Source organism: Pollicipes pollicipes, unplaced genomic scaffold (genome assembly GCF_011947565.3).
Source record: "Pollicipes pollicipes isolate AB1234 unplaced genomic scaffold, Ppol_2.1 Scaffold_4740;HRSCAF=5597_pilon_pilon_pilon, whole genome shotgun sequence".
NCBI lineage: Eukaryota > Metazoa > Arthropoda > Thecostraca > Pollicipedomorpha > Pollicipedidae > Pollicipes > Pollicipes pollicipes.
This window is the reverse complement of record NW_023596545.1, coordinates 19,060,444-19,112,535: the sequence shown is the minus strand read 5'-3', so window position 1 is coordinate 19,112,535 and position 52,092 is coordinate 19,060,444. Positions and strand designations below refer to the sequence as shown.

The 52,092-nt window shown below is 48.0% G+C and overlaps 1 protein-coding gene across 1 annotated transcript; it reads right to left on the bottom strand.

Moving 5' to 3' along the window:
- Positions 1–8,560: 8,560 nt before the first annotated feature.
- On the bottom strand, positions 8,561–50,041 carry LOC119099224 (lens fiber major intrinsic protein). The gene is made up of 5 exons (XM_037222340.1): positions 49,964–50,041; positions 37,566–38,033; positions 34,245–34,415; positions 27,932–28,012; positions 8,561–9,888 (listed from the first exon to the last, which is right to left on the bottom strand). Exons 2-5 carry the CDS (start codon positions 38,031–38,033, stop codon positions 9,637–9,639), a joined length of 972 nt encoding a protein of 323 aa, XP_037078235.1. The 5' UTR covers positions 49,964–50,041; the 3' UTR covers positions 8,561–9,636.
- Between the last annotated feature and the right edge of the window lie 2,051 nt (positions 50,042–52,092).

The window sequence follows — 52,092 nt, the reverse complement described above, 5'->3', positions numbered from 1 at the left end:
TCGGTGATCTATTTGTTAAGAGAAACCTTGCGAGAAGAATGCTGTAAGAACGGAACGATACCGGAACACCTGAAGCGGGAACATGGGGTGAGGCGAGACCTTATCTGCGGCCCAAATTTGTCTCCGCTTTCTGTACAAGGTAGATGTGATCGTCCATTATGTTCTCCTTCAACAGAGCCGGGCTCAGTGAGAGATTTACTAGCGGACACCGAAATAGCCCTGCGTGAGGAACGGCGAGCTCGAGAAGAGGCCGAGCAGAAGCTGGCCGACGAAATATCGCGAAAGCAGCGAATTGTGGAAGCAGCTAAAAAGTGGCGGGACCAGCTGTCGTGTTCGGGGGAAACAGTCCGTGCAAAAGAATCCAAATGTACTGAAACAGACTTGAAGATTACAGCTGCTTGCATTAGTGAAAGCGATTCCTCCAACATGAAAAGCTACCAAAGCTTGCATGCCCCAAGCACTGACAGCGTTTCGGCTGCTGATGCACTTCTCAATTCGAAGTCCAACGAGTCCGTAGTAAACACGCAGAAGTTTCATATGGAGTCAGTATCGGGTTCAGAGTATTTTGGCACCTCTAATTCTCACAAGAGAGATCGCTCTTGCCAATGTGATATGGTGATCGAATCAGCTGACTGGCAGCAGAAATATGAAGAAGAAAGGCAAAGGTACGATGCATGTGCGAGCAAGCTGAGCGCGATTTCTCTTGATCGAACAGATCTGAAAAGTCAGTTAGAAATAGTTAATGGAAAGCTAAAAGAGACAACTCAAAAAAGGAGCCTTCTTGAGCAGGAGTTGAAAGGTCTTATAGACAAAATTCACGAAATGCAACGAGATGTTCAGCTATACCAGCGCCAGTCAGCAGAGCAACTTACAATGTTAACGCACGGAGAGCATGATCACATTGAAACTATCGAAATAGAAAAGATCAAGCTAAAAGAGTATTACCAACAACAAGTTGAGACGATCGTGCAGGAAAAGGTCACGGAGTTTCAATGTAAAGTAACCCAATTGGAAAAAATTGTACGTGATCAAATAAATACATACACCAAATCCATGCAGAAAAAATTTAGAGAAAAGCTAGCGACAGCTTCTTTGCAACAAAAGGAAATCGTGTCACGACTCCAAGTGGAACACTCAAAAGAACTGGAACGCCTGACGGAACAGTACCCGCAGGAAATTGATAGACTTCAACAGTGTCTTGCCGACTGCCAGGAAGAAATTGTTGACAAAAAATGTCGGTTGGAGCAGCGAGAGACCCAAGTTGGAACTATTTTACGGGTTGTCAAGCTGCTAATTCGGGAGGGTAGGGCAATGAGAGGCGACCAACCGGAGGCAGAAGAACAGAATACTGTAGAAATAGCCCGAAAAATCCTGAAGTGCATGGACTTAGACCTGGACGACATTGTCTCACCGAGACCATGTCAGAAAGACGGCACAGATGCATTAAAGGACAGAGAGAGCTTTACGAAAGATGGATCATGCGTCACCTTTCGTAGCATTCCCGATTCACCACGGCCATTAGCAGCACATCGCACTTCACTGGTAAACAACGCACCACCTGTCCCTCCGAGGCGAAAGACAGTCCCGCACATCAATACAGGGCATGTTACATTGACTCAAAAGAAAAGTGACCACTCGACCACATCCCAAGCATTTGATCTGTGTGCATCCACTGGTAACACCTTAGAACGCACTGAGGACGGCAGCGCTAACAAAATGCAACGCAAGATCTCCTACACGCGCTTCGGGGACGAGGTTTTGCGGGCTAAATCAGAGGAATGTCTACAGAAGCCTCCAAGCACCCCTGCAAGACATTTTCCGACACTGTCGGACCTAACCCTGGGGGGTGAGAGTGGGTCTTGGAACCTGGATGGTGCGCCGCCTACCGCTCCTCCGCCCACACCTCCATCTGTCACCACCAGCACCGGCACAAACACCGACGAAGGGGAACTGCCTGCAAAAGAATCTGGTCAGGAGCTGGCCGCATCCGTCATGATGGAGATGAATCAGCCAGCACGCGTGAAAACGTTCACTGATAAGGCGACGGGCAGTGCCAGCAGTTTGTCCGCCGACCCCGCACTGATGCTCTTGGTGAACGCCTTTTTAGCAGAAGAGGCGAATAAAGCATGCCAATGCAAACACCTGAGACGGGCCATGGAAGCCTACCGGAGGCTTGGCTCGACAGGTGGGGGCCAAAATAATTTGGTGGAAGATTCCTGTCGTCGAGCGATGACCCGCTCCTCTAGTGAAACCTCTATTCAACGGCTGGCAAGTAACTTTTTGGAGGCACGGTGTCATAAGTACAAGGTTCTGCAAGCAAAGCAGTGTGGTTTCAGAAAAGACGCGAACGTGGGGGAACAAACTTACTTTGAACAAGCAGGTGGAAATAAACAGATTGCTGTCACTGCCACGTCTCGGACTAGCAGTGAATCTAATCAACTTTTCGGTAAGGAGGTTCGCAAAACCCTAGCGGCGAAAGCCATTGAGACTGGAGGTAAGTTTGCGAACCCTTTCTCTATGAGGCCTTTGCCTGCAAATCGGGTCAGCTTAACATCTGAGAAGATCACATCCAAACCACCCATTCAGCGAGCGCAGAGTCCCTCGCCAAGCAGGTCGGCTACCGCGCAGTCGCCGTCTCCAGTTCGTCCAGGGAGAAGCAGCGAATGCAGCCATGGGCATAGGCTTATCGAGTGCTGATGTATCAAGATCACGCTCGAGACAAGACACAGGCTTTGTTGAAAGAACGATAAGCCCATCTAAAAATGTGTTAAGCAAAGACAGGAAGTTCTTACCAAACGTAAAAAGAATGCCTTCCTTTGACAAAATTGACAATAAGGAGTCGTCCGATGATTCCAAGTTTGCATTGAAGAACTGCTTGGTTTCCAAACCTCGCGATAGCCGGCTAAGTGCGCAGCGAAAGCAGATAGCAGCAGCGGCACGAAAGCCGGCATCGCGAGAGAAACACTCCTTATCGCCTCGCGAGAGAAAGCTGTTTACGCTGCGTAACCAGCAGCAGCCTGAAAAGAAGGTCACGAGGACTCAGGTGACCAAGAGGACGCTATCGCCGTCGCCTGTCTCGCCTCAGGCGGAGTTGCCTGCAGATCTCGACGCCCGCAAGTCCCGCGAGTTTGTGCCGACTTTCAAGCCCCAGCATGACAAGCGCCGGCGGAGTGCAACGTCAAGCATGGACTGGCGCAAGTATATCAAGCAGGGTCAGCCTTGGCAGGAAGTCTACTTGCGCGACTATAACGATACTGGGTACGACAGAACAATGTCCACCAGTAACGAAGTCTTCTACACACCGGAAGATCCAAACGACGAGTCGGATGGCTCACAGTGGTCCCCGAGCTACAGCTGGGCACCACCTCGGCGTAGCAGTCGGGAAAAGTACAACCGCTACCTCTCTACGGGCCATGCTGCCGACGAGTTGGCCCTGGAGCGCTTCTACGCCACCCCAGAACGTGAGAGTACGGAGGCCCGCCGCAGGATGCGTCGGTCGAAGAAGCAGGCGGAGGTGTTGGAACACATTAACCGACTGCTGAACGTGTCCAGCGCCAGTGACGTGGCGCGGGAAGAGCGGCGGAGGCCGGGCCGGATCTCGAGGCGTAGCAGGAGCTTCCAGAGGCCGACGCGGGACGTGTCGTGGGAGCAGCCTCCCAGCACGGAGCCCGTCCAGGACAACGTGCTGGATAGCCGTGAGAAGGAAGGCGTTTGGACACGCCGGGGCAATTCCTCGACATCCGATGGATCCCCTCGCAGATCTCCCCATCTACCCGCCGTCGTCGGAGCACAACTTAAAGCACCATCATCACCACCACCGCAACCGCGTATCACTGTCGCTGGACCGGGACCTGCCTATGCCGAAGCGTGACTGCAGCGTGCACAGAAAGTTGTCGGCAGATGTGAAGACCCATATGCGGCTGGCAAAGGATCACAAGAAGCACCGGAAGGCGAGCGACATTCTGTCTCGCGAGCGCTCGCCCAGCCAGCAGCGGTGGACGGGAGACGGACAGAGAAAGGGTCCGCTCGTGCTCGTGTCACGCTCGCCACGCCGCGAGTCCGGGCCGCCAGAGCACTACCGTCCCCGCAGCTGGTCCAGGTCACGCCACGGTGGCTCCGCTCACGAACCGGACATGGAGTCGTGGGCGGACGCGTGGGAGCAGAGGTGGGAGCACGAGAGGAAGCAGAAGCCGCTGACGCACTGGCCCGCTACCTGACGCTACAAGGGCTGCGGATGTGACGCGGACGAGATAGCCGCCTACCAGTATTGGGCTAGACGGTGGGTGCGACGGCATCTGTTAGGTCGCCTGACCACATTCTGGTCGGTGCTGAAAACTTCGAGCCCGGTGCTGAATACTTGGACGCCAGCGCAGAAGACATGGCGATCGGTATTGCAAGCCCTTCCACCTATGCGGAAGGCCTTGCCGCCGGTGCTGAAAACCTGGTGGTCGGTTCTGATGAACTGGGCGTCGGTTGTTAAGACTTGGTCAGAAGGCGAAATGTTTTGCTATTACGCTCATGTTCTCCTCGCGATAGGGCTTGTTTGTGCCGATCTGGCGCTGATAAGCTGGCATTCTATTGGGGCCCGCATGCTTCTCTCTGAGTGATATCTGCACTGTCGATGGTAATAAACATACTTCTCAAATACTGTCTACACATGCGTTTTGTACAGGCACCGCGCATAGGATACGCCTTGTGCATAGAATCGTGAAGTGTTAAACGTTCCTTTATCCCACCTACGTTCGCTTGCATCCATATGATCACAAGCTCCCAACAGGTGTCGCGAACTATGATGCAAACGTACGGTTACCGCTCAGGTGCAGTGCCCCAGCAGCACAACACGGCACTCGGACGCCGTGTGGGGTGTCGCACTCACTCGGCCGCCTGTCACCGGGCGTTCCACTCCACGTTCCCTGGGGAGCCAGACGTAGAGTATTGCCTTTTTTGCTGCTCTGACGCCAAGGCCGGCCGGCGCCGGTTGGCCGCGGCACGGGTCGAAGCCATTCGGTGTCGAGAGGGCCTCAGGGTGGCGGCATCTGGCCCGCCCGACGTCTATGGCCTCCCATATCGGGCACTATGGTCGCCGGCGGCTTCTGTGCCGCGAGTGGCGGACGGCTGACAGGCCGTAAGCATGCAAGAAGGATCGCAGCCGATTCCCCGACTGACGTGGCGGCGTTTGGAACAGGATAGGACGTGGCGATGCCAGCAAATGTCAGGAAAATTATGGACTTCATTTGATACAACAGGATCAGTATTTCGATAGGACCCTTGCAGCACCAAACGAAGCATTGCATAAATCAACGCCATTTCATCAATGCAGCTTTCCGTGCGTCGGGTGCAAAAAAGGCAGATAGCGCGCGAAATAAAAGGGAGTTCCACACGCTGAAACTAATAAAAAGCGATATTGTCGTCGTGGCACATCAAAGCTTTGCCTTTAGCTTAACTTTCTCAGAACATCACCCAACCAAAATGAAATGACTTACATGATCCATAAGATTTCGGTTTAACTGGAACTTGCAGTCAACGGTAGATGCATCTGCATTCTGCACGATTGTACGGTTGACCTCAGTCTCAAACTGAAATGAATGACAATGAGTCGAAAAACTCACTTGAGCTCGGCAGATTTTTTCTTCCTGAGATGAGATGGTGGTGAATGATGCTGCGCAATCTGTTGAGGCCAGTGAAGATCTGACCTTCTCTGATCCTTGTCGCTTAGAAAGTTTGTGATCCTACATAGCTCAGTTCAACCCATGGATCAATATCATAGCTTAAAGGACATAATGGATCAACGCAATCTGCGTATTACATATTGTCATCCAATCCTTGAAGACATCTTGGTCGGAGCTAGCTATGCAGAGCCACGTCTATGACGTCTCTTGCCTAGGCAGCAGGCAGAGCCCGTTGATTCAGGTTTTTCTAAAAGTTCATGTCTTCGATGGTTCAACACATCTCATGCAAATCAAGCCATGACGGGCAAATCATATTTTGAAATTTTTTTCACAAGCCGATGACACTTTGTCTTACAACCCACATAATTCATGGGATGTTTCCAGTCGCATACTTCACTTCTCGTTTCTCACGCATTTGTCGGATAGCAAACTACTGACGGCAGAGCTGCTTCTGAATGGTTTCAGGATTCCAGTGAGTTCCCAGAGGGAGCGATTCTCGGTCATGGCATCCTTTCAGCGTGTGTCAATGGCATCTCCACATCTTTCGAGCCAATTGTTCTTTTGTACGCCGTCGGCCTGAAGATCTTTCGATACATCAAGGGTTCTTGTGACGGTGCCCTTCTATGCGGCCTAAATAGACTTACTTCCATCTATGTCTCACGCGCTATGAGCCTCATGAAATGCTCCCACCTTTAAAAAATCACTTCAAAAAGTCGCCCGTTGCATTTCAGCGTTGTTGGGGCACAGCTTAGTCACAGCTTAACGTTATCGCAAATGCTGACATTTAAGCTGGGCCTTACCATTGGAAGAAAATTTAACTTTTCGCACTATACTTGCTCCACCGCGAAACGCGGTAAGCGCACTTCAGGTCTGTACATTCGAGGCCAGCTAAGTGTACCGGAAAGCTGTAGTGAAATTTCTCTCATTGAGGCTTACCGTAGTAACGTGCGCCCAGTGCTAGGATGAGCAGTGCAGTTTGGACTCGGGATACTGACACGAATTTGCAATTAACAGAAAGTAAATCTGAACAAGTGTTAGCTCTTTCAGTCGCACCGCCAGGCACCGCCTGATTGTCACTATCCGTGTACGTTAAGCAATGCCCCCAGGCGTAACAAACAACGCACGCCACCACATATTTCGTTGTTACGCTAAGTGGTGCCAGCGCGAGTGAGAATGCTCTTGTGGTGAGTTGCCTCCCGCTGTTTTCCGGCTCGCCTGACCTGGAACTTGTTGCCCATGTGTTACCGTGTAGCATTACGACCCTAATGACGACACTGCTTTCGATTACTTGGCATGTTTCTCAATTGCCTAAACTCACATAATTTCGTCCACCGTTTGCTTCCGTTCTGAGTGGTGTACCCCTTTTGTCCTGAGACACGCTAGCAATTCTTATAAGGTATATAACATGTGTATGAATGTCTCTACAACTGTGATTTGATAGCCTTTGTGGTACCACCCAGAATACAACCACATGAATCGTTAAAGCAGTTGAGAAGTCGCTGGAATGGATGGTGGTCTCCTCGATCCTACAAGCATTGATGAAGCTTGTCCTCTACCACCTGTTGCAGCTTTGTTGCCCGTCCACAGCGGTCGTTTCACTCTAAACCGTCGATGGCAAGCCTGCAGTGATGTAATGTGACCCACAGGCCTTTACCAGGCAAGTTCGATGAATAAAATTATCCAGTCCTTGTGTCGTATTACCTTAAATTCCAGTGTCGGACACATTCTGTCCGGGACTTACCAGGCTTTAAATGCCTTCGTATTTCAACCCAGCACCGTAACACTTAATACCCTCGTAGTCAAAAGCATTTCCATGTTGGCTGCCAGGGTTCGCAAGGCTACCAATTGTTATAGAATTGGAAGATTACCCGAGCACAGGGAGCTTATGAGCTTAGTCATTGGAAGGCATGGCCACCTGACAAGCCCTGGTGTTCTGTTAGAGTTGATTGCTAGCCGGTATGCCACGTTAGAAGTGATATTGAAATCTATAGAACAGCTAGACCAAATTGCGTCGCGAATATTTGAAAAGTATTAAGTGATGTGAAAAGGGATATGGTGACTTAAAAGATACGGTGCAAAGAGAAAGAGAGAGAGAGAGAGAGAGAGAGAGAGAGAGAGAGGAGAGAGAGAGAGCGAGAGAGAAGAGAGAGAGAGAGATAGAGAGAGAGAGAGAGAGAGAAGAGAGAGAGAGAGAGAGAGAGAGAGAGATAGAGAAAGAGAGAGAGAGAGAGAGAGAGAGAGAGGAGAGAGAGAGAGGAAGAGAGAGAAGAGAGAGAGAGAGAGAGAGAGAGAGAGAGAGAGAGAGAGAGAGAGAGAGAGAGAGAGAGAGAGAGAGAGAGAGAGAGAGAGAGAGATGAGGAAGGAGAGTATATAAAATAGTACAGACGGGTGTAAGCAGCCACATAAAACTGATAGCACCACTTGGAGGCCTGTACTTTGAGCAGTTCGGATACACGCAGCGTTAAGATCATGCATGAATCAATAAACCAACACCAGCCCGACCTTCACGCAACAATATGCAATCACCTATTACCCATCGGATTTGGACCATGTCGTCAGTGCTACTTCCTCGTTCCTCATCTTTTGTGAGCTGCTTCCAAAATGATACATACCTATGTAACCTAGCACGGCAGACATGAATTAGATCAGAATTAACGAAATGCAGCACGAGAAAAAGATCCGGCTAAATTTCCGAAAGTCACTGTAACTGACAAAGCGTATGGTTGTTTACCTAGGGGAATTTGGTTTGTGGGCGGATATTTGATATGCGTCAAGCTAGCAGTCTGTTGAAAGCAAACATAGTAATGCGAAAACAAGACAACAGATTGGCCTGGTTTTTGGTGTGAGCAGTAGCAGAAGTGGACACGTATATTTGCAAATATGCATCTCAGAGTCAACACAGAACTTAAAGCATGTTAAGAACGTTGCAATGCATCAAAACAACATCGCAGTAAGCACCAAGTACGTGTATGACAATGACAGTGGCTGCACCCCAAAAGGTTGTTGATTTTATTTTATTACCGCTCTAAAGTTGCACGGCTAATTGCGTTAAGCAATGCAAAGTCGCTGAACATTTCCATTAAACGCAGCACACCAATGTCAAAATGATGCATTTGTATAACTCGCGGTGTATTACACATTCCAATCGGCGGGACACGCATTCTTAACATTTCGGCGCAACAATCATGCATTCAAATGTCTGACACACTGTCCTGAATCATGCGAACCGGGGCGGTGCGCTGACTGGCTGCTGTCAGCTGTCCCCTGTCAGACATCATGATCATTATCAAATGAGCCTTATCGTCATCTCTGGACCTGTCAGCCCTCGTCTTTGGGTTTGTCAGGGCCTGGTCTCTGGATCGGTGGGTCCCGATTCATGGAGCTGTCGACCCAAGTGTCTGGATATGTCGGCCCACGTATCTGGGTATGTCTGTTCTAGTCTCTGGATCGGTGTCTCCAGATTCATGGAGTCGTCAGCCCGGGTGTCTGGATATGCCAGCCCACGTCTCTGGGTGTGTCTGTTCTAGTCTCGGGATCGGTGGGTCCCGATTCATGGAGACGTCAGCCCGGGTGTCTGGATATGCCAGCCCACGTCTCTGGGTGTGTCTGTTCTAGTCTCGGGATCGGTGGGTCCCGATTCATGGAGCCGTCAGCCGGGGTGTCTGGATATGCCAGCCACTGCCACCAGACCAGGCCGGTCTGGTCTTGACACCCGAACCTCACGGCCTGAACGTGCCAGGCTCGACGCTGGTCTAGTCCGGCCAGGTCTGAGTACCTGCTAGGCGTGGTCTCTGTATTGTCCACCTTCGTCTCTGGACCTGCTTGCCCCGATGAAAAACCTGTCAGCCCCATTCTCCGCATCAGTCAGCCACAGCCCTGGGCCGCGACGCCCGCCCCCAGGCCGCCATTCTCTGTCTCCAAACCTGTCAGCCCTGGTCTCTGAGTCTGTCAGCCCCAGCCTCATCCCCTAATGTCGACTGATGCTGGACACGTCTTCGGCGGCTGACGGCTGCAAGCAGTCGGTGGTGATGCTGCTCATGCCGCTGGCCTCGCGCCCCAGCTGGCCGTGACCTCGCTGACCCAGGTGACCTCTGAGCGGTGCGCCGGGCCGCCGTCGGAACGAGCGGCGCACCCAGCGCCCCTGCGCCGACGACTCGTGAACGAACTCGTACGTGAAGCCGGCCAAAATTCCGCCGAAGGTGGGACCGACCCAGTACACCTGGAATAGCGCAGAGAGCGCCTTACACGACGTATTGCGGGCCTGCAAAGTGCTCACAGTCGATGTGAGCCGCATCACATTGTACCTACCTGAAAAAGCATTCAGGAACCAACTTGAAACAGTGATCTAGATAAAAGACGTATCCAGTGGGAAACAGGACTGGAGATATTAACACAACTCGGGAGGATACGATCAATGTGAATAGGGCCCTGGCAACCAGAAAGGATCGCTTGGCTCACGGTGAAAACAACTGTATAGCCCGCGACGGCGACCGGAGTGTTGCCCGGCCGCAACGCTGTGTACATGCAAACACACCAGGCGAGGACGACAGTCCGAGCGATTATTCCATCCATGATACCAACGCTGCGTCTCATTCCCCGCGTAAAACTTCCCCTTAAAACTTTAAAAATCCCTGCGAGGTTATAGCGCCAGAATGTTCTTCTTCCCTTTATTCCCAAACAAGTTGTCTTCTTAGCAAAAATTCCATTGCATAGCTGTTTATCGCGTCCAGACCTATCGCTTGCTTGATTTGATGTTGAACACAAGAGACAGGCTGAGTGCTGCCGACTGATGTGCCCAAGCAGCATCAACATTTTTCACTTGGTAAAAACGCAGCCAGTGTTGTGCAAGTTTCCAGCCCGATCTCACTTTAAAACTAACTCTGGCCAACTCTTGGCACCTCGAGTCACAACAGGAACATGAATCAATAGACTAAGACGCAAAACAGACAAGTACCAGCAGCTGAAAATGAATGGGCGGAAAAAGTCTAGCACTACAGGAAGAGAAGTTAAACTCGATGAGCAGCCACTATGTTCCTGCTAAAGCGACCATCGCATTTTGGGGTGTAAAGAAAAAGAAAGCATCTTTCGATATACTGATAAACGTATTTAATGTATGGTATATTACAAAGCTCTGAGAAGAATATATATATATATATATATATATATATATATATATACAAACTTAACTTAAAAAGAAGTAGAACTAGACAAACTTAAGAAGAAAGTAGAACTAGAAATTCTTTACCAGGATATCTTGAATTTGGAAAAAGAGAACAAGGTAACCGTGCACAAGGATCTAAACAACAGCTTACTAGGAGAGAGCACGAAAAAGCGTGGAAATGACGGGAGCAAGATATTCACGCAAGAACTCAGGACAGCGGCAAAGGAACTTCAAGAAAAAGACGACATCATCATTCGGCGAGCGGACAAATCATCACTCTACGTGATACTTGACAGAAAGGAATATCATGAGAAACTAAACTGCATCTTGAACGACGGCAAGAAGTTCCGGCGCATCACAAGAGATCCAACAGACAAACTCAAGACCAAGCTTAGCAAACTAATCACTGCTGCCAATGCCGCTGTTGATGGCATACACTTTTCCAAGATAACGGGTGAATTTGCGCCTGGCTATGCTTATAGGTCTGTGAAAACTCACAAAAATGGCAACCCCCTTCGTCCAATAATTTCACAGATCCCTTCACCAAACTATAGAATTGCAAAATGTCTTAATGGTCTTCTGTCCCCATATCTTCCCATGTCTTACAGCTTGTCATCAACGGATGAGTTTACTGATATAGTGCGATCTCGTCAACCTAAGGGCCTGCTAGCCTCTCTAGATGTTGAAAATCTATTTACAAACGTGCCTATTAAAAGAACCATATCCATCATCCTTGACCGCGTCTACAATCATCCTGAAATTCCTCCTCTCAAAATATCAAGGCGCCTTCTTGAACAATTACTAAAAGCCTGCACGTTGGAAGTTCCTTTCCGCGGGCCCGATGGCCGAATGTATTGCCAAATTGAGGGTGTTGCGATGGGCTCACCTCTAGGATCTCTATTCGCTAATTTCTTTATGGGACACGTAGAAGCCGACATACTACAGAATGACGACATAAGACCAGACATTTACTGCCGCTACGTAGACGATATCTTTGTAGAAGTTAGGGACATTGACCAACCAGGACATCTCAAAAACACTCTTGAAGAACGGTCTGGCTTAAAATTCACAACAGAGCCAAGTGTGCAAAACGTAATACCCTTTCTTGACGTAGCTGTCGATGGACAAGGACAACAATTCAAAACGACTGTATACCGAAAACAGACTAACAACGGACGGTGCTTAAATGCTGACGGTGAGTGTCCTCGACGCCACAAAATTAGCGTCATAAGGTCCTTTCTTAGACGAGCATTTAAGCACTGCTCTGAACGGACAGGACTACATTCAGAATTGACACGAATCAGACAGATCTTGGTGAACAACGGTTTTTCAAATTCTGACGTTGAAAACGAGACACAACGACATATGACAAGACACTTTGAAGGCAAACCAATGCAAGACATTCAACCGACCGGCAAACTGTTTTATCAAAATCAAATGACATCTGCCCACAAACAGGACGAAAATGCTTTAGGGAAATTATTTATAAACATGTGAAAGGCAAAAACAACCACAAAATAGACATTGCCATTTACTTTTGTAATAAGAAAATATCGAACCTTCTTATGAGAAACAGCCCAGACAAACACGACAGACTGAAATGCACCAATGTAGTGTATCAATTCCAATGCAACATCGAAGGCTGCAAACTTCGTCTCATACACTACATTGGTGTGACCACAACGACACTCTCACGACGCCTCACAATGCACTTACGTGACGGGGCACCTCTGGACCACATGCGACAGGGACACGACATGACATTGACAAGACAACAACTGACAAACAGCACTGACATTTTACGGACGTGCGGTGACAGAAGATGCCTTCACATTTGGGAAAGCATATTCATTAGCGAACTCTCTCCGGCCTTAAACAGACAGACAAATTCTTGCAGAACTCTTGAACTACTAGGTGGTGGGCGGTGAGCACTTCTGGTGTGAATGTGACAATAGTGTTCCTATTGTGTCTTTGTGATGTTCCCATTGTGAGTGTTTCTTACATGTATGAAAATGAAAATAGCAGTTCGTCTTACCTCAATTAGTTATGCTTCATTTATGTTCTCCGTACCAAAAGATGTTTTCCAACGGTAGTGCACAATTTGTCATCCTTTGAACTCAAAACACACACATATATATATATATATATATATATATATATATATATATATATATATATATATATATATATATATATATATATATATATATATATATGTATATATATATGTATATATATATATATATATATATACATATATACATATTTTATATATATATATATATTATACATATTTTATCTATATCTCTCTCTCTCTCTCTCTCTCTTTCTCTCTCTCTCTCTCTCCCTCTCTCTCTCTCTCTCTCTCTTCTCTCCTCTCTCTCTCTCTCTCCCCTCTCTCTCTCTCTCTCCTCTCTCTCTCTCTCTCTCTCTCTCTCTCTCTCTCTCTCTCTCTCTCTCTCTCTCTCTCTCCTCTCTTCTCCTCTCTCTCTCTCTCTCTCTCTCTCTCTGTAGATACCGAGCCATAACACCTTCTTCAATTACCGATGCATTCATCTTATTAAGCTTTCAAGTTGTCATTACGTCATGCCATATCACGTCCAAAATTAACACAGAAGGCAACAATTGTTTAAGTGCCTGGGCACATTCTACCAGCCTCTATACTTTGCGAGCTGTACTCTTCAGACGTTGTTCCAGCAAGGGTGCATCCAGAGCGTCGCCTTTGAGGATTGCACCGCGGGCTTGGGAGGTCAATGCTATGAAGGCTTTACGACGCACTCAGCTGCTGAGGTAATATGCCGTCGCCTGCCCCTCACCCTGGCAGGAAGGGTGGGCACTGATGCTTGGGAGGTCAAAGTTCAATAAGACGTACGGATTTTTTAAAAGCAGACCCTGATCTCCACCAGTCCAGGAGGGCGGAGCATAAGCCTTCCTCATCCTAGGAGGACAGACCCTGATCCCCACCAGTCCAGGAGGGCGGAGCATGAACCTTCCTCATCCTAGGAGGACAGACCCTGACCACTACCATCCAGGATGACAGCCCTAGTCTTACCGTCCCACAAGGGCACACCCTGATCCCTACCATTCCAGGAGGACAGACTCTGATCTTTATCATACAGGAAGGCAGACCTTGAACCCCACCGTCTCAGGAGGGCAGACCTTGAACCCCACCATCCCAGGAGGGCAAAGCTTGAACCCCACCATCCCAGGAGGGCAGACCTTGAACCTCACCATCCCAGGAGGGCAGACCCTGATCCCCACCATCCCAGGAGGGCAGACCTTGAACCCCACCATCCCAGGAGGGCAGACCTTGAACCCCAACATCCTGGGAAGGCAGACCTTGAACCCCACCATCCTGGGACGGCAACGCTAGCTCAGCCGAAGATGTTTCCTGAATTATTTCGGCATGTCACGCAAGGATTTGGCACGGGCATCGCGTGCATTCTGGCTGGGACTATTCTGGCACAGACAACCAGACTGAAAGGTCGGGCGCCGATTAGCCAATATGGGATTGCGCGTATTCTCGTATAAACAGGGTTAGTTTCACAAAGAGGTAGATCAAGTGAGTTAAAATGCAATGGTACAGCTTTTTGGCAAACGCCTCATCCGTGCAAAATAACGTTACGAAAGGTGAAGTAATGTCACCGAGTACGTTGTGCAGAATCAGCTGGACCAGTCATTGGTCCAGCTGATTATGCATTAAAAGTGGTCAGCATTATGCTGCCCACTTTTAAGATGCTTACACACAGCTTGCGTACCTATCTCAACATGCGCCCGAGTGGACGGTTGGATACACTTCGCTCGGGTGGCTGGGTCAATTTGCCCCTCCCCCATGCGGTCTCAAGAAATAGGAGAGCTAAGGCAACCAAATTCACAATGTGTGTTGGCCTGTACGTGAACTCACTTAGGTCAAATTTTGAGGTTCCTAGATTATGAACTTCGGGTTGAAAAAGGTAAAATAACACCAAGAATCCAGATGTTTGTTCTAAACAAAAGATCACATGCACATTTTAGGTCAGTAACCTTGTGTTACCTTTTGAAGGTCATTGTTACCAAAATCATACAAGACTGCTTTGTGGAAGATGCACTAAGCGGCTCCTGTTATCAACAATTCGAAAAGAGCACCAGAAACTACGTTTTGAGGAGCACATGTTCGAAACAGAAAACTTGTGTTGTCTAGAGCAGCTTTTTCCACTTAAAAGCATGCCAATAGTTATAAGTAAGCCTATTTCATCAAATATCATTGCTGATGGTCTTCGAAAATTATTGCAGACCGCCGACATCCTGAACCAATTAATTACCAGAATGTTGATGAGGATATCTTCTGTTTTATAGTCCGATCGACTGTTGCGGTCATTTTGCGCCCACTAGTATGCCAGACAATCTTCATCTATTCGGCAAAACCGAGGGTTTAGTGAGCCGTAGCGTAGGTCCAATAGTTTTCTGAATTGCCTGCAGCTGCAATAAGTGCATAAGATTACATTCCACTTCAGACAGGAGGCCTGTACAATGGCTCTTATGACGAGGCCCATTGGCGCGATCTGAGGACCAGGTCTCTCGCGTCTGTCCCACATGGTCAGCGTATGGGACGGTCCATCAACTGAGCTGCGGCACGGCATGGTCGGCGTGCGGGGCGGTCCGTCAACTGAGCTGCGGCACGGCATGGTCGGCGTGCGGGGCGGTCCGTCAACTGAGCTGCGGCACGGCATGGTCGGCGTGCGGGGCGGTCCGTCAACTGAGCTGCAGCATGGCATGGTCGGCGTGCGGGGCGGTCCATCAACTGAGCTGCGGCATGGCATGGTCGGCGTGCGGGACGGTCCGCCAACTGGGCCGCGGCATGGCATGGTCGGCGTGCGGGGCGGTCCATCAACTGGGCTGCAGCAAGGTATGGTCAGCGTATGGAATGGTCCATCAACTGAGCTGCGACACAGCATGGTCAGCGCACGGGACGTTTTATCAACCGAGCTGTGGCACGGCTCCTTTCCCTACGTAACACACCAAATATGTAGCCCATATGATGGAAGGCGAATCCAATTATGTTAATCTGATCATCTACTTTTCCTTTCCTCTGGTGCCCCTGAAGGTGTTAACGGATGCATAATGCTCAGCGTATACACTGGACCCTCGCCCTGATAAGAGGGAAGATGCGACCCTCCCATGGTTTTTTGGGAATACCTTTCTGGCATACTGTAGAATCGCGCCCAAACTTTCAGTGTTCAAAGGAGTGTCTTTTGCGTGTGTTTTGAAAACAAAAACGTGTTCCTGGCTCTTTTGGTTTCGGAGCAGCGATGGTTTTAAAGATACACTGCTCTAAGGCCGGCGCGCGCGGCGGGCGGCAGCCGATAATGCCGCGGAACACGCACAGTGGACCGTCACTGTTGCATTAACGGAACCATACATCATAAATGTTTGATGAAAAACATAGAAATAGACATCATTGTGCACGTGATTTAACAAGTAATATACCTGTTTAGGCTTTGTGTTGCCACGAGCCAGAGTCTTGTGTGCATGATTTTGTGTTGCTAGAAAAGTAAGATTTTCTGGAAAATTTGATCTGGCATAATGGCGTCAATTATTGATCTAACGACGCAAAAATTAGAACCGATCGTGAGATCTGTCCACATAAGCCCACTGGGGATTTTGCTAAGTTCTGCCTTCATTAGTTTGGAAACACCAGAAGTGGTCTCATCAACTACTCTATCAGTTCGCGTTATGAAGAATGGCGTATTTGGGCAAGGGCTAATGTACTAATGTGTGACGTCCGTATAGGCTGATGCTCCAATTAATGTTTACAGTAAGTAATATATGACATATGTATTCCATGTATTCTGCAACGCATTCATTGTAATATGTAATGCATTCAATGCGTTATGTAAACATAATGCATAAACAAACAGCTGATGAGACGGGGTGACAGAGGTAGAAAAGTAGCAAAACAGCTTGTAGAGCGAATGACGAGCGAGGTGGTGAATCTTCTAGCCAGATAAATATAGGTCTTGCGACCCTCTTTTCTAGCGCATATTTCGTTCTTGGTGCTCTTAATATAATGTTAGGTTATTGTGAGGAACACTGTCGTGCCAAGACGCTCTTCATGCAAAAAGCTGTTGCTTAAGGGCATTTTTAAGACGCTCCAAAGGGCTCAGCATAAAACTATCCTAAGACAGAAATCCTGTCTCTAGAACGCAATGTTCGTTTTTTCTACTGTCAGATGATTTGATTTTGCTTTTAAATTTATACAGATTGGGCTGCTACAGACAACCCATACCCCATCAGACCCTCCATAAAATGTTACGAGCATTATGCAACACAAGCTTGAGAATAACACCCCTCACCCCACTCCATATTGGAATATTCGAACCGCTGCTATCAACAGTTAAAAAATCATACGCAGTTCACAGGGCATGAAAGAGGTAGATCGGATCGGGCTGGGCGGCCTGTTTGCTTTGTGTTGTTTTGTATTGTGTTGTTTTTTGCGCTTGAAAAACTCGCCGACCTACCCTTTGTCTTTTGTCAGTAAAAATTGATCGTGAACTCAGGCTTGTATCAACACCTGATATTTCCTAACGAAAATCTGACAATACGCGAACATTCTGTACATGTCAGGCACCAAATATATGTATTTTAATAATAAAACTACGTCTGCTTTCCTCATTTGTTGTGACGTTTTAATATTTCCCTCTGTATTTCCGCCTTCCTTCTCTTCACTTTCCTCTGCTTCTCCTACTCCTTTCTTCTTCTTCCTCTTCTTATTTTTGCCTCCTTCCTCTGCGTCTTTTTCTTCTTCATGCTCCCTCTTTACCCACCTCTGTCTCTTCCTCTATGTCCCTTTCTCTCTTCCTGTATTCAGTTGTATTTCCGTTCTCTCTTTCCTCTCTTACTCCCTATACACTCTCCACACGCACATATTGCTTTGGACGCTTCGTTAGTAAGCATTGTGTTTACTTCCCACCAACATTACTACGGTGCTGCATTCAAGAAGATGCATATACGCATGTCCATTTACATATTTGATTTCCCTTTCCGACGAATACGCATACAGACACATAATTTATTCATTCCCTATTCACGGAAGCTGCATTTCAGATGTTGATGCAGCTCGCAAAACCCTCATTACAATCTGCGAAGAGCTTTCAGCCAAATTTAGACCTGACAGCATCGGCAACGAAATGTTTGAACAATAAATATATTGGATATCCTGCTGCCAGGACAGTTATTTAAACGATGTTTGTCATTGAATTGTATTCTCATCAACTTGGCACGCGTTATGGCCGCGTTTATACTGCAAACGTGATGAGAAAAGACACCCGATAGATCGAAACGTATTTGCAAATCGTGCTTTAACTGATCAAAATTACTGACTTGACCCTAGTGTTTGCATCTTGATGGTGAGATAAAAGAAACGTTATAAAAACGATGGGGGGAAAATGTTAGCAGTGCAGGACAGGGAAAATGATGGGCCAGTAGCGCAAGTTGGAGGAGTTTTAATAGGATCACCCGGATGGCCCTAATGAAAGCTCGTGGCAGCCTTAGTTTCTATCACATGTTCCAGTTTAACCGTACTGGTGTAGTACCAATGTCGAGTGTTTGCCATCACCAGCTGGTGCTGATATACGCAACGAGATGGCGCGTGTGGGTCAATTGTCCACTCGTTAAGCTTCGGATCTTGAAGCACGTGTTCCAATCAAATATATTTCGTGACGCTTAGCTGTCCATCATGACAGCCGGCATGACAGCGATAAAATGGCAGTTACGTGGGTCTTTAGATAATCCAAAAACTTTCGGAAGTAAATGACCAAAATCATTGCATTATTCATACGAAGCTGGCCACCGAAGTAACATGAAAGCTAAAGGCCTCAAACCCATTTTAACTTTTGCGATCAACTTGTGGCAAAGTCTGCAGGGGAGATGTAATGGATATGGATCAAATATGGATCCATTGATGGGATCGATATTGATACGATATCGTTTTACATTTATGGATATTGTAAATATTGATCAGATCAGATCAGATCAGCCTTACGGAAGCTGGAAACGTACTCTGGCTTGAAAAAGACAGGCAATGAGAAGCAACAAATGAAGCATAAATAATGCATGCATTAAGATCTACAAAAAAACATTTAGATAGTGCATATTCTCGGAGATCAGTGGCTCTACACTGATATGTAGGATATACTATCAACAGTTTATTTTGTTGTAATGAAAGCCTGTCCTTATTGACAGAGTCAGGATGAGAACGGCAGCTGTTGCAATAAGGTTGTTTACTAGGGGCGAGCCCAGCCCTCGCATACACCTCACGATGTTTTGATTCTGAAGTTTCCTGGGCGGGAGAGGCTCCTCAATCTCTTCTGTCACGTCAGCGCGGCAGCGGCCGCCAGCTACCGCTGCTGCTAGAAGGCCGCCCGTCCTTTGAGGGAAGGGTTGCTGAGTGGGGCGCGCAGAGACCGGGAGGTGGTAAACCGTTCTGACGTGGACAAATCACCCGGCTGGGTTTTCGCACCATTTCACTGGCAGCATGAGAATCTCCGCGTCCCGCTGAGTAAAAGCATATGGCCCATGGCGTGACAGCCTACTGTGTTACCGAGACCAGCATGCATCATAGCCTTATCCCGGGAACGGAAGCACCAGCGACGCTGCTGTCTATCTGTGTTGAATTGCTGGAAGGGACGCGTCAGTAGAACACGTCCAACCGATCCGTTTTGAATCAAGCCAAGTGCAAGGAAGCAGGGCAGGGAAGGCCATGCGAGAGGCTGGGCACAGCATTGCGCACTGCGGAACAGTATTTGCCAGCCTTCGTGCGCCAAGTGACATCTAGTGCCGGGGACGCGTACTAACAGAAGCACGGTAGCTCATACCGAAATAATTGATTCTGCAATATTAGCATAAAATTGCTTTTGTGATATCAGTCACGCGATTAATCAGTATCCATTATGGCATATAAATACCATCCAACAGCACACAGCGTGGCTATCCGAAATTACCCTGCACATTTGCGCGCCCAATAAACTAAGGATTTCCACCCTTTCGAAGTGCTCGTGGTTTGATAAATGCTCTCTCAACAGTTCGTCAGTGGTTTAAGGGTAAACATTGTTTCAATAAGCATACAGTTATATCCCTAACTCTATGTGTATTTTCTGTCAATCATGCGGCAAATCATCTGAAATAACACATGACCTCTGGACATGTACCATTCTGCCGTGCGCATGATGAGCGGACCTTTAAGTTGCGATAGTTTTCAGGAAACGGATCGCAGACGCTACGCCAGGCGGAAATTGTTCCATCACATTTGCATGAGTTACTACTGACTGTAACCGCAAGACCTTTTGATATGAGTATCGCTTAGGAAGAGTTAAGTTAAGCAACGTTGGATCATTTTTATTTCTGGAGGACAGGATATTTTAGGGATTGAGTTCGGGAAAAGCGCACACTTTCAGCACTTTAATTCACTGGGGCTGACAAATGGCATTTGATCTCCATGTGCTATCATAATACAGTGTCATATTTTGGTAGATCAGCAAAACAATGACTTAATATAACTATGCACCGTGCTGTGGCTATTCACGTTCTTCTGTTCATGCCAGGACTGAAAAGTGCCGCTTGCCACTAAGGAATAACTCCGCGCGGGTAACCAGCAGCAAATGCGGCCAAGAGGCATGCGTGCACTTAACATAGAAAAAAGTTAAGCATATGTTCTTACCACATCAGCAAACTGATGCAAACTCTTACATTAGGGCATAAGCCAATATTATGCCCTAAATAGTCAGTTGGTCTACTATCTCCAGCACTTTAACGGTAATCGGTCACACACATTGCCCAAGATACAAACTGCACATGCATTTATGTCATGCTTTTGATGAGCGCATCGCACATTTTACAGCAATCGACGCTATACACAGGGAGTACAAAACGCCCGGTTGCATGTCTGAGCCACAAGCATGCACTTCGTGTTATATCCGCAGACAATTAGCGGTCTTTTGTCAATTGTATTTTGTATTGCCTCAATATTCAAGTAGATTTCAGTGACGATTCGAAGATTAGGTATCCTTTTCATTTCGAAGAACAAACTCTTTTGGCTCTCAATTTGGATACCTCCTGTTGTCTTGCACGCAACACTTTTTCTCACGACGTCATCTGCTATTTGAAGCGCATTCGTTGCCGGAAACAAAATGGTTGTGGGATTAAGCCATAGCTATACGGTAATCACTCAGGGTGCGGTCCAATACTACCTCGAGAACTTTCTGATAGCCAACAAACTGCCAGCTTGAATCTACGGTATCTTCTTGGTCGCCCACAATCAAGATATTCTCAAAATTATACCGTGCAAACTCTAACCTTGTTTCTCTGTTTTTATAACACGGATTGATAAGGGGGGGGGGGCTAATTCGACCCTCTGGCGTTTCCAAGCCAATGCAGATAGAGCTTAGCAGGAAACATCAGCGGATTATTTCTACCGAAATCCACGATTGGTACGAGTCTGTATGTCGTTTGGTCAAAAATTGGCCTTTGACCACTTGTGGCAGGTCAAAGGCCAAATTTCCGAGAAAATAATACATTTTCAGCTTTACGTCATCTTTATGAGACCACGGTATGTGGCGACACGAAACTTAAACAGATGTGCCTCTTGCGCAATTTGGAGTGGAGTAGTGTATATTTGTATGCGTTCTGAGCACGCATTAATGATATATCCGTTAATGTAACAATGTCGGCCTGCCGCGCGCGTTCCGCGGCATCATCGGTTGCTGCCCGACCGCCCGCACACTCAGGCCGTAGACCGCCGTGCAGTGTTACTACACCGCCGCTGCCCCAGAACCAGAAAGAGATAAAACACGTTTTTGGTGTCAACACCCGTGCAATTAAATCACCATAAACTGTTGGAAATTTGGGTGTGACTGTACAATGTGCCGAAGAGGTATTATAAAAAAGACTTTACGGAAGGTGGAGGAGTTGCATCAGCCCATCTGGGTGACGGCTAATTGTCCTAATCTAACGTAAATTATTGCTCCGAAGTGTATTTCCACCTCACATCTTCGCACCTTAATCCGGCGTTTCTCGCTTACAATTTCAGAAGACTGCTAACTGTCTCCGGAGCACTGACATCACGTGCTGAAAGAATCAGAGCCTCAAGATTCATCATCATCCGTATGAAACATTCTTGAACTTTCTTGAGAAGCGTTGTCGCTCCAGAGCTAGCGATAGCCTTGAGGGTGTCCTAGGTGATCTAACGGACGTCAATGAAGTGCAGGGGACCCTTGTGTTTTTTGAAACCTACCCTGCCTCCGAAGGTTTTCCAAATCCCTATTTAATGTTTCAGGGCTCCTCATTATGCATGTCGTCTCAAAGGGTCAGCTATATCACGGAAGGAGCTCATGACTTCGGGCACCTTGGGGGTGGCCATGCACGTCATTATTTTGACCTTTTGCAGATCGCTCAGCCCTCCATGGAATACGTTACGCTAGCTGTCTTGGAGTATTGGGTGGCTCTTGAACGTCTTGGTCAGCATTCTGTTGCTTTCCATTGAAACTTTCTACCGCAGCCATGGTCCGCTACTGAAGTGATGGCCAGCATACGTCCTGCCTGAGCGTTGTGGAAATTTCCGACCATCCCGGTATTCTTTGTTTTTGAAGTCATTAAACCTCGCCATCATTGTCTCGCAGTTCCGTAACTTTCACGGCACCCTGCTTGCCGCGGATCCACGAGCAGTTGTAAGACTCCTGGCCTTTCTAGGGAACCCTTGCCTGGAGAATCCTTATCCTGGGTGGAGCTGTTGTATTTCCGCTCACCACTTCGAGTTGGTTGATACCCTGCGGTCACTGCACTACGTCGGTGTTGACTTCGAGTCATCGAGGATCATGTTCTTCGCTTTAGCCACTTGGCTTCTCTGCGGTTTCTTTGACTGTCTTCGGGGCTTTGGATCATGTCAGGGGCTCTCAACGATAGCAGAGTCTCCCGACCGCTTTAAAGAGGCTGATACTACTTCAGATGCACTTGCTCGTCACGCATTCTCGTTCTTGTTATGGTAACTATCTCGGACTAACCAATCGCATCTGGGTGTTCTGCCTTTTTTGTTTTTATCGTTAGACTGCTTTGGCAGTGCCAGCAGTCCTGGGGTGCCCATGGCTGTCTCAACGGCCCCTAAGCCATCTTACTGTATGGACGGAATTTTATCTCTGGACGTTTCGGTTCATTCCAGTTCCCGAACTATGGAACAGAGTATCAACGAGCCAGGTATATGTTAAGGTCACATGTGCCATGTAAGTTGTTACATTGGCATAGCCAACTGGATGTACCACGCGGCGATTTACAAAATAAAAAATAGATTTATCTCATTTTCGTGTTTTTAACGGCCCGAAAAATGATTTTAAGTGATGGGACAGTTGTTTACCGACGGAACATGTTATTTCCACCTTTTAAGTCCATCAGAAGGCAAGAAATACGCCGACGAACGCGTCAAACTAACGGGTCTCGCACCGGCCTTACAAACGCCATGTGACATCTTCTTTCGTCACCGGGCGAAGGTCGCCTCAGAGATCCTCTCGAGGTCTTCTGTAACATTAGTGAAGATTGCGATACCACACCTTGGTTACGCCATTGGTGATGACTCCTTTGTCATGCTGATATCAGTTGTGTTCCAAGTTCAGGCGCCTGATGACGCACGCACTTTCATCACACCTTAAACATCCAATAATACTATGTCATAGTTGTTTCACCCGCCGCGTAATTAGCAGGTGAAAGCACGCAGTCTGGTAAGGTGAGGCGTGCCAAGTGACACGCACATACTATAAAATTTGGCCGTCGGACCTATTGTGACATATTATAGACCATATTAACCAATACATGATGCAATTGTACAGGTGGCATTCAATGTTATCTGTTCCGTTGTCGTGCGTGATAAGTTTGGAAATGGCCGACCGGGAACTTTGCACGCTTAGCTTGACACTGATAGCTTGACTTGACATGTCTCATGTTCCATACAAAAATGGGTTGCTCTTGAAATAACGTCCACTACCTCATGGATCAATAATTGGTTTCGCCGCTGTAATTTTCTGCAAGTCATTTCGCCGCTGTCAGTTCCCTTTGGTGTCCCAGTGACAAAGAAAATATGCCTTTACTGTATGCACCCCGTTGACCTCGCACAAAGCACCGAGTGCTGGTGTTTAAGACGCGCTTCCGTGCGGGTTCTTTCCATCTCCCAAACAGCTTTCCGAAATGATTTTCGGACGGCGCAGCGGAGTCACGCCAAATTTTACATGGCTGTAGACAATGGAATAAAAGATTGTCTAAGATCAAAAATTGGGGTGTGCCTTGCAAGGTTGTTGGCCTACAGCAGGTCAAAGTTAGCCCATAGATTTAGCGAAGGCAATTTCTAGCAAACCGCTTAGCCTGATGCAATAACTTAGTATTTGACAAATCCATACATATCTGGGATAGTTTCTTGGACAACGCAGCAATTGAATTAAGAAGTTCCATTGATCTGGGGTCAGGTACGAACGTCAGAATAGGGTCAGACCACCCTTTTTATGACTATAGAATTTGCTGTGCGGGATAGTTTCTGGTTTCCACTTTTAGTTTCATGAAAACAAGAACCGCAATAAACATCTTTCATGAACTTTTTAAAGGTCAAAATAGATCACTGACCTACAGTGACCCAGGGAACATTTATATTCCATAAAGCACTTTGTTTTCTGCCTACCGTAATCTGACGTTTATTAAAATGCAAAAATCAAGGCAGCCTTGTGTGGTTTTGGTAACCATGACCTTTGAAAGGTTAAACAAGGTCACTGACCATAAATGAGCACAAGTGACGTTTTACTTCGAATAGATATCTAGGTTCACGGTGACTACATGAGAAAGTCTTGGGGCACTTTGTACAACAATCGAATTCGGCCTTGTGTGGCTTTACTTGACCTGAATGTCATAAGATAGGGACCTCAAATTTTGATAAACGTGAGTACGCGTAAAGGCGAACACACCCTGTCAATTTGGTACGTCTAGCTCTCTTAGTTTTTGAGACCTCAGGTCCCCTCAGGTCAAATTGTCCCCTCTCCCACCCGAGCGAAGGTATTCAACCGGCCACCCAAGCGCGTGTTAATGACAGGCATCAATGTTAAGCAATGACATAAAATCAAGTCAAATGTACATAATACAAAATCAAACAAAATGTAGTTATGCACGAGCAGCGCGATGGCGTAATCGCTTGGATCTAGCATGATTAGCTTTCGAGATAGCCTGGGTCCTGTGGGGATCATCGTCCCTTTCCGATCATCATCCGAAGATGAAAAAACGCGCGTTCGATGAAGGCCAATACAGCGCTCGCTCACTGCTGTGTACCAGTGGGAGAGGGAGTAATGGAGCTATGTATGGCTCCGCAAAATGTAAAAGTATTCAACGCCCTTTCTCAAGGCAGCCCTGTTTTTAGACAGCTGTAGGAGATTTGAAATTGGGTTTTTGCTTGACTGCCCCAAGTCACCACAGTGAGTGGTGTGCGCACCTGCAGTCATTTCAAGAAAACCATAGCCAAGTTATAGGCGTGATCTCACCCCGAATAAACTTTACAAGAACTCTGAGGAAACTTCCATCCAGCGACCGGACGTGACTGGCATGCCCTCTGGAGGATATATTTTAGCAAGCAATGATTGCCGTTTTATACAGCTTCCAGCAACGACAAATCTTAATTGTGTTAAAGGAACTACAGTATAGGCTATAAGCTTGCATACGAGCTGTTTAATCGGAGTATATTTCTTGCAGCATTGCCATATCAAATGGATTTTTACCATTTTCAGTAGACTATCATGTGAAAAAGTATAAACTTTTGGGATTGCGAGAGAGTTGATGAATACGGGTCAAGACCGAGTACATATTCTGATGGCCGAAATGGCAATGCCATGGGACTAACAGAATCAGACAGAGGTGAAAAGCACAACCGTATTGGCAAAGGCGTAGATTGACGTGAGCAGCGTCCGAGTACTCCTGAGCGCCAGCCATGAGACGTGCGTCCAAGGATCGATGCTAAATCTCGGCAACTAGAGCAGATAAACACATGGAACTGACAGCACTGACTGGATTTGCTTCAACTCTACAACAGATCTCAAAACCGTCCAAGACGGTGGGCCAATTATTTATTGATAATGATTAGATACGATACTAGCTGACCGAACGACGTGGCCAACGACACCTTTTGGAAGCCGACAAAACTGAGGTCTACCCCGAGAGAAATTGGGTCATGAAAACTGCGGAGGCGTGAGACACTCTTTATGATTGTCAATATGCAGCGAAAGTGCTCCTTTTTGTGCAATACTTTGTTCATCATCAACAGCTGTATACCAACGCAAAGTCGTAAACTTCTAATTAAAATAGCCCTGCATGGTCAGGCTGTCAGCCAGCTGAATTATAACCGATGGCATTAGTGAATCAGCTCGTGAATGCTACAACAGCAAATCTGCGCCTTTTAAACTGTCATCAAAGGCGGAATTCCCAGTATATTGGTTGTCATTGACATCACTTGCCAAATGTGTTTTTAGCTGTCACTTTTTAACTGGCTTGTGTTTTGGCACCATCCACATGATGACGTCTGACGCCTTAATGTGGGTGTTACGGCCTTGTCCATGCCGCGCCGCACGACGCCTCTCACTGGGATTACGTTTGGTATTATCGTTGCGGTAATTGATACCTAAAGCCTGTCATCACCTCGCTTCTCCCACATTGCGTTTTAATGGATATATATATATATATATATATATATATATATATATATATATATATATATATAGCTTAGGAATCGTACATGGTATATAAATGTCCATTACTAATTGTCTTTTGCCGTTTGTCTTTCGCCGTTCTGAAGTCATCGGGGTGACGAGGGAGATTTTGACACTTAAGGTTGGCTTACCCCAAAACCGTCCCGACGCGCTGGACAGCAATGGGGACGTCTTTGAAAACATATATGGTGGCAATGGCGGCGGATGTGTTGGCGGTGGCGTGAACTGGGGGAAGGCGGCGCCGGCGGCGCCCGGATGAGTGCCGGTGCCGTTTGGCGTCTGATGGGAAGCTGGATGCTGTTCAAAGTTCGGCCGATACGCTGGCGGGGCGAACGGCTCGGTGGCATTTTCGTGAACCGTGCAGCAAAGGCAGCGATCCTAGGCTGGCGCGTGCTGGCTGTTGAAGCTGAGGTGGGGAAGCATGTGGCAGCGGTCGCACCGGCTTCCGTTCAAATCAGGACAGTCTTATGCTCTCTATGTTGAAAGATCCTCGTCCCGGCAGATTGCAGCAACAGCAGCTTCCTTGTCACTCCCCACCTGTGCCGGCATGATTTGCCATTCTGATCTCTCACACTGCTGAAAGCATTCCGCATGTGTTCCGCAAATACTGCTGACATTTCAGCTTTCGTGGGCGTTACTGGGGGAACGAAATTTAGGTTCCTTTCACTTAGTTCACTAAAGTAATTTCATGATCGAAAAGCGTCTCGCTGGGAGCAAACTCGCCATCCGTGAGCTGGTTTTCCGACGCCTTTGCGCCGAAACAGGATATCTACGGCAGCCATTATAGAGCGACACGAAAAGACGAGGGATTTCCGCCAGGGTTCTCCATGGTTTCAAAGCAATACAGCGAGCCAATGATTTTTACTTGTTCACCATCGCCGCAGCGGCGCCATTTCGGCGCGCATTCGATCGCCGCATAAGCCGTGGCCTAGCCAAGCGTCACTGGGTGCTCAAAATACGTTCTGCTACGACAGGTCTTAAGATTTTGTGCAGGTCCAGCGGATAGTTCAGCATTTTTGTGCAGTCTAGTAGCGACCCCGTCCTGCGGGCCGGTCGCCACGGCAGCCGGGCTCTTTAGCCGTACATTAACATGGAAAGCTACTTAAACCAAACAACCATTGGCACATAACATGATTTGAACGTTACCAGCAAATTGGTTTCAAGGCCCCTGATAGTTAGCGTATGAGGCAGATGTCATACAATTCAGTGTCTCCTAAACCGTCCGACAGTCCAACTAAACACAGCGCACGAATAACGGTACAGAACATGCCTGGAGTGACTTTAAACCAGGAATCAAATTTGCATTGCAGTTCACTGCTGAGTTGGCTGTAAGTTGAATTAGTACCTACCCAGTGATTTGTCCAGGAGTTGTACACCACGGCCAAGCCGAAGATCCTAGAAGGGCAGAGTCCAGCTCCAGTCAACTGAAACTGAGTACCGAAATCAGTTGTGACTTTCAAACACATCCGGCAGTTACATACAACACTTACATTAAGCATACTGCTCTTTTAGCGATTCTACGGCCTAGCATGATCATGAACTCATGAGATTGTTTTCAGGCACAATAGAATTGCAGGATGAATTTGCATTCAAGCATGTCTGTGTAATGCTCGCTGTTCGCTAGAGGATGTTCGCCGAACCAACATGAACCAAAGCCAGCCCAGCCATTCGCAGACCCCACAGGTCGAGTGCTTGCGGATGGATCTTTTAGTCCCCAGGATATAAGAACAGAATACATGGTGGGCACGAAAGTGCTCTGGTGAAGCCTACGTGATATATTATGCGTGCTTACAACTTACGAAACCTAACAAGTGACGTAAAGGAACAAGAATGGAAAGCAAGTGAGCGCATCACCCAAATTTCACGCATCTCTTTGACATCGCTATAATGACGGCCTAAGCACGACATTCTTATAATCCAAGCAACAAGAAAACATAGGTTATAATTACGCAAGGCATTTTGATGTTGGGTGTGTATTGCAGTATGCTCATTTTTGTCGATATTTCTGAGAGCTTACAATAAATAACCAACTCATGTATTGCCAGGAACAGAAGGATTTTCCAGGCGGTACAATACTCTTAAAACTACTTTTCAAAGCAATTGAGATCTAAATGGATTAAAATGTGGTTTTAATGTGGTTATGATGTGATGTGGCATCACTTTGATGTGGTTGATATGCAGAAAGCAAACCAAGTCAACGCTTTCTGAAACCACCCGCAGCTCTTACTGCCGTCCGGATATCACCTGCATACTTCACCTTGCACAAACTGCACACATCACTTCAGAGAAGCCAGGCTTGCTCGCTTGGAATATGTGCATTGAATACCGGTCTTCGAGAACAGAATGTTTCATTACCCAGTCCCAGTCCCCCAGAATGGTTAGTCCTTTGTCCCAAATCCCCGCCCCCCCCCTCACATGGTCAATTCTCTTTTTGAAGTATACTCTTCCCATACCTCATGATACGGTTAATGTTAATACTTGGCGAGAAATAGAATGGCCATGGCTTCTTGGCAGCCTAGCTTCCGCGCCTTTGTCCAAAAATGTGTGGAAGTCGAACCTTTTTCCATCTGGATTGTCGCCTGGAACCACTACCTATACTACGTCACGTATTGGCTTGGCTCTTTTAGTGCTTGCGTAAAACAATGGGTATAAGGCCACAACTTTGGTTAGGCGAACTCAAGCGGTAAATAAACGTCAGGTGAAAGTCTTAGGGAATTTTCACTGTCTTTATAGGAATGAGTTAAGCGATTAACTCGAGCTGGATTTATAGACAATGTACATCTGAGCTAGGCAGATCTCAAATGGAGACGATAGAAATACTTCTATGGAAAACTGTCGCGGTATCACTTCGAAGCAGCTTCCTTATCTACGCACGTTCATGCATGAGATGGTGTATATCCATTTCAGCTATTGTAGTTAACTTTCTGGCGTTTCAGGTGCACTGGTTGTTTGAATTAGAATCGTGAACACTTTGGAAAGGGTGTTAATGACGTCATCATACCCGTCCTCCAACGAGCACAAGATCACGTACAGATGACAATGGACAACAGACGTCACACATAAATAACAGCACGGTGTAGCGGTTCTCGATGATTTTCTATTGCATGTGGTGGTCGAGCTAGCCCGAAATAAAGTGCAATCATAAATTCAAACAGTTCCCAAAAGCCCTCTTATTTAGCTCGCCTGCACTGCGAAGATGAATAACATCAAAACCTTACACCCATCGAGCACTGACCGTATTTGCATTGGAATTGAGTGTGAGCTGCAGCGCTGCGGTGGCCGCAGTTTGGAGCCAGCCCGCGGATATCATTTCATGGCCTTGTGACCTTCAGTCTTGGAGTTCCAATGACGTTGGCGTAGCTGCCATCCATGTTCATTAAACTACCTTTGTGTGACATAAGGTAGACGGTGCTGCTTCAATAATCCATCCGATCGTGGTTCACGTTTTGGCTCCAGCCGGGTTCTGTCATACGAGAGAGGGAAAGAGAGAGAGAGAGAGCGAGAGAGAGGGAGAGAGAGAGAGAGAGAGAGAGAGAGAGAGAGAGAGGGAGAGAGAGAGAGGGGGGGAGAGAGAGAGAGAGAGGAAGAGAGAGAGAGAGCGAGAGAGAGAGAGAGAGAGGGAGAGAGAGAGGGAGAGAGAGAGAGAGAGAGAGAGAGAGAGAGAGAGAGAGAGAGAGAGAGAGAGAGAGAGAGAGAGAGAGAGAGAGAGAGAGAGAGGCGGTTCTTTGTGTGTGAAGGACATTCATAACAATATCCCTACCAAAGCCCAGAGCACTTCGGTCTGTGAGATGGGAAGGGATTAGGTCCTGGCATATTCAGGTCGGTAGTATACATATTCGAAATACAATATCATAAGTCATGACAACAAGCAGGAGCAAAAAACGTTCCGATCGGTAGATGCACCCACGTTACACAGTGCTACGACCAGGGCTGAGCGCGCGTTAGTTTCGTTTGTACCGTGATTCATCCTATGTGATGAAATGCACAAGATTGTACTGCCAATTTACGAGCGGGGGGGGGGGGGGGGTGATTATGTCATCGTCTCATATGATGTCCATATGCTGCCGATGTGATACAATGACAATGGCGTCTGATTCGTTTCTGTGTCAAAGACTGCTTCAAGGTACGTCCAATTATCAAATCGCCAAAATACGAGTACCGTTGTAAAATAGCCCCCGCTGCTACCGAACTGAATAACAGTGAACGGGCAAACTGACGTCATTGTTCAGGGTGTGACGTCATGCGCAGGATCATGCAGCGAGACTGAATCCTTTTCTTGAGGACACTTTGGTATCGTTTGGCAATCCCTTGCAAAAGATAATAACAAAAGGTAGGATTTTTGGCAGATTGCTTCGCATGCCTATGTTTCCTCTATCGTTGGTGCAAATCACCTCGGTTTGGGGGAATATCCTCTAAACCGTTCAAAGATTTATGACGAAAATTTGGTCAGCTTGGATTTCGATACTTTTTACAACAGAACTATACGTTTTTAATTCCCGTCTTGTCAGGTTGCTAATCCATGACGGCGTTCTCAAGGCTCTGTGGGGCGGCAAGGTGGAGAAACAGCGCTCAGCGGCGCAGATTTAGCCCTGTGTCTATCAGAGCTCATCGTTCATTGGTTCTGGACGTGCTAGATAGTTGCATAATGAGCTTAACGATGTGACCTTGCCTATGGTCACTCGAGGTCGAGGTCAGATCAATTCTGACATTTAAGTTGCATGAACGCTTGCACGAGCATCAAATATTAAGGAACGCGTTGACTGAAACGTGGCACGTTGACTCGTCGCACATGGCGAGCAGGCACGTGGTGCAATATCATCCAAAGATAAGACCACGGGTGATCAGGAAGTGGCGGCAGGGAATTTCGCATTACGCCGTGGTACTTGATAGTGACCAGCTTGATTCGCCTCATGTTTATGCTGCGTAGAAAGCAGAGCCATGTTGACTGCAAAACAAAAATAGCCACTGATGAATGAAACCACCTAGCCCGCGGAAGGTGGCAAAACTGGAAAGACTGGTTCGGACTAGAACCATCAGCTCAAGGGATGGCAAATGCCTTATGCTTGTGCGTATCATGTTTGTTAGGAAAGCACACACTAAACCTTGTGATGAACACAAGATCATGCGAAAAGACACTACATTCAATATCGTTCGAGCCAGGCAAACCTGGCATTCTACCTTTTATTCGATGCTGAGAATCGCACGAAAGAAGCATGGCAGCGCCCTGTACGCCACGTCTTGACCACGCAGTTGTGCCCCGAACGAGGTACTCCAACTGAGTTAGTATGCTATAACATTGTGGCCGCGTCCGATTGAAAGGGGCGGAGTGAGTGGTGAGAGCTGCAGAGGTGAGAGGTGCGCCACAACCGGAGCGAACTCAACTCACGCGCCACAGCTTTTCGCGATCCGAGATTGTCGTCCGTCTTTCATGTTGGCCGATCTAATTTGCACGTTGGCAATGCGAACGCGCCTTCGAGTCCGGGCAATCTAACGCGCCAGCTGAGCTCGGCTCCCGGGGGTGGACGCCGCTGGCGCCGGCTGCGCGGCCGCCGAAACGGGCGCGGCAGGTCGGAGGAGTCATCACGCTCCTCTGCACCGGCGCCGGGCGACGACGGGGCGGCGGAGGTGTGCATGACGACGCCGGCGGTGGGGCAGACGGAGACGCATGCGACCGATACCAGGTCCTCTTTGGAATTGAAAAACTAGTGGTAGTACTATGCGGCGCACCTGATCACGCCTTTGGTCGCGATTGGAGTCGATTTAAAGGTTACGTTTCACGGAAAGGAAACCGAGGGCATGTTGCCACGGTTGCTAGCAGCAGAATAGTTATTAGATGGGATGAATCGTATCTGCGCGATTGTGTCCCATAAGAACTAAGTGCTGACTTCTTGAGTTCACCTGCTGCCCGCATCTTAACTTATGCAAGTAATGTATGAGGTGCATAGATAGCTAAGATGGCCTTACGTAGGCTATTATATGATTGGACATCTCTCTGTCATTTTCTGGAAAAAAACCAACATCTCTGCTGGATAATGGTCGAATTGAGATCGCTTCGTCGATATTTTCTCTCTGCGTTCCTTCGGAGACGAAACGAGGAAGACCTGAGGCCTAAATGCAAGGTACCTACTAATGGTCGTTACCGGAGCGAGCCGTTCAGATTACATCTAATTAAAAACACATTTGGGCAATTCTTGCTCCCACATAATTTTCCCTTTCTTTTGGTGCATTCATTTGTATCTCCCTTATCTGTATCTTTCCATAAATTTTCTGCCTCGAAATGTTGCAAAAATATATAAATCTCCAAGCAATAATATGTTTACCTGCTTTAGTCATGTCAACATCAGTTAATGAACCTGCAACTGCGTCCAGTTACAAATGTTTTTTAAGAAGTAAGGCTTGCTTTCCACTCGTATCTATCAATTTGCGATAGTTTTTCGGAGATATAGACTACGTTCAGGGGAATCCGGACGGCTCAACCCAGTACTTAGCGAAACCTTAGGGGGGGGGGGGAGTCTTCCTCCCGCCAGCCATAGTGCTCACGGGAAGGGCATCCGGGACAGGGTCAAGCGCTCCAATTTACTCCTGATTGCGATGACCTGCAGCTGTTGGCAGCAGTCGCGCCAGGGCTCAGGTGATTTCATAGGGTACAACGGAGCCATCCGAGCTGTATGGAACGTTACACTTCCGCCATAAGTTTCTGCCATGAATCGGAAATTTCACGATCAAACGTTGAGATCAGGGCTCATGCAGCAAGCGCTGCTTAGCGTGGGCTCTGGTCCCAGAAATACATCCAAGCAAAAGGTGCAGACTGAATTCTTGTTTAGTTATTACGAGAAATGGATGAAATTCATAGCAACCTCAAATTTTCTGAATTGGACTAACTGGAAAAAATGGCAGGGTGAGACCATATCATAAGGTGGATGGAAAACTAGAAATTCTTCCAATAGCAAGCTTATGTAAAAACACTTTGGCATCACTTACGAAGTTCCCTCACACTAAAATATTCATTCGACTCCCACCCGTAGGTGGTTTTCAAGTACACGATATTTGTTTTTCAAAACTTCTCTCCCTTTGGGAAAGCAGTGATATACATATGCAATGCTAGTGCTTTACTAAACCTGCACAACTACGTCATCGCAATGTAATAATAAAGTCTTGAGGAGAATATATATATATATATATATATATATATATATATATATATATATATATATATATAGATCATAGAAGCATAACCCAGAGCCCCATCGGTGATCACCACAAAACATTTAAATTTTCCTCGACAAGCCCGGTCTGGGCCGCTTACAATGTCCTGCTAGTAATTAACCCGCTAGTGCTCAACAGCTAACTTTGACAAATGGTGCGGGCATACTAACCTACAACCAATGCATTTGATCGCTTCATACGGTTCCGTCGTTCTAATTATTTTGATTGGTATTGGGCTCCTTAGAACTCTGACCCCAAAACTATCTTGTAAAAATAATTGTTCAAATGTATTCTAACAAAACGGTCTTGGCCCACTGCTCTTGATTTTGTTACCTCGACCTCCGTACCTTGATCTGCCACTGTTGATACAATAGCTTTGACTTACTAACCTAGGCCGATGGCGTTGACCTGCTAGGGTTAACACAATGACCCTTGAGACCCCGCCGGCGCACCTACCGCGAAGAGGGCTCCGGCGCCGTAGGCCAGTCCGATGGAGAGAGCCTTGCAGCCGGCATCCTGACGCACCGGATCCAGCGAGGCCAGCGTGGTCAACACCACCAGGAACGTGGCCAGGAACTCGGCGCCGAACGCCTGCGTCAGGGAGACGCCCGGCCGCACGGCCGCCACCTGCCGGCCGGGCAGCACGTGACCTGACGGTGTGGCCAGCTGTGTCGAGTGGGGTGGCGGACAAAAGGACTTCAATATAAACATTGCGTGGCAAGGACACAAAAATCAAAGTTAGTATGCATAATTTTTGCTAATATCAAGCTGGTAGAATGCAATGTTAGTTGTGTCAAAAGCTGGTAATGTAAAGTTCGTTTGGTATGAAAGTTGTATGGTCAAGTGCTTGCTATGAAATATTTTGTCAGGTATATGCGAGCATCCGCAAAAGTGGCATGGAAAGAGATGATACCGATCTGCTCGTGCGCAAATGTTTATCAGGGATAATGTTCGTATGATAATAGTGCGTACGTCAAAGTTCGCATGCGACAATAGCATTCTTAAAGCCAAATATTATGAACGGCCGAGGTTTATGTGATACCAAACGCCCTTTGATGTGAAGCAAATGAGCCCGTGCCAGTCGAAGGCATTGCAAAATAACCGTTGAGTGGAGGATACTGGAGTTAAAGGCTTAAAAGTATGCCTACAGCAGATCAACCATCTCGTTTGTATGCTTGTGATCCCCGACCCCGATGGCGCCTCTGTCGACGTTTCCGCGCGTCGTCGTCTGAGCGAACCACTGAGGCCAGCTCACGGCTGTGGTGGGTTCAGCTGGCTTGTGGAACAAGGTGCGCATCGCTTGACGTCTGGTAGGTACACGACCGCCTTTGTACATGTAAAGTAGCCCAGAGACCGAAAAGCGTGATGCCTGTACCCTCTCTTTTGCACCTACCTGGATTTGGATCTTGTTTGCACCCAACCCAACGTTTTCCGAGGCTATCGTGGGTAAACCATGCGCCGGATAAAGCCGGACATTCCGCAGTCGATCTTTAAGCCTTGATTATCTCTCAGAAGGCGCATTTCAGTGAAATCTGCGACTTGGCGACACACAATAGACAACCTTGCCTGGAGGGCGAACATTTCCCGTTCCGAACACTCATGCGCGTACAATTCCTTATGAGCAGTTGCGCATGTGTGGAGTTTTTACGAAGCATGATGTACTCACTTCATGCATACGACTTTTTTGCATGAAATCATTTTACATGCGTACTTAATATAACGCGAACATTTGCTTGCGAACTTCTGACCACGAACTTTTGCGTATGTACTTCTACCATATGAACTTTACACATCACGTGCAATTGCTTATGAACAATCCTGATCATGCTTTAAGCATGCGTATTTTTTCCTCGAAGTTTTGTCCTCAAACCACCGGGCGGCCAGTGGTACATTCAGGTTCTAGAACACGTGTGAGGTGGAACGTGGCCTGCCGTGGCGGTAGGTGTGGTATCGTTCGAAGCCAAACGCCGCCCATGTCATGTCATCAAAGACCCTGGGATAACTAGCGGACAGAACGGCGCGCTCACTCCAGTGCTCGGCTGCGTCACACGTGTCAGATCACATTGCAGAGATTTCAGCATCATGTTGGTCCCATTCAGCACCTTACTGGCACGACGGCGCGGCGACAGTGCATCGCCAGAGAACACGGCGGCTGCGCATGAATAGCCAGCGGAATTACAAAGCGAACAGCAGCACTCTGCAACAGGAGTGGCGCCGAGCCTCTCTGGCAGTGGCAGTACGGTCGATGGCTATGTGACGGGGAGGCTGTGGAGCCGCGCCGTCACCTGGCCAGCCGCCGGGGTAAGTACTATGGATGTCGGTCATTTGGTGCGGAACAGGGCGGTTTCCGTGAACTGCTGACCTGTGGTACGTGACGAATGAAACGTTTGCAAGACTGAATGTTCGAAAATTTGGTGGGGCGAGGCTGGCGGGGTTAGGGAGAGTACAACAGGTTTAGGCTACTGCGCACTCCATTACGGTATGAACGGCACCAGAACGTACACAATCCACGAGGCCATAAGTGATGACGCCGCACGCCGTTCACTGGTGGTGCAGTGTCGGCTGGGGGACCCGGCCGGCTGAAGTCACCTCGCGGTCAGATAAAGTTGGAGTAACTCGCCGAGACAACGGGCTGGCCGGGCGAAGGTCAAAGGTCAGGCCAGCGCCCGGTCAGGCCACTCCCGAGCAAAGCCAGCCAGCCTTTCGAACAGGTCTTAGCAATGTGCCCTGCCTTCGGAGCCGTCTAACCCGACGACGCCGACATCAAAGCAAGTCGTCTGAAGAAGTTTGTGATCTGACGGAGATGTGCCGGCTTCAAAATGTGGGTAATGCATTCAACCACTAGAAAAATTTGTAGTTTCAGTGTCCCGTGGCGACAGGCTATAGCGGGACGGCGTGGGAAGAGATTAGGCTCCAGCGTATTTTCTGACCATCAAAATGATTGTTTAAATCAATAGTGCATCCTTAAACGCCGAGCTTACCTCAGTGAAATATTGTAAGATGCGCCCCTCCCTCGGCCAAGGTCACGCTAGTGTTGTCCAAAATGTGTTCGTCAATCGGAGCGGCTTCTACCGTAATTCCAGAGCCTGCTTTCACTTCAGATTAACCGTCATGTTGAATGAATAGTTTTCTTTCGTCTGGAATGTCATGGACTTCTCAGAGTCAAGCTGGGGAATGCTGAATTGCTTTTGCAAACTGTCCTTAGCTAACGAATGACACCATGGGCATTCCTTACAAAATGGAAACCACGGTGCCAACTGCATGATGTAAAATGAGATGCATCAAGAGGTTTGTGGGGAGCTCCATTTAGGGCGTGCCAGCATGCACAATATACGTGTCTAAATGCGCATAAAACGAGCGCGTTCTAATGTGGATGTGTAGCAGAGTGCGTTAAGTTTCTTAACAGAACGACACATGTGACATAAGCCCGAAAAATAAAATAGGGCTATCGATGAAGACAGGAAAGGAAAAAGGCAGGGAAACTAAAATAACAGAAATATGAAGAGAGCGAAGGAGAGGAAGTGGGAGAGGGGGAGCAACAGCAATACAGAATGAGAAGGGGAGACAGAAAGGGGAAGCAGAAAGAGACAGAGCCAAGAGAGAGAAATATGGATACATAGACAGACAAGCAGACAGACCAATGAACAATCAAATAAACCAGCAGACAGACAGACTGGCAGACAGACAGACAGACAGACATACAGACGGACAGACAGACAGACAGACCGACAGACAGACAGACAGACAAACAGACGGATCGACAGACCCGTGCGTTACCTGCGCCAGCTGCGGTCCGTCGAGCGGTGTCAGGCCGTACAGAATCAGCGCGCCGGCTAGCGAGCCCAGCAACTGGACGGTGACGTAGGCGGCGGCGCGCAGCGGCGACACCAGTCGGCACACCAGCAGGCCGACCGTCACCGCCGGGTTGGCGTGCGCGCCGCTAACGTTGCCGACGCACTGCACCAGCGACGCTGCCGTCAGCGTGTAGGCGAGCACCAGTCGGGCCGCGCCGGCGTCGCTGGCCGTCGCCTTCCCGCCCGTCTCGCCGACGCTCTCCGCCGCGCCCGCCACGAACACCGCCAGCAGCAGCGAGGCGAGCAACTCCGCCCGCAGTGCCTTCCAGAACTTGGGCGAGCGTACTTCTTCGCGCACGCTGAAGTCTTGCGGCAGCGAGTCCAGGTAGCGCATCATCAGCTCCACTGGACTGAGCGCTGGGCTCTCGTGACTGTCCGTCCCGCCTGCCATCTGTCGGAGACCGACCGAAATGGTGTCAGCAGCCGGCCGTGAGAAATGAAGGCAGCGGGCTGAAGCGTGTGGGTTTCGTCGGCGGCGAGGGAGGCGGAGCGGTTGACGGGATCCTAAAGTTTGAGGCGGAGCAGATGGCTGAATTTCATTAGGGTGCCACAGCGTTGGAAACTGCTGATATATGATCCCATTGCAGAATACGGGGCTGAAAAATATTAACAGATAGTTGATCGATGTATCAGGATCTATTCTGAGAACTTCGCGCATCGATTCCAATGCATACCTTGCGTTTGTCAGTGCATACCAGCCTGCATACCAGCCAATGCATACCAGCCTGATGTAAGATTTATACTGCTACCAAAATTATGCTTTACACAGTCGCGGAATGCCTTACCATATAACACTACCTAATTGCAAAAATATATCAGCGCGAGACGTCTTTGACAGATCAAGAAGCCACAGACAACTGTACTTATAGGTGTGTACATTTTCGATCTACATCACTACCTGCCTTATGTTTCAGCAGAGCAGCCGCCGCTTCCAGCGCTGACGTCACTTGCCGAAGCACAATACATAAACGCCAGTATCACTAGCTTTGCAGGACGAGCTCACTGGGCCCGTTATCACATGAGGTGTCTCAAGCCAGCTCCATCCGGCTGGCTTACACCGCATGTCTGCGTCTCTAGCCCAGCTGGTGGTGGCCAAGGGACCCGTCACTACATGTCTGTGTCTCTAGCCCAGCTGGTGGTGGCCAAGGGACCCGTCACTACATGTCTGTGTCTCTAGCCCAGCTGGTGGTGGCCAAGGGACCCGTCACTACATGTCTGCGTCTCTAGCCCAGCTGGTGGTGGCCAAGGGACCCGTCACTACATGTCTGCGTCTCTAGCCCAGCTGGTGGTGGCCAAGGGACCCGTCACTACATGTCTGTGTCTCTAGCCCAGCTGGTGGTGGCCAAGGGACCCGTCACTACATGTCTGCGTCTCTAGCCCAGCTGTTGGTGGCCAAGGGACCCGCCACTACTTCGAGATATCATCGTTCGGTCGTGCCTTATGAAGCTCCCACCGCCCCTCATTATCGCCAGGGGACGTGGCGTGAATGTTTCTGGTGTGCGTCCTTAAATGAAAGACTATGGATACCTCGATTCGCTTGACTCTTAAAGTTTTTATTGATCGATTGCTAGTGAATTCATTACATTGTCTCATAGTGTCTGTTGTTAACATCCATCATCATCACGCGAAGGTAAGACATATTTAAAAGACAATTTAACCATCAGGGCTACTCGTAAAGCTCGGGCTTCTCTGCAGTCAATCACAACGAGTAAGTTCAGCAACAAGAACTCTGAGCGAAGACTACGCGCCAGTAAATGGTACATGGATATTGCACATTTACAAACGGGGTGAAGTTTCGCAGCGTCAATTGGAGGCGGGCGATTAAGCTCCTGGTAGAGCACCATGGCGTTGTGGAAATGCAGATCACTCGCCGGATTTATGAAATGTATTCTTTTCAAAGACACACGCACACACACACACGCACACACACACACACGCACACACACACACACACACACACACACACACACACACACACACACACACACACACACACACACACACACACACACACACACACACATATATATATATATATATATATATATATATATATATATATATATATGCCGACATTCAAACAACACTGAACACTGAAACGGAGGATGTATATATATATATACATCCTCCGTTTCAGTGTTCAGTGTTGTTTGAATGTCGGCAATGATGCTCCAAGAATGCTGGTGTGATACATCGTAGCAACATGTTTCAGACCTGACTGTACTTGGCATGTAGTGATCAATTAACAGCGTTTCCCTTCACCTAGAGCCAGTTATGAAGCATTAATCTTAAGGTTTCTGTCAAGAAGATCGCCCCGGCATGGGGCGAGGTCTGTGGGATCTGAACGTTAATTTCTGCATGAACCTCAATCTGCATGACGGAAAATGTCTGGAAAAAGATGAAAGTCTGCAATCCACGGGAGCATACCGTCGATTTGGGGCCAAGCATCACGGACGGACTCAAAGTGAGTGTTGAACTCGATTGCGGGGGGTAATGGATTCCATCACTTTGTTCGCCAAGATATCATGATTTATTCAAGAGTTCCTCCTCAAATGCTGCTACTTCTTTACCAGTTATTTGCGATCGTGCTTGCGCCGGTTCAGTACAGTGTTGGAGATTAGATTGCATCTTTCATAAGGCAACAGGCAAATGGCACGGTATATTGAAACTTAATGAACACACGTCGCACCCTATCGATGTATGAGAGTGTTGAACAGAAGTCAGCCTGAAGTTTGATGCCCACTCAAATCTATTATTGATGGGAGGTGTCGACAATTTGAATCAACCTTCTAAGTTTGTCCCTGACTCAGAAGACGATCCCATCCGCCTCAGGTCAGTGATCTAGAATTATAAATAAAAATAATATGAAAAAATGGAAGATACTTTGTTGGAAAAGTTTTGTTATCAGCTGATTTGACTTAGAATATGGTAAAATAAATGCTCAAATTGTGATATTCATCTTGTAAATTTTATCTAGAAGACCTCTATTGAATTTTTCACTCCTTCATTTTGGGAGTGATGAGATTTAGTCGTCAAGTTTCTTCGGGTGAAAGAAATACCTGGAGCAAAATTATCTACCAGGCCTTGCTGGTGTTTGCACCAGGCCCTGCTTTCGTGGTGTGGTGGTGAGACAAAACAATTGGGGATGCGTGAAAACCTTGCATTTGGCACACTGCCGCCGATTGTGATGCATTTTGTAAACAAACCAAACTTGATGCGTGCAAGCGGCTGGAGTCGCTGTGGGGTCTTGGGTTTGAAGGTACCTGGCGCCCTTGCTCTGTGCATACATAGACATGATTCAGATTTATGCGAGGCAGGACATAGCCATAGGTGTCCAGGTTCTGTGGAGCCTTGTTTATGCTTGGTGGTTTCAAGTGGGCTCGATTTTGTATGACATCTGAAGACCTCAGAAAGGGAAATATGGGCTTGGCATGTGCGATTAGACAATGCCATGCAGGAGTGAAAAAATCACATAAAATATGGGGAAAAGGAATGAAAAATTCCTCCTCATACGGTGTTGCTTTACATCCAAAGTCGGCAATGCTAGGACACTGCCTCAGGTTGAACTGGAGACCGGACTTGGCGACAGAAGGGGCACTACCTCCACAGTGTTCATCTAACACTTACACATGCTTCAACTGAAAAGGTGTCTTAGTTTTGCCCATCGTTCGATGTCACCATCATCTATATCCCGTCTGGGCATGCCTGGCAGACTGAAAGTAAACAGGCCATCAATACCCAGCCAGCAGCGCAACAAGTCTATATTACGCCTAATTAGATTACTCTTTGCAGCGGCTGCAGGACCACACGGTACTCAGGCCCATTTGGGGCCGCGACATTAGCGCTACGGCAAAAACTTCTACCGACAGGAGTGCTGCGGCAAAAACTTCTACACCGACAGGAGTGCTGCGGCAAAAACTTCTACAACGGCAGGAGTGCTGCGGCAAAAACTTCTACACCGACAGGAGTGCTGCGGTAAAAACTTCTACACCGACAGGAGTGCTACGGAAAAATTCTACTGACAGGGGTGCTACGACATCAGCTACAGACGACTTGTTTTTTCTGATAAGATTTATATAAGGCATGAGTGCTATGAAGCAAAATTTGTGCTTCAAAAACTTATACAGTACTGCCTAACCGCCTAAGGTGTGCACAACATAGTTCATCCGATAGGTTTTCATTCAGCCCGCACGCCAAACAGGACTGCCAAGGATCTTACATGCCGCAATCTACAACACGGCTGCCCCATGCCAGGCTAACCTTCTTTAGCCAGCTGTCAGCTGACGTTTCTATGACGGCCTGGCCAAACAATGCATTCGTCGTGCATCTCGTACCCTGTGCCGCTGGGTTATGGTGGCCTGGCCAAACAATGCGTCCGTCGTGCATCTCGTACCTTGTGCCGCTGGATTATGGTGGCCTGGCCAAACAATGCGTCCGTCGTGCATCTCGTACCTTGTGCCGCTGGATTATGGTGGCCTGGCCAAAAAATGCGTCCGTCGTGCATCTCGTACCTTGTGCCGCTGGATTACGATAATGAATGGAGACGGCAAGCCGCAGCTACTTTTGGCTACATTAAGGATGTCAGTGAGCATGTGTCCCTGTGTGGGGCCTAGCGCCGTGACTGCACTGTGCCCCCACCCACCCAGTTGCGGTTCATTCAAGCCAATGTTTGCACCGACTCGGCAAAAATCAATGGCTCGGCGGTTCGCGCCGGACTAATTGCCTCAATATTGGCTGCACACGTGACCATCGGTCGATGCTGCCAAACTGAGGGAGCAGACGCACACTGGGAACGTTCCAGGGGAGTTCAGCTGAGCCAAAGCGCAGCAGGCAGGCAACATTTGATTTGGCCAGATGGCCCTTCAGCACCAATGTTTAATAGGGTGCCGAGAGCTGAACATGACATTTTAAGATAGCTTTCGCTGCCAGGCCTGTGTTTCAATGTTGCTTAAATTAGTTTTATACACATTTAGAACAAATTTATTCTAACAAATGTATTACTTAAAGAAAGTGGTCATTATTCCATCACCTGTTGAGCTGATTGACACAATCTGGCGTTTCGTAGCCGTGAACTGCGTGCAGGTGTTTATCGAACTGAATAATCAGGATGCAATGAGTATATCATAAGACTCAAACGTCTGAACAAATCACTAACAAATCACACAAAAAATCACAGGATGGGTTCTTGCGGCATCATAAGATATTTATATCATCTGTGGCCACTGAGCAATGTGGGAAATATGTTCACGGATGAATTGACCGTCGCTGGTAAAAAGGCCTTCGAGGTACCTTAATCACAAACACGTATGCTCATCAGTGATGTTCAGTAATCAATGAGTTAGGGTTTGGCTTCGGATGCTTCATGCAACTCAAAACTTTTACTAACCTTTTGCTTCGTTTTAGAATGGCGCATGCACAAGCGCAAGCCCACACTCACTAAGACCGGTGCATTATCATATTTATGGATTTCAAGAATGATTCGTGAACTTGCTACGCGATGTCGCAAAATATTCCCACCCCGTGCTGTTGTTGAGCACTACAGCATCGTTTAACCAGCACCTCCCGGTGTGCTGAAGGTCATTAACTCAACATAATAACTTTGAACTTATAATGCCGAAAAACCAGGAGCTGAAGTCCCTTTCTTCTTTTGTCAAGCCTTATGACGCTGACCTGTCTATGGTTGGAGCCTTGTAACTGATAGATGAGCGAAGATTGGAAGAAGAGTTGCAGGAAGATTCAGAAGAGATGGTTGCCCATCTGCCAGCCTACAAGTCTTCAGCAGCGAACAAGTGAGTGCCATTGGGGCACAAGGTCATCTGTCTCTATTTACTCTCAAGTGCATTGCCCTACATCGATGGATTTGTCCTATAGCTTTTGTAAATGTGTTTTTTAGTCTTTATATATCGGTATACCTATTGGCCCCCACTTGCTTGGCGTTTGTGAATGTTCCCGTTGTCCCTGTAAAGAAACGACCCCAAATGCACTAGTAGCCTCTCGCATTACCCTGACGCCAAGTTCTAAATGTTCTGGCTAAAAAAGCCGCAAGGATCTTAGGATTTCCTGCAACCATCTGGGGTTTAAAAGTAACAAGGCCTCAGAGCCTGCAGTCTGGATGAAAACATCGGATGCTAGGATCCCATCAGTAAAGGCTCGCAAGGCTGTTTATGCCTCTGCATCCGTCCATCTATGGTTTCCTTTTTTAGTATGTATTGATGGGCGTTTTCAGTTGCTTTGACTATGTGCCACACAGAGTCAGTTTTACTGCACAGGTAGCCGTTTTGGGTGACATGATGTAAATTCATAAATTCCATATTTGTCGTGTGTAGGATACAGGGCATGTGAGACTCCCAGAATCCCGTCTTTAACCAACGTAAGAGCCTTGTGATGTTCATTCGCAAACGTCAAACCACAAAGGCCACACACATGATTACAGCAGCAGTATTTTTCCTGTTCATGTCAGTAAATGAGCTGGAACAGCTGACACATTTCCAAGCCAATGATACTTTACTGAGAACGGGTTCGCGCTGACCGCTGTCGCTGATTACTGTTCCGAGATCCGCTGACAGTGTCTCCAGAATAAAAAGGAGTTCGGTAAAAGTAATGCAACGCTAATTTTGAGCTTCTCAGCTTCTCATGCTCACAGCCACATTACTCTTGCTGAATATTTTGATGCTAAATGCAGGATCGCTGGCACCGGTCAGCGCTAATCTGTATCCGTGTATACTTTATGCGGCCTAGAAAGCTAAATAATGGCATCCAATGAGATGGTCTTAGCTTGACTTTACTTAACCTGTCACTGACCTCGAATGAGCATGTGACCTTTTGCTTAAAAGCGGTTATCTAGGTTCAGGGGGCACTTTTAAGACCAATCTGGCACTTGACCTTGTTTGACCTTATTTGACCCGAAGGTCATGGCCTAGGAACTTGAAACTTTGACCTAAGTGAGTTAACGTACAGGTCAGTGCACTCTGTAAATTTGTTGCCTCTGGCTTTCTTAGTTCCCGAGATCTCAGTGGGTCAAATTGACCCCCCACCCCCACCCGAACGAAGGGTATCTAGCCGGCCACCCGGGCGCGTGTTAATTTGACGAAATCCGGTCGGTGGTACCTGGATACAAGATAACGCACGAATATAGTGTTATAAGTGCACTGTGAGCCAATCTAGCCCCACCTGAAACAACAACCGCTCGGTTGCTTGTTATGCCGCTCTGAAAAACAAACACACCAACTTCCGAAACAGTTTTAATCTCATGTCTTCTCGACCAGCTGCTTTACCCAAGTCAAAGTTTGGAATGAAACGTATCATACCCAGCGTTTCAGAAGACCGAAGGAAACGTAATGAGATAAGTTTCCTGTTTCAGAACTTTCACAAACTTGTTGCGAAATGTATGCGTAACCGGTGGGATCAGCACTCGGCACGTCTGATATTGTACTTGGCTGGGAGTGACGGTCAGGATTATTTCGGAATGTGGACGCAGAAGGTGACTGCCAGCACGTGTCCCCGTCAACCGCGGACATGGTCAGGCAGTGCGCATCCGGACCATGATACTGCACTGGCGATACTGGACACTGACGATACTGGACACTGACGGCACTGGATATTGACGATACAGATACTAGGCAATGACGATACTGGACACTGACGATACTGGAAACGGACGGCACTGGACACTGACAGTAGTGGACACTGACGGTGCTACACACTGACGGTACTGGACACTGACAGTACTGGACTCTGACGATACTGGATACTGACGGTACCGCACACTGACGATACTGGACACTGACGGTATTGGAGGCAGACGATACTGGACACTGACGATGCAGATACTTGACACTAACGATACTGGACACGGACGATACAGATACTTGACACTGACGATGCTGGACACTGACGATGCTGGAAACGGACGGTGCTGGAGACTGGACACTGACGGTGCTACACACGGTACACAGTACTGGACACTGACGGTACTGGACACTGACGGTACTGGACACTGACAGTACTGAACACTGACGGTACTGGACACTGACGATACCGGACACTGATAATACATATACTGGACGCAGATGGCACCAATGCCGGACACTGGCGATGCAGATACCGGACGCTAACGATACAGATACCGGACGCTGACGATACAGATACTGGACAGGCACCGTGCCGCTGCATTGACGGCGCCGCCTCGCGCGTCAGTAAGCCAACACTGCCCCGTTTACCAGCCACGTCTCTGGAGGTGGCAGGGAGCGCCAGCACCGGCCTGGCCGCACCCTTGGGCCGCACGAGGAGGTCGTACATCACATCTAGCCGAGGCCGGCGGCCTCGTTAAGTGGGCACGCCGCAGACCGGAAGTGGTCCGGCCCGGCCGAGGCCGCGCGCCCAGGCACCGACAATAGGCCGTAGTCGCCCGCCTGGCTCGGCACAATGCGTGCCGAGATCGCCAGACAAAAATATTGGACTGTGCTGGGGTATTGAGAATATGGGCAGGGTCGACACAGAAAGTTGGAGAGTTTTTGCACAATGCAGCGGCGGTAAGAGCGTCCTGCGGTTCCAACTCGCAGCACCGCCACCGACGGGCCCCATCCAGCGTGAATGGCGACGCACGTCTCTCAACTCCAGGGCAGTCGCGAAGAGAAGGTTTGCAGGTTTGGAATGGTTTCAGGTGCGCTTTACTGGGTTGCGATGAGTGATTTCGTGATGACTTCATGACTTTTTGCAGGACATCGTCGTGAGGCCAAGCGCGTCCTGACTCTGTATGCTTAGGTCGGGCAGCCTGCTCGCTTAGGCCGGGCAGCTTAGCTGTATGCTTTTTCCAAACGCATTGCGCGTGCCACACTACCTTGCTCAACGCCTGTAACGGCGATTTGGCTCGATGGGCTAGGGAGTTCAAACGGTATTCGTGAGTGATGTTAGAACTAGTGCCAGCCTCCCTGCTGACGTTTGACGATATCCGGCTGATGCGCTGAGACGCAGTGCTCGAAGCAGTATCGCGCATGGCCCACGACCCATGACATCGCAGGAGCAAACGAGCAAGTACCTTGATAAAATGGTTGCGTAAATCTAAACATCACTCATCAAGGAGCGATCATCTGTCGAAGGCAATGCATTATTAAACCAAGCTCCATTTCCATATTCGGGGAGTCTTTGTTGCGTTTTGCTTTCAGCGTTCTTGCTTGCGCTTTCTTGGCCAAATGATGCAAAAAATGTAATATGCGAGCTGATCATCGACGATCAGATTCGGGCGTATTAGTCACCTGATGGTCAGCTGTCTGCCTTTGCAGAGGAAGAAGCAGAAGGTACAAACAAAGACAAGAGAACGCTTTTATTTTTTGTTATTCGCAGTATTCGATTAACGTCACAAAACAGGTCAGTTCCGTGCACCTTAAGGTCAACGTGGTAATGAAACGAAGACCATGTTATAAAGTACTGTGACGATTTCAGGATTTAATTTATTTGAACTACCAAAAACCTAAACAGTCGTCCGTGCACTACTATACAACGTACAGCTTTGCAACATAATACCTCATGCATTTTCTCTCCTCGATATCACAGTGATATTACTAAATGGAAAGCTAGAGAACAATTAGAAAGTTCTCCGCTGACGGCAGCTAACGCAACAGGATATCTTGGGCTTATTGGCCTTTTAACGCTACTCAGTCTGAGGGTGTTCAATTCAGCATAACAAACCGTGCCAGCAGAACCACAAAAGTTTCCAAGGTTCCGTCAAGAACTGACATCGCTAACTGATAAAATGATGCTGTGGTTAGCAGGCGTCAAGCTGTCCGCAGGCTGGGCTAGCTTCACACCAACCATGCAGCAATCGACCTAAGGGTGCCGACTCGGCCGGACCATGACAATCTTCTACAAGCTTGGACATATCTCGGTAAGCATTTGCACGTGACATGGCAATCTTTTACAAGCTTGGACATATCTCGGTAAGCGTTTACACGCGTCCAGTCCAGTTGGTAGCAGCGCATAGAAGCATCAGCATTTGTAAGGTAAACACAGACGAGCATCAAGCTGACTGGAACATCCTGAAGGGTATGGGCACCGGTGGGATCGGAGAAGGAACGACAATTCTCGCAGTTCGAAAACTGCGCAGGAGACTTGATTTCCGCCCGACTTTTTTCCATGCAGCACGACAAGGTTATTTTGTATTGCCCTAAACATGGATGCTGCGGTATTGTTTGCCCACATCTCCCGCGCTTCTATCCGCCTCCAACTGGAACAATGGGTGTGTGTCCTTAAGATCATTGTACTAGTATGATTGCCTCACCACATTTAACCAAGCCATCAGTTGTACCACAAAAGGCGAATCGTGGAGGAAACAATGAATTGCGGAAGTGCTCAAGATATAAAGTACAATGGCATGCAAAGCTAGAGACAGCAACAAAAAATCGTGGGCTTTTAGCAAGCACATCCGAAATTTCCAAAATATCTTTCACTACGCCTACTGAATCTGCTACCTGTGGTCTATGTCATCGTATATATTGTACAAAGGGCAGCTTGCTTCACGAATATTGGGTATATAATTATCGTAAGGAGGTCATCTTAATTCACGTTAATACTGCCATTCTTTACGCTGTATGCTTCTAAGAACGCGCTTCGTCGCATAGCGAGATATCTCTGTTCGCACATATCTTAAGTCTTTGCTTTTCGCAATATAGCCAACAGAGGCCGACTAACGCATTATAGTTTATGCGCTAAATCGATGCCAGCGACATGGCTGCGCCGCTGCAAAAAGGTACATCGGCATTGACGGCGGTCGTTTCAAAAAAATAAACAGGGGCACGTCCTCGCGTATCTGGCTATAGAACGACTGCAGATTGAGGATGAAGTGACTGCAGGCTGCAGGCAGAGCGACGATAAACGAGAGCGACCCCCGCGACTGCAAAGGCAATATTAGCGCTCAGGGGCCATGGCGCAACCGGGGTTCAAAGCCGAGCCCCTACATGGGAGCCGAAGGCATTAACCACTCGGCCATTCCCCCCCCCCCCTTGATGGCAGCCCAGTGACGTACCACCGCTTATTTGTTATTGACCACCGTGTCCAAACATGACAGAATTAATTCGAGGCATGTCCCGAAGTGTTTCGGGCAGAAGGCAGCACCAGCAAGTGTGTTCTTACGCTTGGTGAAGACAGATTTAAAGCCTTGCTCTACCTGCATTCATCTTATGTTCCCGTAGTGAGCTTAAGCATTTGCTATTTAATCCAGCATGCCTCATAGAAGGAAGGATGTGATAAATTTGATGACAACAGTGGAATAGCCCTGCCCCTCCCAATCTCCGTTATCGTATTGGACTACAGCATGCGTTATGCCATATCACGTGGCCGAGAGAATGTATGAACGACGCGGAAGGTTCGACCATACCAATGGGATGGCTCGATGTTTCCAAATAAGTCCATATAACCTTATTTACGAACGCCTTCTTCAAAGTCGTTCCACTATTTGCAGACCTGCCCACACGTACAGGAACACTGCTTTAGCTTTCAACGAATAGGATGTGAAACCTACTTTAATTTCCGCACAGTTAACAGAGGCCATAGCAGAAATGCAATTACCCGGAGGCGTCCAGCCCGTGCCTTTTCCTGGTATGGCAGAAGCCACCAACACAAATGTCGGACTGTATCGAGTTTAAAAATGACGACCAGTAATTCGACTTCGCTGCTAATTATGCGCTCTTATGCATTCACAGGAACACATATACTGCAAGGTACCCAGATAGGTGTTCAAGATATTCGGTGGTAGCGTGCCTCTTAAGTATTCAAGGAGCATTATGAATGACGTCACACGATGGCTAAATTCGTTCAGCCGCTTTAGTCGCTGCGCCATTCTGCTCGACGTGGGCTGATCACAACTTTGTTGACATCGTTTATCCCATGCCCTGCAGACACGAGACCATCAGGAGCAATTGCCACAACCGCTGTTGACTTCCCACCCGTAACCAAAAACACCCTTTGCCCCCATAGGAGCACCCATGGGTCATCAACACCAATGGATGACTGACTGCGTGCCACGCCAGTGAAGGAGACTCCAGATAGGTATTCCAAGACGAGAACGTAAGTTTTGCAGGCCGCATGAGACGTACTTTGTTTCGATGGATCATCCCTGGTCACCTCTGGTCGGCCGCGTTTCCGTAAGTTGGTGTATGGCAGACCTGAAGTCCTTTTACATATTGTGATGGGGAGCGCTTGCAGCAAAACGACGCGTATAACTTTGGTCATTGAAAGAAGTCGACGCCGACCAAACGCCTCACAAGCACATTCCCGCTCCACAAGGGCTCCTGCAGTTTGTCAGCATCCTTCAGAGTCGCCACTCACCGTTCAGGTCCCGATAACGCGTGCTGTCCGGCCGCCGGCCGCAGATTACCGTCGACGCTGCCGACGCTACGGCCGCCGACCGCGGAGCTGCCGTCGACGCTGCCGACGCTGCGGCCGCCGTCCGCAGACTACCGTCGGCGGCGACCGAAGTCCGTCGGTAGGCGGGCGGCCGGCGCGTCGAGTGGTCAGCGGGCCGCGTCGACTCCGACGCAGGCCGCGTCGGTGCCGATGCAGGCGGCGGCAGGCGGACTCGTGGGCCGCCAGTGTCGTAACCGTCGATGCCAGGCCGACTGTGGACGTGCGTCGCAGGCGGCGGCGTGGCGTCCGCACGGAAGCCTGAGACGGCGGTTTGTTACGGCGCTCGGTAGGCGCGCCGCGGGGAATAACGCGCTGCGGTGTGTAGCTGGTCTGCTATGCCGGTATGCGGGTCGACACCGGGCACCATGCATTGAAGCAAAATGTCTTCGACTCTGCGATTGATTGCAAGTGATTTAGAGTCACCTTTTCTTTGTTGTTGCATTCAAAAGCCCAAGCTGGCAAAGTAAAGTGAAGATCACACGCCTGTTCGAATAGATGTCGCACTTCTCTTGCTACAAGGAAAGTTGTCGTTGGCTTCATGAAAAGCCTAAGCAAATAAGGTGATGTGAAGATCGCACATCCGTCCTGGTAGATGCGCCATTTCTCCTGTTGCAGGCGGAGTTGTCTTTGCTGGCTTCATTAAAACTCCAAGCTAGCAAAGCGAAGTAGAGATCACATATCTCTAAGGGAGAAGATGCGCCACTTCTCGTGCAGCAGGCAGATTTGTTTTAGACGTGGGTGGGCTGGCCGTTCTCTGCCACGCGTCTAGCATACCTGCTAAGACAATGGGCTTTCTGTGTTCGTTTCTTGAGCTTATGACTGTGCAACAGCGCAACTATACAGGCAAGCAGAAATGCGACGATGAGCATGGTTTTGCTCTATGCCGCTTCCTGAAATACAGCACCGTAGCTCGCTGTCACTTTCAATTCTTATTGCATTTTCTGCAGCAACAACGATAAGCTAGTGCGCGCTGACGTATGATTTGAACAAATTATTTTATTTAGTGCAACACCAAAATGATTCAATGCAGCGACATAGGTAAGCTGAGTTACATAACTGGTACTGCAATCCCCCTCACACCATCTAAGCGCGTGACAGAAGCTTTCACCAACTGGAAATGAGGCCGTTGACGTCTAACTGAAATATGATTGAGCCGTTAACAGCTGGCATCGGATTTGAAACTTGTTTACAGCTGAGTCGGGTAACTTTAAGCCGCATGTTAATGTGAGATTGTACATATTGCACACTTCCATGCCGTAAAACCGAACAATGAAACTAAGCAATATGGTCATTCACGGTTGGAACACGGAGATAATCAAGGCAGCTCAGTGCTAGGTAACGCGCTCTGGGCTATTTCATACAGGGCAATGTGCACCAAATGCGGCAGGTGAATAAAATTATATATTTAGAACAGGAAATAATTTCCTTTAACATTGCACCCCATCTAAGACAGAAGCCAACATGTAATTTTTCAATAGTTATAAAATATGTATGCAATATCGGCCCCTTGAGATTCAAAAAGGTAGCGGCAGGAGTTACCTGTGGTGTTTTCGTCGAGTGGCGGAGACCTGGAGGCATTGATAAAGAAATGGGAGCTTATTGGCATGCAATCTGGCGTTTAACAGACAAAATATCAAATATTTGTTTCCATGGCAACGGTGTTCGGCGCCTTGTTGGAAACTTTGGTGATATGCACGATGCTTATGCTGTGCCTCTACTATTGACTATGAAGCACGGTTGCTCCAGCCGTATCACTCAATCTTAACCTCTTACCTCAATCTACACCAATTTGCCGATGGTGAGTTCGAAATGTTGACTGTCGATGTCACGTGTTCACTCATGCTAAAAACTTTCGAGCTTTAAATGCAACGTCAAACTTGGCAGGCGCACACATGTAAGCGCACAACACAATGTCATAGCGTTCCGAGACATTTTGACTAGAATGGCAGGCAGTTGGGCAGAGCATATGCCTTGGTAACCAAACAAAATTAAGAAAAGACATTCGCATGCGAGATGTTAAACAGTGTTCTACATTTGTATGCGGTTTTCAA

What these genes read in the sequence shown, in the direction of transcription:
- LOC119099224 (XM_037222340.1), bottom strand. Translation starts at nt 38,033, where the DNA reads ATGGCAGGCGGGACGGACAGTCACGAGAGCCCAGCGCTCAGTCCAGTG. An exon ending in ACGGACCGCAGCTGGCGCAG is followed by an intron (nt 34,416 to 37,565) that starts GTAACGCACGGG and finishes CCCGGCCGGCAG; the next exon opens with GTGGCGGCCGTGCGGCCGGG. An exon ending in ACTCCTGGACAAATCACTGG is followed by an intron (nt 9,889 to 27,931) that starts GTAGGTACTAAT and finishes GCGCTATTCCAG; the next exon opens with GTGTACTGGGTCGGTCCCAC.